The sequence below is a fragment of the Centrocercus urophasianus genome, unplaced genomic scaffold, assembly GCF_019232065.1.
Source record: "Centrocercus urophasianus isolate 14NV4802_14NV808 unplaced genomic scaffold, USGS_Curo_1.0 seq_41, whole genome shotgun sequence".
Lineage (NCBI taxonomy): Eukaryota > Metazoa > Chordata > Aves > Galliformes > Phasianidae > Centrocercus > Centrocercus urophasianus.
In genome coordinates, this window is record NW_024884989.1 from 437686 (window position 1) to 509774 (window position 72089).

General features: G+C 41.9%; 1 protein-coding gene across 2 annotated transcripts; it reads right to left on the bottom strand.

The window, feature by feature from the left end:
- Positions 1-26064: 26064 nt before the first annotated feature.
- Positions 26065-46909, bottom strand: LOC122168174 (myosin heavy chain, skeletal muscle, adult). 2 transcript variants are annotated; one of them, XM_042833285.1, is made up of 38 exons: positions 46703-46909; positions 46472-46615; positions 46220-46376; positions 42113-42140; positions 41909-42020; positions 41731-41823; positions 41183-41246; positions 40992-41090; positions 40783-40886; positions 40555-40693; positions 39552-39670; positions 39304-39453; positions 38335-38505; positions 37413-37715; positions 37236-37301; positions 35843-35930; positions 35633-35750; positions 35189-35312; positions 34440-34576; positions 34085-34340; positions 33197-33439; positions 32805-32981; positions 32572-32717; positions 32392-32482; positions 31916-32305; positions 31641-31767; positions 30511-30629; positions 29863-30059; positions 29271-29454; positions 29027-29192; positions 28730-28854; positions 28265-28573; positions 27906-28109; positions 27500-27625; positions 27240-27410; positions 27053-27157; positions 26824-26919; positions 26065-26220 (listed from the first exon to the last, which is right to left on the bottom strand). In XM_042833285.1, exons 1-38 carry the CDS (start codon positions 46907-46909, stop codon positions 26065-26067), a joined length of 5811 nt encoding a protein of 1936 aa, XP_042689219.1. The 2 variants fall into 2 exon arrangements, with proteins under 2 accessions (XP_042689219.1, XP_042689218.1); XM_042833284.1 differs by having other exon boundaries at positions 37236-37303; positions 37409-37715.
- Positions 46910-72089: the final 25180 nt, after the last annotated feature.

Sequence of the window (72089 nt, forward strand, 5' to 3'; positions counted from 1 at the left end):
AGTGTGCACTCTACATGATCTTCCAAATGGTTAATGAAGATTAGTTAAACAGGACTGGACCCAGCATTGACCCCTGGGGCATTCTGTTCATTACTGACCTCCAACTAAACTTTGCACCATTGATCACTACCCACTGGGTCCAGTGTGTATTCAGACAGTTTTTGATCCACCACACTGTCTGCTCATCCAGCCCATAATTCAACAGCTTCTCTGTTTAATGAGGGACAATGCCAAAGGTAATGTTGAAATCCAGAAAGACAGTAGAAAGATGTATCTACTACTTCTCCCTTATCCATTAGGCTGGTGGTTTTGTCATACAAGCTTACCAGGTTTATCAGGCATGTTATCCCCTTGATGAATTCTTGCTGATTACATCTGATGATTTACTTCTTTACGTGCCTGGAAATGACTTCCAGGATGAGCTATTCTATCCCCTTCACAAGGACTAAAGTGAGTGACTGGCCTGTAGTTTCCTGGGTCCTCTCTTTTGGAAGAGATAAGCTTTCCTCCATTCTTCAGGCACTTCTCCCAGCTGCCACAATCTAAAAAATATTGTAGGAGGTGGCCTTGCAAACATATCTGCCTGCTCTCTCAGCGCTCCTGGATGCATCCCATCAGGATCATGGAACTGCAAGTGTCCAGTTTGCTCAATTATTCCTAGACTTGATCATCTTTTGCCAAAGATTCATTTTCCTTGTTCCAGCCATTCAGCCTGGCCTCTTGGTCTTGGGATTCTGAAAGTCCTATCTTGGTGGTAAAGAATGAGACAAAGAAGATTTTCATTACCTTAGGCTTTCCACTGTAATTAATGATTTTCCTGTAGAAAGACTGATAGAAATATTTAAAATTGGACTTTGATCTGGAGGATTTAAGACTCAGATCAACCTAACCCTTCCTCCCACCGTGTCAACTGCACCACTCAGTTTGGTGTCATCAGCAAACTTTCTGAGGCTGCACTTGATTCCATTGTCAGTGCCATTGATGAAGATGTTAAAGAGCACTTATCCCAAGACAGACCCCTGGGGGACACTGCTTGTTACTGGCCTCTACCTGGACACAGAGCCATTGATCACCACCCTCTGTCTGCAGCCTTTGAAACAATTTCTTATGCATCAGGTGGTCCACGCATCAAATCCACAGCCCTCCAATTTGGAGATAAGAACATGGTGGGGGACCATATCAAAGGCTTTGCTCAAGTCCAGGTAAATGACATTGGTCACCTTCCCTATGTCCACTAATGCTGTCACTCCATCATAGAAGGCCACCAGATTGGTTAAGCATGACCTTCCCCTGGTGAGCTGTGCTGGCTGTCTTGGATCACATGTTCATTCCTCATGTGATCAAGCATGTTCAGGACTACCTGTTCCATGATCTTCCCAGGAACAGAGGTGCCATGTTTTATCTGTACACAGATTTTCCTCTGACTGTCACACATCTCAGTTATTTTTCTTCCACATTACTGTTAGGATATAAATTTGAATCATAGAATCATAGAATTGCTCAGGTTGGAGAAAACCTTCAAGATCATCATGTCCAACCACAACCTAACCAAACTACCCTAACTCTAGCAGCCCTCCACTAAATCATGTCCCTGAGCACCACATCCAAACAGTTTTTAAACACATTCAGGGATGGTGACTCGACCACCTCATTGGGCAGCCCATTGCAGTGCTTAACAACCCTTTTTGTAAAGAAATTCTTCCTGATATCTAACCTAAACATCTGGCACAACTTCAGGCCATTTCCCCTCATCCTGTCACCTGTCACCAGTGAGCAGAGACCAGCCCCACTCTGCTGTAAGCACCTTTCAGATACTGGAAGAGAGCAATAATGTCTCCCCTCAGCCTCCTTTTTCTCAGACTGAACAGCCCTGGTTCCTTCAGTCTCTCCTCATAGGCCACATTCTCCAAGCCCTTTACAGCCTTGTTGCCCTTCTTTGGACTTGATCCAGCACCTCCATGTCCTTTCTGTACTGAGATGCCCAAAACTGAACACAGCACTCGAGGTGAGGCCTCACCAGTGCTGAGCACAGGGGCAGGATGACTTCCCCAGTCCTGCTCACCACTCCATTCCTGATCCAAGCCAGGATGCCATTGGCCTTCTTGGCCACCTGGGCATACTGCTGGCTCATATTCAGCCTACTGTCATTCAGTACACCAAGCTCCATCGGGCAGCTTTCCAGCCTGTAGGGTTGCCTGGGGTTGTTGTGACCAAAACGCAGGACCTGACATTTGGCCCTACTCATACAGTTATCCTTGGCCCATCAATCCAGTCTATCCAGGTCCCTCTATAGTGCCCTTCTCCCTCAAGCAGATCAACACTCCCTCCCAGCTTGGTGTTGTCTGCAAACTTACTAAGGATGCACTCAATTCCCTCATCAAGATCATTATTAAAGATGTTAAATAAGAGTGGCCCTGGGGGATACCACTGGTGACTGGCTGCCAACTGGATTTAACTCCATTGACCGTAACTCATTGGGCCCAGCCATCCAACCAGTGTTTTACCCAGCAGAGCGTATGCCCATCAAACCATGGGCAGCCAGCTTCTCCATGAGGATGTTGTGGGGACCAGTGCCAAAGGCTTTACTAAAGTCCTGGTAGACCACAGATCAACAGCCTTACCTTCATCCACTAAGCGGGTCACCTTGTCATAGAATGAAATCAGGATCAACCATTCATGCACTCATGCTGACTGGGCCTGATCCCCTGGTGACCTTTAGTTGATCCATGATGGCTCCAAAGATTATCCATTCTATAACCTTGCTGGGCACTGAGGTGAGACTGTAGGTCTGTAGCTACCAGGATCATCTTTCTGGCCCTTTCTGAAGATGGGTGTCACATTTACCAGTCTCTAGTTGCCAGCCGGGACATGTCCAGTTAGCCAGGACTGCCAAAGAATGATGGAGAGTGGCTTGGAAACCACATCCATCAACTCCTAGGGTGCAATCCATCTGGCCCCTTGGACTTGTGAGTGCCCAGCTTTCAGAGGAGGTCCAAGACCATCTCATTGTGGATTATGCAGGGCCCATTCTGTTCCCCATCTCTGTCATCCCTGTGCATCCTATGTGCATCCTTCCAGTCCATTCTATGGTCCTAGACATTTTCACAATTCTTTGTATGATCATAACATATTTAAATGATGCATCTAGATCAAACAATTAAGAAATGCCAGGACAACATGACGCATTAAAAGCATGTGTAAAAGCATTTCTGAAAATGCTGATTCTTAATAGCACAGTTCATGCTTATGAGCCAGAGTTCCTTCTGGATTATCAGTAGTCACTGCATGCTACTAAATTACTGAAGAAATTCAACACTTTATGTAACTGTAAAAATGGAACAAATGCATCACACTGACGTCTCTGGACCGTGACACATCTCCAGAAGTGCATAATTTCATTTCACAACAAGCAAAACAAAATTGTACAATTCTTGAGATCAGCTAGTAGCTTAATTCTCCTTTAACAGGTGTGACCTGTTAAAGGTCCCTCTGTACCCTCTGCTCCTGATCTCCGGTTGGTTATGTTTAGCATAACCAACAGTAAGGTCAATACCTATAACATGTAAGTAGGCTGTTAATGTATATCCCTGGGTCCTTCTTTCTCCCTCTCTGGCCCCTGAGTGTGGGGACACCCATTCTCTGCGTGGTAACAAGCATTATTGTTATCAAGACCCAAGTACAGTGTCACCGAGAGCATATGGGTTTTGTTGGGACTGATAGGGTGATTAACACAACGATTGATACAGTGATTAAACGGATTACCAGTTCCCAGGTGCTTGGTTGTCAGGTGATGGTGACACCTGTCCTGGAACAGGGAAGCATAACACCACAGGGCACACTATAAAATCAGGTAGTTAGAAGCCCTAACTAGGATTTTAACTAAACTTTGCTGCTGGTCAGCAAAATTGCAGTGCCCCCAGCAACTAGGGATGCCTCCATGCTCATCATCTTTCTCTTAAGACTGATTGAGTGACTGATGTTCCAAGTCTGAATCTGGGAAACGATTACTGTGATTGATCTGAATTTGACCTGGGGGTCTGTCCAGGTAACTGAAAAGCTGGTCTGTTTATGCTGACTGCTAATACATGTATTTTTGTTTTAATCCAATAATGTCTCTAATTATAGCCACAACCTTGTGGCTAGTCCTCATTTTCCCAAAGATCCCTAATAAAACTGTCTGTCTTCTGTAGTGTTGGGTGACAACAGGTTTCTTGTAACAAATTTTACCTCTATAGTTAGACCATTAGTCATGCTTCTAGTTACAGAGTGGAGTCAGAAGAGTATCTTACTGTGACAATGAAGCTGGCAAAACACCAAAATCATCCTAATCTGAAATTTCTTTTTCATTTAGTCTTCAACACAAAGTGAGCCATATCTATGTAACGTGTTGTCATGAGATGGAGGAACATATCTACTCAGAACTCCAATGCATGCTACAAGTTTTAGGGCAACAGATGATAAAAATTCGCAAAGAAAGATGACTCTCTACTGATGCCAGGTTTAATCAGCACAGATACTGCTTTGTGAAGGGCATGTAAGCAGAAGCAGAGAGAGGACAAAAACAAAAAGGCTAGTGATGATCAAGAGTCTAAATGTCGAGCTGAGCATATAGAAACAAAATGTGAGGTCCTGTAACAGATTCCTGCGAAAGAGCGGGAGGCAACCAGACTGTGGAGAAAAGCAGGAGGAGCCAATACTGGATGGGAATGGGGGTCACAGCGCTCAGAGAAAGGACTTATCCTGCTGGAAGTTCACAGAAGCTGTTTTCTGGTAGCTAACCCAGAAACTAGTTCTCAATTTCATTTGCCACTTCTCCCAAGTTGGTTGTAACTGCTTTTAGCTCAGCTATAGTTTGGAGCAGTGGCTGAGCTGTACAGAAATTTACCTCTCCCACATGTTGAGACAGATTGGCTAGGATACCAGGGAGTAGCTAGATGTCACAGGAGTGCAGACAGGAGTCTCTGAACTTGCTTTAAGCCTTGTCTATTGGTGAGAGGGTTACTGGCCTTTGCATTTTCCCATTGACTTAGCTCCAGAATTTCCCATGCTTGAGATTCTCTCAGACAAGAAGCCAGATTAACAGGTATTCTTTGAGCATTCATCTTTTAATAAGAGAAGTTATATGAGACTGAATAGCACTTCTAGAATGAGGATAACTATTCCTGGCCCTTCCTTGTGCCTTCAAAGACCTCTGATAAACGTTTAACCATGTGTTCAGTAATTACATCATTGGCTATAGCTTCTTCAGATTTGAGATCCTTAAAACCATTCTTGAAACATTTTTGAAACACTGGTGTCACTTTTCCATTGTTTGTTCACTGAGACTCAATTAAAAGTTAGTTTATAAACCAGGCTGAGTTGTTCTGAAGCTGTTAGTTCTCCTGCAAAACAATCCTCCAAGATCAATGTGTTTTGATCTTAGAAAGTTATTGGATTTCAAAACCTCCTCATTGGATACAGCTGAAAGAAGTCTGTAAATTGGATTCTGTTTGCATTTCCAGTATCTAAACTTAAAACAGTCATTCAGAGAGTCATTATTGCACCAGCAAATCAGATATTAGAGGAAATGATTCTTTACATGTAAACTTTCTCCATGGACCCATCAAAATAGCTCACAGGGGAAATGAAGGAGAAAGCTCAGATTCTAAGACATCAGTTCACAGACGATGTTTACAGTATATTATCATTTGAGCTTGACATCTCATATTTATTTTCACCTCCCAGGGCTTATGGAAATCACTGGAGAAAGCAACGGATCTCAGTGAAATGGTAAAAGGATCATCACTGTACTGTACTCTGCTTTTTTGACTGCCATTTAATATTTGAAAATTAAAGTCCTACATCCCTGCCATTTTGTTCTCTGAGCATTTACTGTTTTCTGAGGAATTAACAACTCCTCTGCAGCGATACTAGGAAAGAACACTCCAGTGTTTCCATAGAAGTCAACTTCAGATCCAGACAGGAAGAACTGCTTTAGCCTGCTGCTTCAGTATAAAACTTCCCACTTCAGACTCTTGGAGAAGGCAGACTAAAGCCAGCCAAAAGATATTCTAATCAATGCCATTATCCTAAAACGAGCATGGTCTGGCTGGTGGAATGAAAATGTGTCTTCAGTGGCACTGATGGATTGTGCCCTGCTGCCAGCAGATGGATGAAGAGAAATCAGTTCTCACACTCCTACTCAGTACAAATACTGCCAGTCATGACACCAATCACGACATGCTGATCTGCCTGAGAGAGCTGGCACAGACATACACTATGTACAGAGTTCCAGAGCAGCACTGTAGGAAAGGCAAAGAACACATCTACCTCAGATCCTACTCACAGTCATTCCAGATCCAGTTCTCAGCTCAAGTTTGATCCACAACTGTAACTGTGGTAGCAACATTCATTGTCTCTCCCGACACAGAAGCATACCTTCTCATCTACTAAAGAGATGTGTGAGCAGGTTGTTTCAATGGAAATCTGAATCGTAACTATGTAAATTAGACCTAGTAAAAAAAACATACACCCTTTATTCACATATAAATGTTTTTATGTACGTATGTAACAGATCAGCTATGGGTTGGGTATGCCAAGATACTCCAAGTGGAGTTAGATAATAAATGTGATTTACAGTGTGCCATTGCCTAGACCAAAGTAAGTGGACACTTAAATTGTAATATGTTTGTGTCTTCTGCCTTTCTCTAGTTTTTCTGTTTAACAGCATTGGAATAATCAGGTGATATGCTGCTAAGGCTTTTTTATTTTATTATTTTATTTTGTTTGTTTTATTTTATTTACTTAAACATTTAGACTTTCTGTGTTTTGTGGTGGTTCATTAAGAAAAGAAGGCATTGGTAGACATGTCCCAGTCTGTGGCTGTCTTGCCCTAACAGGCATGCAGCAAAGGCCATTACTATCCCACAGTGTAGATCCACAGCCCATATACATCATGACTAGCAAAGGTAAATTTGGTGATTCCATCTCAGGCAGATGAGACAGAGTAGGAGGATCACTAAGAATGGCTGAAAAGGATCATCAGAAAGATCATAGTGTAATGTGCTAAATACCAGCATAGGGAACTTCTTTAATCTGTACTGCTTAGCTTGGTATAACCAAAAGTCAGACTAAAGCTCAGAGGGTAACAGTGAGTGGGCCTACATCTGGCTGGTGGCCAGTCACTAACTGTGTTCCCTGCGACTCATTTCTAGGGCATTCTGCTGAAAATTTTTATCAGTGATCTGGCTGGGGGAGTTGAATGCATCCTTAGCAAGTCCACTGAGTCTGTGGAAGGACAAGAGGCCTTGCAGTGATCTAGAGCACTGGAAATTAACAATGGCATAAAATCCAGCAAAGGTAAGTGCTGCACCCGAGCCAGAGTAGTGCCAGTCACAAGCACACCTGGAGAGCAGCTCAGCAGAAAGAGATATGGGCATGCTGATTGACAGCAAGCTCAACGTGAGCCAGTGATGTGCCCTGTCAGCCAAGAGGGAAAGGTGTATTTTGTGGTGCATTAAACACAACATAGCCATCTGGTCAAATGAGGTGGAGAATCACCTGCTATATTTAGGATTTGAAGATACTTGCATTTTGTTGTCCAGAGGAGGGCAAAGAAGCTAACAAAAGGGCTAGAAGACATGTTCTACAATTGGGTGGAGAGGTGATCTCATTGCTCTCTACAGCTCACTGAGGAGGGGAAGCAGTAGGAAATGCCAGTCTCTGCTCCATGGTCATTGATGGCAGGACTCTTGGGAGTGGCACGAAGCTGAACCAGGGGAGATTTGAACTGGACCTTAGGAAAAAAATATTTACTGTCAGGATTCTTAAGAGGTGGTTGATTTTCCATGCCTGTCAGTGCTCACTAACATGCTTTTGGTTAATTCTGAAGTGGTCAGAGAGTTGGATCTGATGATCACGATTATCATGATTATTGTATAGAGCTTAGTGATGGTGACGATATGTTTTATGAGCAAGAATCAGGGGATAGGCCAACAAGGCAGTTGTCAAGGTGTCAGTCTGTTGTAGACTGCCCAATCAGGATAAATAGACATATGAAACATGTCTGAGAGAAGTCTCACTATAATTAGCCCTTGTTCTCATGAAAGGCTTCAATACACCAACTGGAACTACAATACAGCAGAGAGAAACAGTCTAAGAGGTTTCTAGAGAGTGTGGAAGATAACTTCCTGACCCAGATAGTGTGTGAGACAACTAGGGAAGGCATCAGTGCTGGACTTTTGTTTGCAAACTGAGAAGGACTGGTGGAAGATGTGAAGTTTGGAGGCTGCCTTGAGCATAGCAATCATGAATTATTATAGTTTTCGGTTACTGGAAAAGTAAGGAGAGGAATTAGCAAACTAACACTTTGGACTTTGGGAGGGAAGACTTTAGCTTATTTTAGGGGACCTGATTACAGAGTACTTTGGGATGCAGTCCTGAAAGGCAAAAGAGTGCAGGCAGTCTGGGCACACTTCAAGAACGAAATATGAAAGACACAGGAGCAGGTCATTCACATGTGCTGAGGGCTGAGCTGGTGGGGAAGAAGACCTGCCTGACTGAATTTTCCTGAGGATAGGAAGGCTCTACAGAAGGATCTGGATAGGCTGGATTGGTGGGCCAAGGCCAATAGGATTAGATGCAATCAGGCTAAGTGTCAGGTCCTGCACTTCTGTCATAATAACGCCATACAATGCTACAGGTGAGAGGAACAGTGGCTGGAAAGCTGAACCGAAGAATAGTACCAGAGGCTACTGATCAGTAGCCAGCTGAACTGAAATAGGTTGCTCAGGAAGGTTGTGGAGTCTTCTTCATTGGAGGTAATCAAAAGATTTATAGTTGATGACAAAGAGTGTGGTTGGACCAGACGACCTCTAGAGGTCCTTTCCAACATGCAATTCTGTAGTAGCCCTGGTGTGGTATCCTAAGAGGAGGAAAAAAGATATGGAGTAATTCAATTTAATCTGCTCATTGGAATAGTCCTTGGAGCTAAATGCACCTTCTCTCAGTTTAACTTTAAAGAGGGGATCTTAAAAAAATAATAGCAACATTTTCTTGGTCAGATAGTTACAGGACAAAGTGTAACAGTTTTATACTAGAAGAGGTGAGATGTTAGGAAGAATTTTTTTTTATTTACCTACAGAAGTTGTGGATGCCCCATTCCTGAATGCCAAGTTGGATGGAGATCTGGGCATCTATGGCAGAGGTGCTAGAATGAGTTAATTTTTAGTATGCCTTCCAATGCAAGCCATTCTGTAGTATTATTTTATAATGGTTTTCCATTCCAAATGGCCTTTGAGATAATTTTCCTCTTATTCACACAATGCAAAATGGCACTGGAACTTTTCATGTGTGAAGAAGGCTATGTCAAAAACTTTATATTTCCCAACCATCTTTGCAATTTTAGTGTGTATCACTCTACCAATCTGAGACACATATACTGCATTTTCTACCCTTCTGACACTCAACAATAACACTTAAATTCCAGTTTGGAAGGGAAGAGAAATTTCCAGTTTTGTATGTGAAGTGCAGGACGTGTAGATAGAATGAAGTCCTTAGCTATGTCACAAATGTCCCCTTTGTGTTAGAATGTGTGAATGGGTTGGTTGCATTAGTACCCATCAGTATGAATGGAGAAACAGTTACCAAAAGATACCAGTCTGAACTCAGACCACCAAACTGCTGTATTTGTCCTACACCACTGTCTCACGAAGATATCAATAGTGGGCTGCATAACTGGCATGACATCCAAGAGGGTGGTCCAACAGCTTGAGTGTAATAATTGTGGGAATTTAATTAATACAATGTGTCCAAATAAATATTGGTTGTGATCTGTATCTTCATTTGACTCAGCCCTCTTATCAGCAACTAAGGAATTTGCAGCTGCAAAACTGTACTGCATCAAAGCTGATTAGCATGGCTTGTATAATTTTCAGTGCAAACAAATTTTAACAGCAATAAGATTAAATAACAGACTGACTTGCATTTTCTTTGCTGATTAATAGAATATACAAATACTCTTCTGGTATAATTTGATCAGAATGGATTCTGTCGTTTTGGAGATTTAGGGATAGAAAAAATTACACTCTACTCTGGTCCACAGTTAAAAATAAGACATCAGCTGCAAGTGGATTTAAGTCCAGATTAATGGAATGTAACTATAGTGAATGAGAGGTAAAGATACAGGTTTGATCTGTATTCATCTCAATTCATTACTTACTGCTTTTCTAATCAACTATAGTCATTTTCAAAAAAATATAATTTCTCAGCTGTTCATGTCATCATGGCTTACTGTAGGCAAAAGATTGGAAGGACCCTAGAAGTGTGTGAAATATATTTTGATTTGGGAGCACACAGGGACACAAGTTGAAGTTTCTCCTCTCCCTGCCACACATGTGAAGTGATGACTTCTTCAAATGGACCAAGTGGAATGGGAGCCCTACTTGTGAAAATTCCTGTTCTATACTGGGCACAGGAATCCAATAGCAAACATTTCTCTAAAGACTCCAGCCTGGATAGTTATTTTTATGGCTGTTAGTATCATTGCTCCTTGGTGTTGGGTTTCAGCAGGAAGAAGCTAGACTTTCGCTGACATGTTAAGATATGAGCACTCAGAGGAGGAGTGAAACATTTGGCTCTGCCAGCTGCTCAGGGAACGTGATCCGAGTCAAACATAAGAACCTGTGGATTTATACATTTGTTTTGAGCATCATAAGTGCATTTTAAGAAATGATTCTCCCTGGACCCACATACACACATGTACTCAGTTATACCTGCATGTGCCTCCACACCATTTTGCCTTTGGAATCAGTCTCGTGTTTGCTGTGTGCAGCCTAGAAGTGTTCCTGGAAAGAAATCATAGAATCACAGAATCATAGAATCCTTAGAGTTGGAAAGGACCTTTAAAGATCATTTAGTCCAGCTCCCCTGCAATGAATAGGGACATGCACAGCTAGATCAGGTTGTCCCGAACTTGATCAAGCCTCACCCTGAAAAAATCTCTACATGATGTACAGGCTAACTAACTCTTCCACAAACTTTTTGGAACATGACTGAGCTCATGTTGTCCCATTCCATCACATTCAAAGCTCTCTTTGGTAAGTAAAGAAGTTCTTGGGTGCAAGAGACTAGAAGCTTTCTTTAGCTGATCAGATAAAAGATTGTCTGGGACAGAGATTTATCCAGCACTTGTTTTACACTGAGACGTGGATTAACTTCCTTCGGCAGCAGTAGTAAGGTGGTAGACATGGTCCCTACATGCACACTTTGTCCTCTGTGGGATACTGCTGGAGAGAGATCTCATATGTGTCATCAGTGTAACTTAGGGAAGCATCAGCAGTATGTTAGACAGAACACACATACACACATAGGAAGAAACGGCTGCAGCAGTTTATTTGTCTCTTCTATATTTAACAACAAAGGCCTTACAAGGCTTAACTTAACAAAACTACCTGGGAACCTTTCCTGAACAATGCAAGCATGGTGAGTGCTTAAAAGTGCTTCACTTTGCTCCCAGTACAGGATCCTTAGGTGTTTTGGGAAAGGATTATGTGAGTGCACCTGTGGTTTGGATTACTCAATCCTACAGGAGTGTCAAGTAAGGAAGAAAAATTCCATCTCGTTGTGCAAGGCAGGAAGGTTATGCGTGGTCTAAACAACTATACTAGCTGAATTCCTAGTATTTGTCCAAAAAGATTCAGTCTTCTGCATGAGGGAAGCTGATAACTTCTTTCCCTTAAGAGACAGTAAACTCCGTAAAGATGTCCGGACAGTCAGCATTGTGGACAGCATGGCCTATTGCCCATTACTCTGAGTTATGTGATCATAATCAAATACCAGGAACTATAAACGTTGCTCCTACAATGTCAGACGAGCCTATCTATCCTTAAAAAAGTCATGGATAAACTCTCTGCAGGTCAAGAAAGATTGCTTAGTCTGCAGTGTAGCAGAAAGACACACAGACTGTTATTCACTCAGATGAGCTCAGTGTCAAAAAAAAAAAAAAAAACAACTGCAATTTTTCCTCCCACTCCAAATCTTTTCTTTACAAGCAAGCTATGGAAAATGGAACAGCAACACCCACACACTATTATTTACTGTTCCCTGAGACAGAACACATGCCGTGCCACCCCACTGTCTTCAGAGTAAACAGCACAGAGATAAAAATATACATATATACATATGTATGTATAACAGTCAGAGAAAACCAATGACATGCAGACCATCTGATTGGAAGTGGGGTACTGTGGACTATGGGATTGCATGGGCTGGTAGTCACCATCAGGCAGAATTGATAAAATATAGCCAGGGATTATACAGATGGGTGATTCCAGTATTCTTCTGTACCCAAAAAGATTCTGTTCCATTAGCTGTTGCTTCCCAAATATGTCCACCCTAGAGATGTCTGGCTTTTCAGCCCAAGTGATTTCTAAAGTACTTCTCTCCATCAGCATTCTCATTTGCCCCGAACTGTACAGCTGGTTCAAGCCAAAATAATCACCACAACATGTACTAGTAAGATAATGCTAATGATTGTGATTTCTCGCTTTAGAGTGCAGGAGCAGATGATCCCAAAATGCTGGAAGTCAAGGTGGGGCAAAAGACTGGATCAGCTGAGCAGGGATCTCCTTCAACTAAGATGGAAAAGTGGGACATGGCAATCAAAGTCAGGTGACACAGGAGAACTACAGACATGCCATTTATCATTGTATAGTGAAAAGCCATCTGGCCAAACCTCAGTGGATCTGAATGATGAACTCCTAGCTGACTCTGAACTTGGATGGTATTTGCTACTGCAACTGAATGTATCTAAGTGTCATCAAGGCACACTGTTGACTTATATCAACATACTGCTTGCAGATGATACTAAATTAAAATATTTTGTTGATTCTGTTGAAGGTAGAGTGACCTTGCAGAGAGATCCTGAGAGCCTAGAGGGCTCAACTACTGCATGAAATTTTAAAAGATTAAGTGCTAAATTTGGATTAGATGTCAAGGGGAAGGTTTTCACAAAGAGTGATGAAGTGCAAGAAATGGCTGCCCAGAGAGGTTGTGGATGCCTCATCCCTGGAGGTGCTTAAGGTCAAATTGGATGGAGTCCTGAGCAACCTGATCTACTTCTTGATCTAGCAGTTGGCAACTCTGCCCTCTGCAGGGGGTTGGAACGAGATGATTTTAAGGTCCCTTCCAACCCAAGACATTCTATGATTCTATGATTATGATTCTGCAACTGGAATCGAGCAATCCTGGTAAAAGGCCAGAGAACAGCTGCATAGAAAGGGATCTGGGACTTCTGGTTGACAGCAAGTTAAATCTGAGTAAACAATATACTCCGGCAGCCAAAAAGCCAGACGTATCCTGGGGTATGTCAGACACAGTAATGCTAGCTGGGCAAGGGCAGAGATTCTCCCACTCTGCACTGCTGCGACCTCATCTCAAACAATGTTTACAGTTCTGACAATGATAAGAACGTAAAACTATTAGAGAGTCCAAAGGAGGGCTGCTTAGATGATGAAAGGGTTTGAGAGGAAGATATATGAGAAAGTGCTGAGGTTTGTCACCTAGAGGAGACTGAGAGGAAGCCTCATGGCAGCCTACAGCTTCCTCACAAGGGGAGCATAGAAGCAGGTGAGCATCTCCTCTCTCTGGTAACAAAGATAGGATCCGAGTGAATGGCGTGGAGATATGTCAGTGGAGGACTGAATATTAGGAAAATGTTCTTCGCTGAGAGGATGGCTGGGCATTGGAACAGGCTTCCCAGGGATGTAATCATGGCACTAAGTCTGCTGGAATCCAAGAATCACTTAGATAATGCTCTCAGAGATACGGTTTAATTTTTAGGTAGCTGTGTGTGGAACCAGGATTTGGAGTTGATAATCTTTGTGGATCCCTTCCAACCTATGATATTCTATGACTCTATGATAACTGGAGAACTCAAAGAACAAAAAGAACAAAAAGAATATAAGGGACGCAGAGTACTACGAGCATGACAGATCACCTCCTTGTCCCACTTATTTTGAAGAGTTCCTTTCCCTTCTACTCAGATTGATTTACCTTCCCTTGGAAAGACAGTTTGCCTTCTTGAATCCTATCCATTCTGGTGGTTTCCTTTCCCTTCTATTTTGACTGATCTACTTTCCAGCAAGGTTCCTACCTGTCAACACTGGCTGGTTAGTTAATGTGCTTAAAATAGACGAGAAATGTTAAGGTTTGTATCTTACAAGCCAGTCAGATTGTGGAGCTTTCCAAACATGCTTGTTATCTAAGACTGCCAAAATGTCTCTAGCGGATTTTATTGCACTTCTTCCAGTCCAGTTAAGACAAGATAGAAAGTAGTATTTACTATAAGAAAATCACTGGAGAGTGGGGTGAACAAGAACAGTGAACTGCCAGTGAGAGTCACTCCCTGCTATTATAAACTTCAACATTACAAATAGGCGAAAGTAGATTTAATTCCCTTAAATACAACAGTCCTAATTGTTGAGTGTAAATAGAAGAAAAAAAGTCTTATATTTATTTCCAGTCCAATTAATGGTCATTACACCAACAGATTTCTGCAAATTACAGGAAGAATGACTTACACTACTATTTGAGGAAGACTCATAGGTCATAAATCTATGACTTTGATTGTCATAAATTAGCTAGCTGCTAGTGAAGAGAGATTCCATCTGTTTTAATAATCTCCAGCAGAATGACCTGAATGCCATCCTGAAAGCCAAGTAACTATCAGAAAGTTTTTAGCAAAAGGTTCAGGAGCCCAAGTCTTTGTACAGGGAAGGACTGATCTGAAAGCAGGATATACTCACAAAAAACCTTCTCTAATAGACATTAAAATAAGAAAGGTTAAAAATCCCATTAAACATGGACCTGGTAATACTAAATGTGGAACAGTCCTTTTGGAAAAAGAGACTACTCAGTTACTTATGGGAGCTATACTGTTGGCTCGTCCACATAGTTAATCCAATAATGCTAAGAAGGCAGCAAATGGGGTATGAGGTTGTTTTCTTTGTTCTTCATTTGTCAATTAGTTTCTGCTGTTTGACCATTATTTATTTATTTACCATTATGTTAAAAAAAATGAGAGACCCACAGAGCTCACTAGGTATTTATGGAATTTATTGGAAGGCAGTCTTAAGTCTTGTGCGGAACAAGTAATTGTTATGTTAAATGTTCTCTAATACACAAGTCTGGAAGAGCAGTATGTGCCCACGACCAAAAGTTTCAAAAAATATTGTAGGATAAAAATACACAATTATTATTGAAATGTGAAGGCATCCATTTCAAGGGAAAACTTGAAAGTTTGAGACATGAAGGGAAGGTTGAACTAATGAATAGTACTATTGATGGTATTAAAAATCCCAAGAGCTAGGTCGTACAGCTTTTATGGATGAATAGCAGTTAATTGTGGAAGGGGTAAGTAAAGTAAGGCAGTAAGAAAGCTGCATACTTCACTAGATCTGGTTGAGTCAGGTAAAAAGAAAACATCAAAAATTTATAATTTGAGGAAGAATGAAAGAAGAAAGTCCATAGGTTTTTTCAGATAATTAAAACGTGCTATTTTTTTATGACGGGTTTAAGTGACAAGAAAGTTTATTACATTCTCATCTGAGACATTTTAGTGTTCCCAGTTCAGTTGATTTTGAGAGTAGCTCTGTAGCGAACACAGAAACTAGAGTGATGTGTTGTGTCCACTTATTTCATGCTTCCTCACTAACTATTTTCCCTTAGAAATATGGAATGCTAAGGATTTGAGCAAGTTGTAGAAAATTTAACAAACTGACTCTGTCCAGTCAACATCCCATATAAAATATCCCATTATAAAATAGGTTTGTCAAACTAGGCCAAAGTGAATACTTCTCTATGCTGGCTTTAAGACCACTGACAAATTACATTGAAAAAAAGAGTTTTCAGAAAATTAGCCTATATTTGTCAGTGACACGGGACTGTGAGTTTAATACAACTTATGGGTAAAGAACAGAACTACATTTCAGAGATCAGTCAGCTGACTGTAGAGCACCAGCACTTCCTGGAAGTTTGCACCCCTACTATCATTCCTTTTAAAAACAACAAAAACAACAAACTGGGACAAAATATGCATTTTCTAGAGCTGACTGGTACACTCAGATAAAAAAAAAAAAAAAAAGTTTTTTCTGTGGTGTGTATCTTGTAAACACTGTTGTCAGCCATGCTATCAGAATTAGAAGGGCATGCTTGGGAACATCAATCTGGCCTGTAAACTGTCAGTGTATGTAGCATGATGTAGGAAACGTAGCCTCATTCTGCTGTTCCCTGGGTAAAAGGAGAGCTCCCAGGAATGTTGGCAGATGATAAGCAGAAATGCCAGAACACTAATCCCTCAGAGCAAATCTTCTCATTGCTACACTTTGACTAACATGTTGCTGTGAACAGGACCTGGAAATGGTAAGGACACACTTTCTTTATTAGATTTGATAAGTACTGGATCAGATTAAATTAATTACATGGAACATCTTCTGTATTTGCTACAGAACATGTCTGTTAGATGTGGAGCTTCACATGTTGCCATGCATTCTAAAGATGTCCACTAAGAATCTGGTTGAAAGTTCATGATAAAAAAATCATGTGTTGAGGCAGAAGAGATAAAAGATTTTGCATTGATTTCTTGAGAAAAAAACAATAATGGCCATTATTAATATGAGTTGTGGACTAATTCTCCAATTATAAGACAGTTGGCACTAACAATCTGCCTGTGCATGTCAATGAAAACTGCAGTTTCTTGGGCTCAACATAAATTTCATGAGGACATTATGACTGATAACCAGTTTATGTCACAGTTCAGACAAGGCAGCAGCAGAGATGACCATCCTCTTTCCTAATCCTGCTCAAGAACTAGTATATGCAATACCTTGTTCATTTTCAATTTAATATTACTGCATGAAAAGGAAAGCAAATATTCCATGTACTCACACAGGGGACTTGTATACACTCAGTCTTCTCTTTCCAGTAATAACTCTGTTTCTCACATAAACTAAAAGCAAATTAGTCCCTTGGAAAGGTCCTGAAGCAGCCACCTGAAACTATAAAGGTATATAAACGTGCAAACTGTGATTAAACATAGGCAGTACTGTACCATCAGGATTTACAGTTCAGACAGTATTAAGTGACTCTTAGATGAAGATGGTGACATTCAGAATACCCTTTCCTTCACACACTCAAGCAGCTGAGTGACTCCAGTTACAGAACAGGTGAGTATAGTGAAAAAGCCTGGAAGCCTCTGGGTAAGGTGCAGAAAGCAGAGGAACAACAGATGGCCAAAAGTCAGAGAAGGGCAAGCAGGCAGATGGAGGGGAAAATAGAGTTACTAATATGATACTAACATTTGGACTCAGATGACTCCAGAGAAGATGTTAGGTGCCATGTTCCTTAGCTGACCCTTCATCTGTCACAAAATTGGTGAGGTGTCATGAGATGAATGTAACCCTGATGTGTGACTCTCAGTAACAAGACATGGAAAGTACAACTAAACTATGATTTGCCTGAATATCGTGTGATTATTTCCTACTCATTTTAAGCTGTAAAGACCATTTCACTCGATCACTGCTTTACCGAGTGCACAGATGTCACCTTTGACTTATTCCTTCACGCGGTCAAGTCGCTAATGCTCTGCTGCTCCCTCGGAGACTTTTCCAGCTGAGCTGCATCTTCCTGGAGCAGGGTGACCCCTAGGGGCTTCTAAGCAAAGCTGGCAAAGAATTCGGGCATTGGTGCTCTGCGCCGTGCTCTACCTTGCACATTTGCTGTCCTTGGATTTTACCTACTGGTATCCCCAGCCTGAATTCTTTCTGTATGTCGAAGGATACGTTCCCAGCAATACTGTCTTGTCTTCCAAAGGGATATCCAATAAGTAGAATAAAATGTTTTAACTGACTTCTTTTTCTCTCCTTCACGACAAATGCATGATCTTTCACAAGTAGTAATTACATCCAGAGTTCAGAAAGACTTGTGAATGGAACTGATTAATTGGTTTGTCAGTCTTCACTCAGTAGAAGCTTCTTTCTTTAGAACGGGAATATTTTCAGTTAATCCTAGTTCCATTAATAAAAGTTATTTACATTGCTGAGCTCCAGATTGTCATACCCCCGAGAGCCTTTGCAATCCATGTAACTCTACTGGAGTCCATACACCAACCGAATCTGTGTCAAACTTTCTCTCAGAGTTGTTCATATATGGTATTTATGGGCCAATGTTTATTTTTTATAAGATCAGTGACCTCTACATTACTTACCAGCCAATTAGCAGCCTGACTCTACAGGATGTTTATGAAAGCTGATTCTAATATTGAAGGTATGGCATTGAAATACAAATACATGGGGTATAAAATATAGTTTCATTTACATAAATTAATGAGAGTATTTTCCTGAAATTAATGAGGAACAATTCCAGATTCTCAAGACCTAAACAAATATTTAAGACATAATATTTATGGACTTCTACTGGTCAAATGCAACCTGGTGGCACCTGCAGGTTGAGCAGTTAATAGAGGGAGGTCTCCCTGCTTATAGCAGAGGATTGGAACTAAATGATCTTAAAGGTCCCTTTCAACCCAAACGATTCTATGATCACCACTGTACATGTGCAGCTTGTTAATCACTGATACAGTTTAATATTTTACTTTTTAAAATAATCTATATGAAAACTTTTATTTTTAGTATTAGTACTCTATCTTCTATTCAAAGAAAGTATCAAATCAAAGATGCAAAGTCTCTGACAGCATGGTGTGTAAAATTTCTTTGGAAAATAACACCATGCCTTTCCATATGAATGCTATTAATTGTGCCCACTTGATTCCACCAAGATGGCAGAAGACAAATTGTTTTGCAGCAACACCAACTCACTATGTTTTTTAGTTTAGTAACTGTAAAAATAGTTTTGAATTAATATAAACATGTATCTTTTCCCAAAATTGTACGGACTGTGTACTGAATTTTCTTTCCCCAGAAGCACCAAATCCTCAACTTAGACTTTTTCATTCACCCAAGATGCTTACAATGACCTTAACCATTGCTTAGAAAGAAAAACAAAGATAGGATCTTTCTTACGTTCTGCCATGTGCATAATGATGTAATAATTATGGTTATAATTGTTCATATAATCATAATTGTACCAACTTTACACATTTAAAAGCAGCCTCAAGTCTATGAGTTCTTATAAAAAACACCCCAAATCTTCTTGTCCCTATTGGCCACCTTTGTCTCCTGTTCCTTACCTTCTCCTGTCACTCTTACCTACTAATTCTCCCAAACTCAGCATCTTTTTTCCTTATTCTTCTGCCCCTGAAGCTGGCTTCAATTTGTATTTCCAAATGTCCTCATCAATGTTAATATCCTTTTCTTTCACATGTAGCCACAGTTTTCCACCTCATATATCAGACATCTCAACCTCTGTTAATTCTCATCTTATCTCAGATCTCATTTGTGCATCCTCACTCCTCCTTGGAGAGGTGATCCACACAGACAAGGGCATGAAGTGCAGCCCACGCAAACACTGTAACTGTCTCTGCTTCTTGGCCTTCCAAAGTTATACCTTGCAGTTGTGGCTAGCTCGTCTCCATGGAATTAGAGAGAAGACCTTATGAAGGAGAGGATTTTAAGAACACTGCAGCAAGAGTGTACTTCTGTGCCTGCAGTCTTGTCTGCATAGAGATCTGCAGTCTGGAACTTCTCCTTTGGGCCAGGGACAACATCTCTGGGGGATGCTGTCACCCAGCCCTGTCACCTGTCTCACATGGGCTCTGCACACGCTATCACAGTACAGTCAGCATTAACTGTAGGCATAGTCTTTGGGCATGCCTTCATTATCAGTTACTGTCACACAGTTTGGCTGTACGATGGAGTGTTTCTGGAACACATTAACCGGTTGTCTCTGGTTAGAAACAAAATCAAACTCCTGTTACACTCCCAATGGGGTGCCAGCTTCCACCTTCAGCCCCTTTCCCAGAAAGCTGCGCAGGGCAGGAATCTGTGCAGAGAGGGCTGAGGCAGGAGCCAGTCCTGCACCTTGTCTTCAGCGGCTTTTTCACCACTAATTTACACTTTGGATGAGCAGTGCCCCAGTAGGTCAACCCTAGCAGGACCCAGGAATTGTCTCTGCCTCTGGAGAAGGGCAGGTATTGCTGCTCCCTCCCCCCTCCTGGTGGGCACTGCAGCAGCAACCGCAGCAGGGCCTTGCCACTGCTGGCTGTGCGTCCTCCTGAAGGGGCTGCAGGCGCTGTCTTTGCAATTGCAGGGCTTTACTCTGTCCTGCCAGCAACTGTCTGGTGGATTTGCTCGCTAGAAAGCCATCAATCTTCTTACCTGCCTACATGCTCCTGCACCTGTGTGGGCAGGGTCACAGAACACTGCAGGTGTTAGGCCTCCAGTTGCTGATAAATTTTGCTTCATTTGTAAATTTTCAGCCCAGGATGGTGCAGTAAATCCTCTGAATCTTACTGGGATGAGAATATTTCTTGTGTTGTCACGTCACAGTAGCTTTCTTTCACATTTTGAGACATGGAGGGAGACCTCCATGTGGCCTACAGCTTCCTCACAAGGGGAGTAAGTAGCGGGGGAGGCTCTGATCTTTTCTGTTAGGGAACAAGCAATATGGCTTGTGGGAATGGAATGTAATTAAAAAGTTCTCCACAGAGAGGGTGACTGAACAGGCAGTGCAGGGAGGTGGTCACAGCAGCAAGCCTGGTAGAGTTTGATAAGCATTTGGAAAACACTCTCAGATTATGGTTTGATTTTGGGGGAGTGCAGGAGATGGACTCAAGAGCTTTGTGGACCCCATCCAACTCAGGATATTCAGTGATTTTGTCCACCGCCAGCCAGTGTTTTAAGAGACATGGATACTTAGGGAAAGCATGACTTGTCTAAGCAGGCTGTTAACAATCCATCCTTCCAGAAGACCCTTCACCAAGGCAGAGAGCCACGCACACCTGGTAGTGCAGACTCTGTTGCCTCTCACCTCACAGTCGTGCAGGTTGATGTGCTTCATCCTTCAGGATAGATTAGATCTTTTCAACTGGGCACATGCAGAAATCGTACTGATTTTAGGCCCATCTACAAGGTTCATATCTCTATGGCTAGTTTCTCAGGTGGTAAAACATCCATTCAGACATTTTACACATTTCCACTGAATAGTGTGTCTTCTTGCAGAGGTGCAGCTTGCCTTTTTTCTTCCATTCAACTCTCTTAGAAATTCTCCCTAAAAGGGAAACTGCATTTTATGGCAGCCTGGACTGTTTTGTTCTACACTCTTCTGGAAGTGCAGAATCACCTCCCTCACTCTGCTGCCCACCCCCTGTGGGGCTCAGAGGGTTGAGATAACAACAGATCTGACCAGATCACGTTACAACAAAATTGTTGTCAGTGGTAGAGTAGCTTAACAACTGCTGGACACAATGCTGATCTTTTCATTCACTGTTGCTTTATTTGCTTTCAGGGTTGTTTTTCTTAACTCTGACCATGTTGGTTATTACCTCTGAGAGCTGACTTAGGCTTCTTTATGGTTTTGCCAGATTGAATGTAGCATGTTCTCATGTTATACAAGTCTTGGGTTGTATTCGGTATTGCCAACATTCTCTGACTACAGGAACCTTACTGCAGAAATTCTTATCAAGTAAAGAACTCCCTACTACAGGCAAGCTAAAGCAGTTGTTGAAAATTTTTAATATACCTGGAGAGTTCAAATAGGCACAATCTTACTGCTATGTCTTCTGTATGTGTATCCTGCTTAATTTATGGTTAAGAAATTATTCAAAAATACCACCCAGAGATCTGCCTTGGCGCAAGATGACTGTGGGTGGTAAGGTGTGTGGAAAGATATGGGCAGATGATCACTTCTGATGGATCTGCAACTCACCCCTGAACAAGTGCAGAATCCTAAACAGCTAACAGAATGTTTTTAAAAGTTATGCCCTGATCCTGGTAATGTCAGAGAGTAACAGCACTGTGTTGGTGCCTGGCCTGAACCAATTAAACACTATTCAGCATTACTCAGCACCCTCAAAAGGAAATGACTCTGGATCTGACTCAACTCCAGCGACAGCCCTGTGACTGAACCAACCTCTGCAATAGGCCCTGAGGCTGAGCCAGAGAGCTGGTCAATGCCAGTGTCAGTTGCCCCTATAAGCAACAGGGAAAAAATGTTAGCGAAAATCAGATTGTTTAGTAAGGAAAGAAACTCTTACTAAGAGGGAAAATGAAGATGAAGCAGATGAAGCAGGGCTATCACAAAAACAGGAGGAGGAGAGAGACAGAACTCTTAGAAGAGAACCATCTGACCCTAATGTTAGATGAACTGTGAGATATGGAACGGGATTTCAGCCATGGTTGTGGTGAACACATTGCCACCTGGCTGCTCCAGTGCTGAGATAATGGAGACCATAGTCTGGATTTAGTGGGCAAGTGAAATCAAATGGCTGGGATCTCTTTCTAAGACAGCTGGCACTGACAAAATAATAGGAAAAGGGACATAGACCTTCACCCTGTGGTGCAACTTTAATCAGCTGTGAAGGAAAGATATGCTTCAAGGAAGGGTTGATATTTAACCCAGAAAAATGGACCACAATGGAGAAAGGTGTCCAGTACCTAAGGGAGCTAGTGTGGTAGAGATAATAAATGATAGTAACTTGGGCAATAATATGTTATTCCAAGATCCAAATAACATCATGTACGCACAGTCTTTGTAGTGTAGATACATAGAGAGTGCATCACAACTTGTTCTGGATGCCATCTCCAAGCAATTGGAAGAGAAAATCGGGAGTATTCAACATGGATTCAGCAAGGGGAAATCACGATCAGCCAACCTGATAGCCTTCTATTATGTCATCACTTGCTGGGTAGAGGAGGGGCGAGCAATGGATTTTGCATACCTTGACATCAGCAAGGGATTTGACACTGTCTCTCACAACATCCTAGTTATTAAACTTAAAAAATGGTGGGATAGATGAGTGGGTGGTGAAATGGATTGTGAACCGGCTGACTGATAAAGTTCAGAGGGCCATTATTAGCAGCATAGAGTCTGGTTGGAGGCCTGTAACTAGCAGTGTTCCCTAAATGTCAGTGCTGTGTCCAGTCTTGTTCAACATAGTCGTCAGTGACCTGGATGAAGGGATAGAGTCCACCCTCAGAAAGTTTGATGATGATACAAAGCTGGTAGGAGTGGCTGACACACCAGAAGTCTGTGCTGCCATGCAACAAGACCTGGACAGACTGGAGAGCTTGTCAGGGAAGAACCTGATGAGATTTTAAAAGAGCAAATAAGTCTTGCATTTGGGGAGGAAAATCTCTATTCATCAGTACAGGTTAGGGGATGACCTGCTGGAAAGTAGCTCTGTAGGAGGATGGGAAAGTAGGAAAGTAGGAGGAGGATGTGGCCATGAGTTAACAGTGTGCCCTTGAGGTCAAGAAAGCCAATGATATCCTGGGGTGCATTACAAAGAGAGTGGCTAGCAGGTCGAGGGAGGTGATCCTCTTCCTCTGGTCTGCCCTGGTGAGGTCATATTTAGTATACTATGTTCAGGTCCAGGCTCCCCAATTCAAAAAAGACAAGGATCTCCTAGAAGGTGATAGGGATAGGACAAGGGGAATGGTTTTAAACTGAGACAGGGAGGTTTATGTTGGATATTAGAAGGAAGTTCTTCACACAGAGGATGGTGAGGCACTTGAACAGGTTGCCCAAGGAGGCTGTGGATGCCCCATCCCTGCAGGCATTCAAGGCCAGGCTGGATGTGGCTCTGGGCAGCCTGGGCTGGTGGTTGGCAACCATGTGCATAGCAGGGGGTTGGAACCAGATAATGCTTCTTGTCCTTTTCAACCCAGGGCATTCTATGATTCTATGATTCTATGAAGGTTTCCAGTAGAGGGCTACAAAGATTAGTAAAGGTCTAGAACATTTCCTGTATGAGGGAGGGTTGAGTAACCTGGGTCTGTTCAGCCTGGGGAAAAGAAGACTGAGGGGGGTCTGATTAATGTTTATAAATATCCAAAAAGTGACGTGGGACACAAATGGATAATGCCAGGCTCTTCTCTGTGTAGTGATAGGACAAAGAGCAGTGGCCTAAAACTTGAACATGGGAAGTTCCATGCAAACATGAGGAAGGACTTCTTTATAGTAAGAGTGACAGAGCACTGGAACAGGCTGCCTAGAGAGGTTGTGAATATCCTTATATGGAGATATTCAAGACCCGTCTGGATGTCTACCTGTGCTGTCTACTGTAGAGTACTTGCTCTAGCAGAGAGGTTGGACTTGATCTCTTGAGATCCATTCCAACCCCTGTAATTCTGTGATTCTGTGATCAGTCTGTGTCTCAGCTGTAGACAAACTGGTTAAATGGCCCAAAGAAAAGAGAGTAAGTTTTCTCCTGCACATGTACAAACCACTTGAGGGACAGGAGTAAGTGGGTACACACTATGTGCCATCCTATGGCTTTACCCACATAACCATGGAGAGGATATGAGGAAGCGGAATGGAAAACCCACCTCGAATCTACAGGCACATGTATGTGAATTGCAAGGGAAAAACCATCACAAGAGAGTGTTCTTCCAGGAAAATGGCTGCTCTAGTTTCCAGTGGGCTGATCCAGACTGCTCTGACACAGGGGAAGCTCCTGAACCTGCATTAAGTTGATGACATCATTAAATGAGGCAACACAGCAAAGAAAGTTTTTCAGAAAGGAAAAAAAAAATTCAAATCCTTCCAAAAGCTGGGATTTTTTGTTGTTTTGTTTGTTTGTTTGTTTGTTTGTTTTTATAAAATAAAGTAAGGTCAAAGGACCTGAACAGGAAATCCAGACCTTAAGAATAAAATGACAAGATGGACATGATTAGATCCCCATGGATGTGATCAGTAAATAAACTATTAGGTCTCCATCAACTAACAAAAAGACAAGATTTCTTAGTTCTTGTGAGTTTTTGGAGAATGCGTATTCTGGATTACAGCCTGATTGTAAACCCTCTCCATGAAGTGATCCAGAAGAAGCAGCTGAGCAACTACAGGCTTTGAACAAATTAAATAGGAGATAGTTCATGTAGTAGCCATTGGGCCAATCTGGACTGGAAAAGATATAAAAAACATGCCCTATACCACAGCTGGACAGAATGGCCAGACCTGGAGCCTTGGGTAGAAATTCTCAAGGAAAACAAATTGTGGAAGATACTGAAGGAGAAGGTGAAGTAAGCCAATTTGCAGAGAGCCACCCAGCTGGCTTTAGGCATTGCTGAATGAGAGAAGTGGCAGTGCTCTATGTCTATACTGACTCCTGGGGGGTGGCAGATGCTCTTTGGGTGTAATTACAGCTATGAAAGCAGAATAAATGGCAGCGCACAGGCAAACCCATCTGGGCCACTGCACTGTGGAAAGATCTTGCTGCCCTGATAGAGGACATGGTTGTAAAGGTACATCACACAGATGCTCATGTACCCAAGAGTCATGCCACTGAAGAACATCACAACAACCAGCAAGTGGATCAGGCTGCTAGGATTGAAATGGCTGAGGCAGATCTGGACTGGCAGCATTAGGATGAATTATTTCTAATTTGACATGCCCATAATACCTCAGGTCATCAAGGAAGAGACGCATCCTGTAGATGGGCTTGGGATCAAGGGTTGGACTTGACTATGGATGGTACTGCAGAAGTTACCCTTTAATATGAAATGTGTACTGTAATTAAATAAGTGAAGTGGATAAAGCCTCTTTATTTTGAAGAGTAACGGCTGTGATTTCCCTGCCTTTGAAATGTCATTTCTAATTTTGTTCCAATCATTCATTCACAGCTAATGAATTGAGATAGAAGTGGTAAGCAACTGGCTGCTAGTAGACAGAAAGCTCTACTGTGGTAAGAACATGCAAAGGTTATAAGCCAAAATTGGGCCCAAAAGCACATGATAACAGACACAGTAACCAGTTACAAGAGGAAGAGATGAAATCTAATGCTCATGATGTGTCTGTGAAGTAATCCTTTTATTTGCCATGTATGGAGGGGGTTAAAAATACAAATTATGGAAGAAAGTGACAGAGTTTTCACATTTTGTGAATTCCTTATGCCACTTTACTGTCATGACATTCTCACTCTTCCTCTTCTATCTTCTTGCCATGAATCTCCCGGCTCTTCACTCGGAGCTTGTTGACCTGTGACTCTGCAATGTCAGCCCGCTCCTCGGCTTCCTCCAGCTCGTGCTGGATCTTGCGGAACTTGGACAGGTTGACATTGGACAGCTCCTCCTGTACAAGGACAAGGAGTTGGTGATGAGGAACCAAGGCAGGGGTTTCAGTCCTTTTGTGCCCAGGCCTTAAGGGGCTGTAGCTCCCCAGAGGAAAGCACAGACCTTGTCTCCTGCCTACCATGGCTTAAACATAAGACTCACAAAGACTTCCTCATCCGCCCTTATTTGAGAACCCACATTAACAAAAAGCACCAGAAATTTGTCACTCTTGAGGAGCTGTTTTGTCACATGGTCTTATTATTTCTTGTACTTATTCTCCTCTTCCCTAGTGCCTGATTTACATTTCATTTGTTAGATTCAGAAACACATGAAAACCCCATGATGTTGATTACTGCCACAGATTCATGAGCCTCTTAGTTAATGGATGTTGGCAATTTTAGTTTCATTTCCTGGATAAACTACGCTGCAAAACATCCCTCAGTCAATCTCTGACTGCAGCATGCCCCAAAGAAAGCAAGGCTGCCTGACATGATAATGAACAATGAGCCAAGACGTGTCTCGGGAGATTCTTTCAGGCCCTTTTCTGGTTTTCATTCTGATCTCTACAATCATACTTCCTTGAAGTAAAATTACTCTCACTCATTCTTCAAGTTATACTTACAGCCTCCTCAGCTTGTCTCTTGTAGGATTTCACCTTCATCTGCAGTTTATCCACCAGATCCTGGAGCCTGAGAATATTCTTCCGGTCTTCCTCAGTCTAAAGAAGTTGATGAGCAGGAAAGATAGAATTGCTTCCCAAATGAAGACAACAATACCGCATGGGGACAATGCGCAGCCATTTTGACGTGCTGTTGTAAGGGGTGTCAACTCAAGGAGGCTTCCTGCCTTACCTGGTAGGTCAGCTCCTTCACCCTCCTCTCATACTTGCGCACACCCTTCACGGCTTCAGCACTGCGCTTCTGTTCAGAATCAACCTCCCCTTCCAGCTCCCGTACCTGCAAGGAGAAACCCATATTTGGAGCTTCCCTGCTATGACCTGGTATTGCACACACTTGCACAAATACCAGCCCTACGCACCCTGGCCTCCAGCTTCTGGAGTTGCTTCTTGCCTCCTTTTAGGGCCAGCTGCTCTGCCTCATCCAGACGGAGCTGCAGGTCCTTCACTGTCTGGTCCATGTTCTTCTTCATCCTCTCCAGGTGGGCACTGGTGTCCTGCTCCTTCTTCAGCTCTTCTGCCATCATGGCCGCCTGGAGAGGCAAAGCAGCAAAGCCAGGTTTGCCAGAGACTTTTTGGGGGAGATGCATCAGCCATCAGCAGTGAAAGAGCCACGACTTACATCGGTGATGGCCTTCTTGGCCTTCTCTTCAGCATTGCGGGCTTCCTGGATGGTGTCTTCCATTTCACTCTGAATTTGCACAATGTCAGTTTCCAACTTCTTCTTGGTGTTGATCAAGCTGGTATTCTGCATAACAGGAATGTTAGAATTTTTACTCTTAGACCTGATACCTCCACATCAAGAACTGAGAGGGAGAATAATGTTTGTTAAAGTTTGTAATGCAGGAATCCTCTTTAGAGCCATGGTAGCAAACCAGATAGGGATGGCTAGCTGAATTAGATATGTCGCGGTATTGTTCTTCAAGTGTTTACACAGTGAGATGCACAGCAATAAGTAAAATACATAACAATATCTCATTCTACACTACCTCATGCTGATGGGATTAATTCCCTGGAAATAATCTGACCTGGGTGTGGAGGAGCTGCACACGTTCAGTTGCGTCCAGAAGCTCCTGCTCAGCCACTTTTCTCGAGCGCTCTGTCTGCTCCAGGGCTCCTCGTAGCTCCTCAACTTCAGCCTGCAGCAGGTTTGCTCTGCGCTCCACCATGGCCACCTGCTCCTTCAGGTCCTCCTGTGACCTGAGAGCATCGTCCAAGTGTATCTGGGTATCCTGTAAAGCAGAAAAAGTAGATTACAAGGTTGCAGAGCAATGGAACCCTGTGGATAGTGACATTTCTTGCTCTTTTAATGAATTACAACTGTAATAACAACTCTATATAACAGGAGGGAAGCAATATGCCTATGTGCACTTATTTAGCTTCATACCTTGAGTGTTCCTTGTGTGTTTCTCAGGTTCTTCTGTGCCTCAGCAGCCATGCGGTTGGCATGGCTCAGCTGGATCTCCATTTCATTCAGGTCTCCCTCCATCTTCTTCTTCAGCCGCAGGGCTTCATTCCTGCTTCTGATCTCAGAATCCAAGGTGCTCTGCATGGACTCCACAATTCTGAGGTGGTTTCTCTTCAGCTGGTCAATTTCCTCATCTTTCTCTGCTATCTTCCTGTCAATCTCAGACTTGATCTGGTTAAGCTCCAGTTGGAGGCGCAGGATCTTCCCCTCTTCATGTTCCAGGGAGGCCTGGACAAGTAAAAAAGAAATAGTGAATAGAAATATAATTTCCTCTCTAAGCAATCTCATATGCAATCCTTCAGGACATAATCTATATTTTACAAAATATCTACAGATTACTGCTTCCATTCCATAAGATTGGAAACAAGTCTTAGCACTATGTACCTCAGCTTCCTCCAGAGAGGCTTGGAGTTCAGATTTCTCCTGCTCAATCTGCTTCTTGACTTTCTCCAGCTCATGAATTGCCTTTCCTCCCTCTGCAATCTGCTCCGTGAGGTCTGCAATCTCCTCTGTAGAGAAGAATGAACATTCACATGGTCAGATATAGAGCATAGAGGGAAAGGCCCTGTGACCCCAGCATAACAGGTCTGCTTCCTTCACTGCAGGCACAGACCCAGGTGGAGAGGTGGGCAGGAGAGCTTCTGAGAAAGCCCTGCCAGCAGGAAAGGCTGAGCGACTTACGCTGCAAGTTCTTGTTCTCACGCTTCAGCGTTTCCAGGTGGTCCAGGGACTCCTCATAGGCATTCTTCATCTTGAACAGCTCTGTGCTGAGGGAGCGAGACTCCTTCTGGGAGGCCTCCAGCTCAGTCTGTGCTTCCTCGTACTTCTGCTTCCACTCCGCCAGGATCTGAGGAAAAACAGATCGTGAGTTCGGATGCGACAATCATTGTGTGCCCAGGAAACACAGGCCTAGAGCCCAGAATACCTTGTCAAAGTTCTTCTGCTTCTTGTCCAGAGCTGCGCAGGCAGCATTTGATCGCTCCACATCAATCATCAGGTCCTCCACCTCATTCTGCAGCCTCTGCTTTGTCTTTTCCAGAGAAGCACATTTGGCATTCACGGCTTCAACGTGTTCCTCTGCATCCTGCAGGCGCTGTGCCAGCTTCTTCCTGGAAGGAGGCAAACACAGCTGCAGGTTAGAGATGAAGAGGGAGCCTGCGTTTTACATTCATAAGAGGGCATTTGATCACATGGGGATTTTGACCCTCCATCTGTTCAGTGGTTTTTCTGCATAGTGGTTGCATGCAGTCTAAAGGGTTTGTCTAAGCTTTGTCCTAACACCTACTGAGTATTCAGCCTTTGTTAGCTTAACAAAATCCTGAATGTATGTGTGTCTTTCAGTCTGCACTTTTTCGCAGACTGAAAGACTGAAATGCTTTTCCTCTCTCTCTTCTAGCGCAAGCAAGGATGTCACTGCCTTCATCCCAACCCTATCTTAATCCATTATCAGTGACTTCTAGTTTCCCTTGATTATCTCAGACTTCTCCAGCCATTTCACATCCTAATTCCCCGCATACTTGGCCTCCTCCAGCTCCTCTGTGCGCTGAATAGCGTCCGTCTCATATTTGGTTCTCCACTGGGCCACTTCGCTGTTGGCCTTGGACAGGACACGCTGCAGCTCACCCTTGGCTTCCTGCTCCTCCTCGTATTGTTCCCGGAGCAACTCACAGTCATGACGTGCAGATTGTAAGGCATGTGCCAAGGCGTTCTTGGCCTGTGAGAACATTGAGATTTCTAAGCTGAATATCTCAAGATGCATATTGAAAGCGGGATTGTCATAATCAGGAGTACTGCTCCAGGGGTAAGGATGGGTAAACCCTGATGAAACAAATGTAAGGCCAGGAGACAGTGAATCCCTCAAAAATGTGTGCTAGAGGATCAAGATATGTTAATGAAAATTGGCCTGGGGACAATAGTGTGATGGTTCTGTAAATATTTCTAGAAATGAGCATGGATCTTGTCTTACAGGGTATCAGAATCTCCTCAAAGGATAACTTTCTCTAGCATCAAATTCACTATGGTTCCTTCCCCCTCAATTACAAACGCTGCTCCCTCCTGTACTGCACGTGTTTGGGGAAAGAATACTGAGCCGCTCTTGTTTTAGATAGGATTCTACACATGCATGTCATGGTAACATGGCTTGAAGGAAGAAGGTATTTCCAGACCTTTATTTCTTCCTCTAGATGTCTCTTCAGTTCCTCAATCTGTTGGGTAAATCCTTGCTTGCCCCTAGAGAGCTGAGAAATCAAAGCATCTTTTTCCTCTGCCTGGCGAGAATATTCACCTGGAAAATGTAAAGTGAGAAGAAAAAAGAAGTGTTATACTAACAGTAGAATCATAGATCATAAAGTGATTTGGTTTAAATATGACCCATAGGTCTTATAAATCCCATCATTGTCACTTAGCCATGTCCTTAAGCATCTCATTCACACATTTTCAAATGTTTCCAGTGATTCTAATACTTCTCTCAGCAGCCATTTCCAATGCCTAACCACCCTTTCCATGAAAAAATTCTCCCTGATATCTAATCTGAACCTCCCCTGGTGCAAACAGAGACCATTCCCTATCCCTAGACCACTGAGAAAAAAATCAAAACCAGCTTTTAAGAAAATGTAGAGCATGATGAGGTTTCCTCTAAGCCTCATTTTCTCAAAACTAAGCAACCTCAGTTCCCTCATGTCTTGTTTTCTAGCTGCATCATCAGCACTACTGTTCCAGCAGCTCTAGAATTTTAGTGTAGTGAGGGATCCAAATGTGTAGCGAGTTGCACCAGTGATGAGTAGAGAGGGACTATCATAAAATCATGCAATCAGAGAGTCAAAGAATAGTTTGAATTGGAAGGCACTTTCAAATCCATCTACTTCCAATCCTCCAGCCATGGGCTGAATGCGTTCCATTACATGAGGTTGCTCAAAACTCCATCCAATCTAACCTTAAGCTCTTCCTCAGAAGGGACATACACTGCTTCTCTGAACACTCTGTTCCAGTGCCTCACCACTGTCTGCCTAAAGAATTTCTTCCTGATGATTAATCCCTTCCCTAGTCCTTCTGGCCACACTATTACTGATGTGGTCCACATGGACATTGCCATTGTTAGCGACCTGAGGTCATGTTTGACTGAAGATAAATGATATAAATGTTTAAAATATCTACAATAACAAGCACTTGGATACACTGTAAAGCCATGGAATCTGGAATAGTTATGAGATGTGAGCTAAATTCTCCCTTTGCACTGTAACGTATCATTCTAATTTAGAGGTTCTCTCATTGGACATCAAGAATTAGGATATGTCACCTGTTTCTGTTTGCAGACGGGCTCTTTGGGTATTGAGGTCATTGATCATGCGCTGATTCTGCTCCTCCTTGGTTTTAAGCTCACTCAGCTGGTCCTCCAGAGTGCGGCACATCTTCTCTAGATTTGCCTAGGTATTGAAAGTAAGGAAGGAAAGGAGATGAAAGTCTGGACTCTGCCTGATTTTCACAGCAGAATTCTGGTACAAGTGTGATTTGTAGATACCGCCTAAGCACCATGCCTTTGCCCTGTGAATAAATACTATTGCCTTTCTTTACCTTGGCTTTGGAGACAGACTCCATGTTGCTGGCCAAGTCATCAATCTCCATCTTCAGCTCACTCTTCTCCTTCTCCAGCTTCTGCTTGACTCGTTGCAGGTTGTCGATCTGCTCCCCAAGCTCCGCTGTGCTGTCCGCATGCTTCTTCCGCAGGGCGGCAGCCGTGGCTTCGTGCTGCAGCGTGGCCTCTTCCAGGTCACGGCGCATCTTCTGAAATTCTGCCTCACGCTTCTTGTTCATCTCAATCTGAGCTGCCGTAGCCCCTCCTGCTTCCTCCAGGCGCTCACTGATCTCCTCCAGCTCCCTGGAGAGGTCAGCTCGGTGCTTCTCTGCTTTGGCTCGAGAGGTTCGCTCTGCCTCGATTTCCTCCTCCAGTTCCTCAATACGGGCCTGGGGAGCATCAGGGACCCTTCACACCCATGTCCTTCTCCTTCAGATGTTTTCTGAAGGCCAGAAGGGAAGGACCAGAGACTTGCCTGCAGCTCCTTGATCTTCTTCTGTAACTGCATGCCCAGGGCTTGCTCATCCTCAATTTTGCTCTGGATTTGGCTGATTTCAAAGTCTTTCCTTTTGCACAAAACAAACTGTGTTAACACCTGAACAAAACCTCCTACGTGCACCTGCCCAGCACTCAGGTGTCCCACAACCTCACTTACTTCTTCAGTTTCTCATCCAGCTGCTGCTTATCATTTTCCAAATCCATTATGCTATCATGGGATAACTTCAGGTCTCCTTCAAGTTTCCTCTTTGCTCTCTCAAGGTCCATGCGCAGCTTCTTCTCTTGCTCCAGGGACCCTTCCAGCTAAACAGAATGGGATCATCAGTGCTCTGCCAGCCATGTTCATATATATAATAGCCATATATAATAGCCATATGCTTTTGTTCTTACATCATCCACTTGCTGCTCCAGCTTGGTTTTAGCTTTGGTCAGTGTATTGACTTTGTCTTCCTCTACTTGCAGGTCATCCAGTGTCTGCTGATGGGCCTCTTGGAGGGCTTTCTTCTCCTTTGTCAGCTTGGCAATTGTCTCGTCCAGGACTGCCATCTCCTCTGTGAGATTTTTCACCTACGAATTGGTGGAAACATTAAAACATGGTATAAAACTTGCCTGTTGTTATAGTGGCAGTTGCATTTTGCAGTGTTTTGCAATGAGTTTTTTTTTATCTTTTGCAGTTTAGATGAGATCCTGCACGATTTTTCCAGAGCCAACATGTTCTGGTGTAGTAGACACTTCTACTCTGAGAGTAGCTTCACACATTATGTGACTTCTCATGTGTGTACCTTGTTTTCAGTGGCATGCTTTTCCTTCTCAACCTTGGCCAACGTTAACTCCAGGTCATCTATATCTTTCTTCAGCTCTGAGCATTCATCCTCCAGTTTCCTCTTCTTGGCTGTCAGCTCAGCATTAATTTCCTCCTCATCCTCAGCCCTTTCTGTCACCTCCTTAATTTTGGCTTCCAGCTGGATTTTGGTTTTGATGAGCTGGTCACATCTTTCCTCAGCATCAGCCAAGCTATCTGCTTCCTATGAGGAGACACAGATTTTTGTGAGTTATAATGTTTTGAAGTTCTGTTTTGTTGTTGTTTTTTTTTTTCTCCCACAGACACAATATTTAAATGCTTCTGTTTTGTTTTGTTTTGTTTAATATAATATTGGGGAATTAGGTGTTTTTATTTGTGAGAATAATGAACTAGAGAAGTTGGTGTTTTTTTTGGAATGAAGAAACTGACTCCTGATTGATAGCTGAATTTCAAATATCTAGCAATCTAGTCATTATGGTACATTTGTGATTAGGAAAAATGGGTCCTTCTCATGGTTGCTTTTACTCTATTGCATAAGAGCACTGCTTTGAAGGCTGAACTGATGGAGATTCTTCCTATCCAGTTCAGACAGATTTGTTTGCTACTTTTTACAATTGATTAGTGCTACAAGTCTCTCTCCTTAGGACAGAAGAGCCATCAAGTTTATTTGGCATTGCCAGGTTACTTCACTGGCTGATAGGGGGCACTCCTGCCACTGTCCATTTATTCAACCTTCCAGTAACTCTAAGTGTGCGACTTCTTTTCCTATTGTAAATTAGTTATCCTCCTACAAGTCTCTGCCTGGAGGAAAAAAGCAGTCTGCCTGTGTAACACTTTATCCAAGGGACAAATAAGCAATGATATTCACCGCCTGCACTTGGAGCTGCAGGTCATTTTTCTCCTGCAGTAGGACAACCATTTTCTCCTCCAGCTCCTTCCTCTTGGCCTCAGACTTTGCAAGCTCTTCCTTGGTCTTCTCAAACTCTTGTTTCATGTTTGCCATCTCCTTCTCAGACTCTGCACTCTTCAGCAGGGGTTTGATTTTGAAGAACAGCTTCATCCAGGGCCAGTGCTTGACATTCATGAATGCACGAACGTTGTACTGGATGCAGAAGATGGACTCCCTAAAATACAGTTCATGTAGTGATTACATACCTTGAGTGTGAAAATTTTAAACTCAATTAACCAAGCACCATGAGAATAAACTAAATATGCATATTTACCTCCTCTCCACCATCCTCTGGTACTCCACTCTCATCAGGAAGCCCCTGCATCTGGCTTGTGTGCGAGTGATGATTTCAGCCAGCTTATCGTCTCTCATCTCCTCCAGGAGTCCCAGCAGCCCAGCTTTGAAGAACACCTTGAAAATAAAATGTTGCAGCACATAACTGTCGGGTAAGCCATAATACAGAGACAACAGGCTTTCAGCTTTCAGAAGGAGACATTAATGATCATGACCAGCCTAACCTTGGCTTCCTTCCCACATCATTTTTCCATTGTGTCTAGGAGCTTCTTGATAGCTCAGCCCTAGACCTTCAGTCCCTGCCTGAATCATCTTATTACAATTTTGGTTTCCCACTCAGCCTGGCTGTGGACCACAGTGAACTCTTCTTCCTGACTTAATGTTAGACCTGTTTCATTGATCAGGAAATTACTGAGTAGTGCCTGATCCTTGGTATCCTACCTAGACCTGGCCACAGTCAACCTTTAAAACAAGAGTTTCTTGTTGAGTCTTCACCTCACATCTTTCTTGTTGTCACAAACCTACTGGATGATTTGGACTCTTAGTTGAATCTGTCCTTGGTTGGTCTTCTTCACTTGCCTTGCCAAAGTACTGTGTGCTTGGATCTTTTTTGGCTGAGGCACCTGAGCTGCCAGCTGTGTTACTGCACTGCACTGCACTGCACTCCCTGACCTTCAGGAAGCAACCAGCTCTTATTGCTCTCTCTTTGAACACAAGATTTGTTCATACCTTGGTGTGACCAAATCTGTACTGGGTGTGGTCCACATCAATGGATCCAAGGAGCTTCTCAGAAGCCTTCTTGCTATCCATAAATTGTCCTTCTGGGATAGCACTCGCATTAAGCACTCTGTATCTGTAGGAGGAAACAAGATATGAAGGAATACCTGTTATTGAAACCCCCAGTACAATTGAACCCCAGTCTTCTCAGACTGTCTCTTTGAATTAGTCTAATGCTGGAAGCCAATTCAACCTTTGAGAGTGGGATATGGAGAATATTTTTACTGTTAGTGCAGAGTCCAAAGTAATCCTAATCTTTGGCCATGTCATCATGATCTGACAGAGAAGCATTTACATATTACTTCAATACCAGTGTAACGTGTATATTTCAAGTGCATTTCAACATCCAGGCTATTCACTTCGGTCTGAATGGACAGCAAGTGGTACCACTCTTACCGCTGTTTGAAGTCAGCATATAGGACTCTGCTGGGGAATCCTTTCCTGCAAATCCTGATGCCCTCGAGCACACCATTGCATCTCAGCTGGTGCAGCACCAGCTCATGTTCCATGGCACCTAACAAACACCACAATTAGTGACTACCCCACTGTTTGACACTCAACCTAAGAGCTTCTGTAGTTCTAATTTTACCCACTGTATCTCCTTACCAGGTGTTTTTGTTTCATTTGGGATGATGCAGCGTACAAAATGGGGGTGAGTGCTTCTCAGGTTTGTCATCAACTTGTTTAAATTCTCCTGTGAATGTATGAGATTAATTATTATTAATTGTTGTCCACTTAATAGTGGATTTATCAAACTGAATGTTTCAGGATACAGACTTATCTTTCCTACAACATATTGCAGAGCTCCTAGAGGGAAACTGGGAAACTGCAGACACCTGGTTTTGTCAGGCTAAGCCTGACTACATTTTGATGTGGTAGTAGATTTCACAGAATAGAAACAGAACAGTTTTGCATTGGAAGAGACAGGTTTGGGACAGAGTGACTGGGAGACTGTGCAGAGGAAGAAGACCTGGGGGTGTTTGTCGATGTTCAGCTGAACATGAGCCAGCAGCATGCCCAGGTGGCCAAAAAGGCCAATGGCATCCAGACTTGTATCAGAAACGGTGTAGCCAGCAGGAGCAGGAGGTGATCTTCCCCTGTACTCATCATTGGTGAGGCTGCACCTTGAATACTGTTTTCAGTTTTGGACCCCTCACTACAAGGAAGAAATTGTGGCCCTGGAGTACATCCAGAGAAGGGCAATGAAGCTGTGAGGGGTCTGGAGCACAAGTCTAATGGGGAGCAGCTGAGGAACTGGGATTATTTAGTCTGGAGAAGAGGAGGCTCGGGGGAGATATTATTGCTCTCTGCAGCTACCAGAAGGGGAGGCTGTAGTGAGGTGAGGGTCAACCTCTTCTCCTGAGTAACTAGTGAGAGGACAAGATGGAATGGCCTCAAGTTGTACCCAGGGGAGGTTCAGGTCGGACATCAAGTAAAATTTCTTCTCTGAAACAGTGGTCAGGCACTGGAATGGGCTGCCCAGGGAGGTGGTGGAGTCAGTGTTGTGTCCAAGAAACTTTTAGATGGTGTTCTAAATGACATGGTTTAGTGGGGAAATACTGATCATAGACGGATGATTGGGATGGATGATCTTGGAGGTCTTTTCCAACTTTGGTGATTCTATGATTCTACGATTATTTATTCTAAATCTAAGTTGGTGAACTTTACCCTTTTGCAATTTCTATTGAATCCAGAAAAGATAAGAGCAAAACTGAAGAAGACAGTTGCAATAAATCAGCCAAGGATGCAGTATCTGTAGCTAATTAGAGAAAAAGGAACAAGTCAATTGCCTAGATTGTTTCAGGAGGCTGAACGATATCAATCTATCTCCTTCAATAAGAAGACCAGACACACATTGAGGTACAGCTTTCCTGGTATTTCTAGTGCCTCTTTCTGATTCTGCAAGGATGATAAGATTAATGTCCAAAACTGAAACACACATTTCAGATCCAGAATGAGTCTGCTGTCCTTCCGTGAAAAAGGTAAGTTTGGTACTTACACGGAAAAGAGCGGAGACTGTCTGGAAAGAAGAACCCTTCTTCTTGCCACCCTTTTTGGGACCACCCTCTGAAAATCGAAAGAAATAAAAAGATCAGAAATCTTTAGCATTGCCTTTAAGATTCTGCTTCAAACTCTATGCGCATATGAAAAAATTGATTGTGGAAAATTTACCAGCTTCTCCACCGTAGGTGGCAAACAGTAAGGCCAGTGTCTTCACAGATGACTTCTGGTACAACCCAATGACAGTTTCGTTCAGGGGATCCTTGTTCTTCTCAAGCCAACCAGTGATGTTGTAGTCCACTGTGCCAGCATAGTGCACCAAGGAGAAGTGGGCTTCAGCCTTGCCTTTGGCAGGCTTGGGCTTCTGGAAGTTGCTGGACTTGCCCAGATGCTGGTCATAGAGCTTGTTCTTGAAAGAGGTGTCAGTTGCCTTGGGGAACATGCACTCCTCTTCCAGGATGGAGAAGATGCCCATGGGCTGGAAGATAGCACAAGAAGTAACAGAGAAAGATCACCTTAGTGTGAAGCGTGTGCTATGAGATTCAGAGGTACCTGTGTATTGCTGGTAGCATCTCTGCCTGAATAAGAGGCTAAGTTTGTCAAGAATTCTCTTGTCTTTCCTTACCTTTCAGCAGTCTGTCTTCTCTGAACTGGTAAGAATGTCTCACCACTTCAGGTTAAAATTGGCTGTAGAACCAGGAGAAGTGGCAGACAAATACAATTGGGAAAATAGCTACAAGATGCAGATTGTCTTGGAAAATTGAGGCATGCCATATTTATTTCCTAAACAACGTGTGTGGAGTTTTGATTTCGAATCTTCAGAGAAAATGTAAAGTGACTTTAGTTGTTTTTAAAGAATTCTGTTGGTGGGAGTCTAGACTACCTTTTCCATGCTTGAAGATACAGTGATGCAAGATTGGTGATACAGATTTCCATTTCGCTGTACTAATTCCTCAGCTGGACTAAAGTACTAATTCCACAAAATGCCTTGTTTCACTGAAACTGGCTGTCCGGCTGCAATTTCTCTCCTAGCTGAATCTAACTGAGAAACATCACAAAATTCCAGAATATATCATATGCTTAAATGGAAAAAGTACCTTTTCAATGAGCTCAATGCAGGCAGCCAGGTCCATCCCAAAGTCAATGAATTCCCATTCAATGCCTTCCTTCTTGTACTCCTCCTGTTCCAGCACGAACATGTGGTGGTTGAAGAACTGTTGCAGTTTCTCATTGGTGAAGTTGATGCACAGCTGCTCAAAGCTGTTGAACTGTTTAAAGCAAAGAGAAGTGCACAGGTTCTCAAAGAGGCAGCAGTGATCACAGAGTTGTGTTAGTATACTTCTGATTCTGTTTGAAATTCCCCAACTGAACCACCAAACCTAGCAATACAGTAATTACATCTAGTTTCTTAGAAGGATTCCTACTATAGAAAAAATGTACCGTCCTTGCAGGGCTTTATTAGCCCTATTTTTGAAATCAATCTGCAAGTAAAATTTATTTTTTACTGTGCTATTCAAAGATTGATGTTTCAGGAACCTCAGTTGCTGCACCATGGAGGTGTGTCAGATCTCTAACTTCTGGGAAAATGGAGGCTTCCTCAGTATCCACCAGAATTTCTCTGCCCTCTAGTTTTCTTTGTTTTGACACAGAAGTCCTATTAGCACCACTGCATTCACAACACAGGAAATATGCTCTATTTCATATATCACAGCATTTCCCTTTCCTTGGCTCTTCCAAGACTGTTCAAATCCCTGGTTCACATCTGTGTGAGCTCTAATCATAGATCCGTCTCTGACTGTGAAAACTAAGATCTTTTCCCAGTCAACGGTATCTAAATTTGTCTGTCAAAACAGTGTTTTTTTCTACCTGTTGACAATATTAAGAGTCAAAGTGTATGCTCATAAAGCAATTTAAGCATTCTACTGTGATAAAGAGAGATGATTATCTCAAAACCAGCAGATTAGGAGCATACACTTCAGAATCTTCTTAAAAAGAAATATGTTTCTGAGTTCTCAAGATCTCTTTCTGCCCCTCTCATAACTATGATGCCAAGTTTTGTTCCTTACATCAAAGATCTCAAAGCCAGCGATGTCCAGGACACCAATGAAGTACTGCCTGGGCTGCTTGGTATCCAGCTGCTGGTTGATGCGAATAACCATCCACAAGAACATCTTCTCATAGACAGCCTTTGCCAGAGCACCAACTGAGTTGTGCACCTGGAACATAGATTAAAGAACTGGGGTTACCTTCTGTTGCAGAAGAAGAACACTCACATTATTCTTCAGATCATATAGTTTTATACTTAAGATTATACCTGTGACACAGTTTGACCTTTGGTCACGAATTCATTCCCAACCTTAACTCGAGGATAACACAGGGCTTTGAGCAATTCAGCTGAGTTCAGGCCCATGAGGTAGGCAGCCTTATCAGCCACTAGAAAGGGAGAAAGTAAGAAAGAGGGGAACATTCATCATTGGTCAGTGGCTAGAATTTGGTCTGTGTGAGCAAATCTGCTCTTCATTTTTCAGAAATGGGAAGTTATTGGTATGCTCTGACTGGCTCAACCTGGAGCAGAGAAGACTGAGAGGGGATTTTATCAGTGCCTATAAATATCTACTGAGTGGGAGTCAAGCAGTGGTGTCCAGCAACACAACAAGAAGCCACAGACAAAACTGGAACATAGGAAGTTCCATAGTTACATGACAAAAAAAAAAATTACTTTGAGTGTTACAGAGCACTGGAACAGGCTGCCCAGAGAGGTGGTGGAGTCTCCTCTGGAGATATTCAAAACCTGCCTGGAAGCTTTCCTGTGTAAGTAACATAGGGAACATGCTTTAGCATAGGGTTAGACTAGATGATCTCCAGAGGTCCCATCCAACCTTTATAATTTTGTGATAAGTTATGGGAAGGAATGAAGATTATGGAAGCTAATGCTCGCCTGTTTTAAAAGCAAGAACAGGCATTGTATGAATAGGGAAAGCTTGAATCTGGAAGCTCCCAGAACCACTCCTAAACCCTCTGATATCATATTAGGCATGATTGCTGCCCACTTTTGTTCTGAGGAAACAGACTTTCTGCAAAGCAAGAAATGCAGGACAGATTTTGGAGAAACAACAACAGCAACAACAACAACAGTTATAGTGCTTGAAGGTTTTTCTAACAGAGTCCCTTAGTTAAAGTTCCCATTTTCAGGCTGTGTGTTTTTGAGAAGCATCCACTGGATAAAAGAATAGCATTTCTTGTGATCAAGGATACAGTTAAACAGACAATGAACAAAGAAGCTTTTCATCATTTTTACTAGCTGAACTAGGTGATACCTTCTGTGCCATCTGGCTCTGCCTGCTCCTCTCGCTGTTTCTGCTTGAACTTCAAGTTCCCATAGTGCATGACAGCCCCTGTCAGCTTGTAGATGGCAGTCTTTTCATCAGCAGTGAAGCCCAGGATGTCAATGGCACTCTGCAGTGGAAATAGTCAAGTAAAATATGTCTTTAGTAAGCCACCCTGCAAGGCATAGAATGCAGGCATCTTTGTGCTGTGTTACTCACATCTGTAGCCATAAGCTCTTCTTGGTCATCAATGCTGGGAACAGTAATCTCACCTTGACTCACATAATGGAAATCATATGGGTTGGTGGTAATAAGGAGCATGTCTGAAAGCGAGAATAGCAAAGATACAGGCTTACGTTTTCAAAAGGGCAGAAAAGAAAACAGTTACTTGGTGATCATCTCCAAAAAGATGTAATGATCCTTCCTACCTATTAGCTCTGGTTTCTTGTTGGACGTTATCTGGTAAAAGATGTGGTAGCTTCTTTCTGCTGGGAGTTGGAAAGTGACTCTGGACTTCTCCAGCAGATCTGAGAAGGAAAGAAGGAAGAGTCAGGTACAAGACAGGACATGGAGGTGGGAATTTGGGAAGGAATGTGAGTAGGCCAGGAGCATCTCTTACAAGTTTCAATGTCAGCAGAAGCCAGTTTGCCTGTGGCCCCAAAGTGGATTCTGATGAATTTACCCTGTTGAGGGGAAAAAGAACAATTTCAGCCTGGATGCATTTCACTGCTCCTGTATAAAGCAAGGAGAATAAAGGACTGAAACACCATTTCTGTGAGGGAAGGCACAGAAATGACAGAGAAATGTCAGGGGCATCTTTTCAGTGTCTAGAAATGCCTCAAGGGAAGGTGCAAACAGGTCGGAGTCAGGCTCTTTCCAGTCTTGCCTACTGATAGGGCAAAACACAGTAGGAGAAAAAAAACAAACACACTTGGAACACAAGAGTTCCATCTTTACTGTGCTGATGGCTGACACAGATTGCACAGAGAGTCTGTGGAATCTCCTTCCTTAGAGATCTTCCAAAGCTGCCAGGACGTGCTGCAGGACAGCTTGCTCTGGGTATGTTCTCTCGAGTAGGGAGGTTGGAGCAGATCACCTGCAAACACACCTTCCCACCTCAACCATGCTGTGATTCTGTGAAAGTTTTTGTCTGAAGCAGCAACTTACAAAGCGTGAGGAGTTGTCATTCCTCACAGTCTTGGCATTTCCAAAGGCCTCCAGCAGTGGGTTGGCGCTGATGATTTGATCCTCAAGTGTTCCCTACAGGATGATAATTATTCATTAATATTGTTTAGTTGCAAGGGCAATTACAGATCAAGTGTTCTATCTACTTTCCCTAACTTACCTGCATTTTTCCAGACTGCTCCTCTTTCTTCTTCTCCCCACTAGCTGCAATTGTTGCAAAGTACTGGATGACACGTTTCGTGTTCACAGTCTTCCCTGCACCGGATTCTCCACTGTCAAAGCAGAGTAACAGAAAGCTGAGGTCAGGCAGCTGTCCAGGGACACAGGGCAGCCCTGCACAGACTCCAGCAGGGAGCGTACTTACGTGATCAGAATTGACTGATTCTCACGGTCTGTGAAAGAGGCAGAAATAAAAATGCTGTTAGTGGTGGTCTTGAATAAGATGGAACTCATAGTGTGAGGTAAATACAAGCAGTATTTTTGGAGAGAATTACATACAGGCAGCTTCAGTGAGGAAAATATTTCCTGTTGACAAATGTTAGGTTTCTATACTGTTTTTTCCCCCTGCGCTATTCATTTAAAATCTCTCTTAGGGCAGTGAAACTTGATATCTCTTCTTGACATATTTCCTCAATCAATCTAAATATGGCATGAAGACTTCTGGAAGAATTTGTGTGATTTTACATTTTGGAACGTCTGGAGAATTAAGTTCCTCAGAGATGTCATTATTATTGACGCTGGAATGAAATGCTCATATGAAGCAACTCCCTGTAGAATCCACAGAGATTAATCATATATTTCTGGTGCGTTTTTTGAATGTTCCAGGAAGTACAACTAAAGACTAATAAAATATCAGAGAGTCTTCAAATAGTGGAAGAATCTGTGATTAGTTTCTTTCAACTTCCCTTTAGCAAAATATCATTATAGAAGTCTGACTAATTGGCTTCCCTCTCTATATAGCAAGTGGTTATAGACAATAAATGTATGCATCAAAAGAATTCTGACTGCCCCCTTACTAAACTCCTTTTATTTCACCTTTTATTTCACTATTCTGTCCTCAGTAACTCTGGTTTCTAAAATTGTAGAGACTTAATCAAAGTTGGAAATGTTTAAACAGTCTTTTTTTTTTTTTTTTTTTTTTTTTTGGTTCTTAATGATGAATTCAAAGGGATTCATTATTTTCATTATTTCCAAAGTGGAGAAGAAAGTTCCTATATTGTTTTGGTTGTCTTTTGTTTCAGATTTTTTTCTGTTCATTGTTTATTTCTGCCTTTGCAAGTCTATTTTTAAAGGCACTGACTAAGACAAAGAAGCATGAATAAGGCATATATGAAAGAAAATGCTGAGTTACTTGTCCTTCATGAACTTGCTCTAATGCTAAAAAGTGAAAGTAGAAAAGGAGAAGAAACATATAAATTATCTTCGTATTTTTCTTCAGTATTCAAGTATTTTATTTATCAGACAACATTATTATGTTTAGTTATGTTTCTGTGTACTTATGAAACTATTGCGGATGCAGGAACATCAACGATTTTATTTTCTTCAGAAAAACTGCAGTTTCAGTGCAAGGATACTCGTACATTTTGGTCAAGAAACTTTCTTGCCTGAGAAGAAACAACTCCAACAAAGGTATTAGACAATAACTAATTTGAAATTAATACTTCTGTTGTTGTTTCTGGATGGTGCAGTTTTGCTGAGATCCTGACTCCCGTTCTTTCTCAGCAAGTTGTAAATATCAGACTAACACCTGAAATCAGACCATTTTCTTTTTTCAATCTGTCTGATCTGTGTCTTGACTATGAAGATAAAATACCAAGGACTTAAGCTACAATATATTTCAAGTGATAAATTTAAATCATCTGAACTCTATTAATATTTTATGTCATGTTTCAAGCAAATGAGATCCAAATAATGAATAGGGCTGTGGTGCTCACCAATGCAGAGGAGACTGGTAAAGATACCAAGACTGCAGGCAGCCTGGGCTGAAGTGTTCATGCCCTGGTTGACTTTGTGATCTTGAGGAACATGGGCCTGGCAAAGAGTGGAGTCAGGATCCTAAACTTCAGGAGAGCAGGCTGTTTAAGTAATTGTTGCATGAGATCTCCTGAGAAGAAGTCCTTAAAGACAAAGGAGTGGAACAAAGCTGGCTACTCTTTAAGGATGCCTTTCTGAGAGCACAAGAGTTCTCCATCCCTCAGAATAAGAAAGCAGGCAGGAGAGGCAGGGAACCAGCATGACTGAGCAAGTATCTGGTAGTCAAACTGAGGGAAAAGAAGGGCAAGTATCGACAGTATCAAGGGCAAGTATCAAGGGCATGTCACCTGGGAAGAATACAGAGATGTTGTCTGGACTTGCAGAGATGGGACCAGGAAAGCCAAGGCACAGATGGAATTGAACTTGGTAAGGGATGTTAACAACAACAAGCAGGGATTCCACAGGTACATCTACAGAAGAGACAGGCCAAAAAGATCCCCTGCTAAATGAACAAGGAAAACTGACAGCAACAGATATGAAAAAGACTGAGGTACTCAATGAGTTCTTAGCCTCAGCCTTCACTGGCAGCCAGGATTCTCACATCCCTGAACCTGAACCTCAAGGTAGGGAACTGCTCCCCACTGTGAGGGCGGAGCAAGTCCGAGATCAACTCATGAGGCTGAATTTAGACAAGTCCATGGAGCTGGATGACATGCAACCCACGGTCCTAAAGGAGCTGGCTGATTTGGTTGCTGAGCCGCTCTCCATCATATTTGAAAAGTCATGGCTGACAGGCAAAGTTCCCAGGGACTGGAAAAAAGGAAACATCACTGCCATTTCCAAGAAAAGGAGGAAGGATGACCTGGGGATCTACAGGCTGGTGAGCCTCACCTCTGTGCCCAGGAAGATCATGGAACAGCTCTCCTCCTGGAAGATGTGTGAAGGCGCAAGTGGGACGATCAGGTAATCTGATATAACCAGCACAGCTTCACCAAGGGAAGGTCATGTCTCACCAGTCTGGTGCCATTCTATGATAGAGTGACAGCACTGGAGGATGAAGGGAAGGCAACTGATGTAATCCACTTGAACTTCTGCAAGGCCTTTAACATGGCCCCCTATATTTTTATCTCTAAACTGGAGAGAGAGGGATTTGAAGGATGGACTATTCAGTGGATGAGGAATCAGTTGGAAGGTCACAGCCAGAAGCTTGTGGTCAATGGCTATTTATGTCCAGATGGAGGCCAATAACGAGTGGCCTCATCCAGGGGTCCATCTTCAGTCTGGTACTCTTGAACATCATGAGTGCACCTCAAGATGTGAACCTTCAGGAAATTTTTTGATGACACTAAGTTAAGTCAAGTGATTGATTGATTCAGCAGAAGGAAGTGATGCCATCTAAAGGGACCCTGATAAACTCTAAATCTGGGCCCTTGTGAAGCTAAGAGGTTCAACAAAGCGAAGTGCAAGTGCAAAGTGCACTCTGGTGAGATAATCCCAAATATGTATACAAACTTGGAGAAGAATTCCTTGGAAGTAGCCTTGCTAAGAAGGACTTAGCGTTCTGGTTGATGAAAAACTTAGCATGAGGCAGCAGTGTGCACCTGCAGACTGGAAGGTCAGTGATATCCTGGGTGCCATCAGAAGAGGGGCAGCCAGTAGGACAAGGGAGTGGACTCTATTTGACCCCCTCTATTCTGCCCTTGTGAGGACTCATCTGAAGTACTGTGGCTAAGTCTGGAGCCCCCAACACAGGAAAGACATGGAGCTTTCAGAGAGGGTCCAAAGGAGGGCCACGAAGATGATCCAAGGGCTGAAGCACCTCTCCTATGAAGGCAGGCTGAAGGAACTGGGCTTGTTCAGTCTGAAAAAGAGAAGGCTAAAGGGAGACCTCATTGTGACATTCCAGTACTTTGAGGGAGTTTAGAAACATGAGGGAAATCAACTTTTTACACAGGTAGATAGTGATAGGATGAGAAGGAATGCTTTTAAAATAAAGGAAGTAAGATTTAGATTAGATATCCGGGAGAAGTCTTTTACTGAGAGTGGTGAGGTGCTGGAACAGGTAGCCCAGATAGGCTGTGGATGCCTTGTCCCTGAAGATGTTCAAGGCCAGGTTGGATGGGGTCCTTGGCAATCTAATCTAGTACATGATCTAGCATCTGGCAACCCTGCCTGTGACAGGGGGGTTGGAACTTGATGATCCTTGAGGTCCATGCCAACCCATGCCATTCTATGATTCAATTATTTGTTTCATTTGACCCAATATGTCTTATTAATTACCGTTACTGTAACTTTTTTCAGTGCCCATTTTTGCATGCTATTAAATAAGACTTCTATAAATATTTACAACAGAACTATGTTTCATGCACAATATTAGCAAATATTAAAATAACAGTTCATTAAAAGCTCATGCTGAGGTTTACATCTCTATGTAGACTGATTTTTTTTTTTTTAAAGCAAATATTAACTTTCAATTAAAAAAATGCAATTTCCTCACCAGTCAGCATGAACTGATAGGCGTTGTCAGAGATGGAGAAGATGTGTGGAGGGGCCTCCTGGCGCTTTTTGCCTCGGTAGGCCAACACCACCTCCGGGTTGTACACCGGCAGCCACTTGTAGGGGTTGACAGTGACACAGAAGAGGCCCGAGTAGGTCTGCGAGGAAGGGACACGGCACGATGGCTTCCACTCAGCCTGGCACAGCAGTCCTCCCCAGCTACCAGCCAAGGAAGAGAGCTGCTGGTACTTACGTAGATCATCCAGGCTGCATAACGCTCTTTGAGGTTGTACAGCACAGCGGGTTCGTGGAGGTGGGTCATCATGGCCATGTCCTCAATTTTATCGTACTTGGGAGGGTTCATGGAGAAGACCTGATCTTCCTTCACAGTCAGAGTCTAACAGAGGAACACAGATTTGTTAATGTCAGCTAACAGTTGAAAGTAGTTATTACTTTCAGTTCGTAACCCTTGTTTTCTTCTCACCTCTCCAGCTTCAGACTTGACAGTGACCTTCCCGGATTCTTTGCTTTGGATTGTCCCTTTCACAAAGGATTCCTTTGGATGGGCCACAAAGACAGATGTCTTGGCATCAAAAGGCTTGTTCTGGGCCTCGATTCTTTCCTTCTCTGACTTTCGGAGATACGGAGCGGCCTCTCCGAAGGCGGCCATCTCAGCATCTGGAGAAGCCATGGCTGCGCTTACACAGGAAGCACAGTCAGAAGAGCGCTCTGTAGGAAAGAAAATATGCTCAGTCAGTGAGTATACTGTTCTGTGAAAAAGAGAAAATCTAGAGTATACAAGCATATAAGATCTAAAATATAAAAGTAGGTATAAACAACTCAAAAGTTTTATTTCAGCCTACCTATCTTGGTTGGAAATACCTGTATTCTTTCCTGAAATTAAGATCAATTCCTAATTACATCTGGCTATGAAAGGAAGAAATTGTTTTTGAGTGCTGCATTGTTGCAATACAATCTTTCAGTTTTATCTTGGTAGATTATAATGAATTTTGATGATGCCACTGCAGAGATTTCAAATGAAATAAGTCTATGATGTTGGCTTAAAAACTATCTGAAAGTCTCTGAGAGACTTTCTTGTCTAATAGAATTTACTTGCTATGGAAAATTCATCTTGCACTTTTACATACATTAATATCATGATTGCCTACTCTGCTTTCTCAAAAACTTAAGCTGCAGCATTTGTTCGTGGTCTTTAAAAGTTGATACATTTTGTTGTCAATTCTGATGGCAGAGGGTGGAAGTCAGTCACTGCTATTTGAAAATATTGCAACTCGTTTTATCTGTTGCACAGATAAAATATATATAAAATATATCCAGAGTTAATGTTTGAGTGGATAGCAAAAAAAAAAAAAAAAATAGCCTTCAAACCTATACTGGTAATAGATATAGTTCCTCATAGAAGTAGGTGTCCAAGGCTTGTAAGAAGTAAAACAGAATAAAAGTTTTTGCCCAGAAATTCACAGGAGCCATGTGCTTACCTTGAAACTTTCTGTCAAGACTGGGCACAGCACTCCATAGAGACTTTTATAGAGTCTGGTATGCAGATGCTTTGGATGTTTCCCTTTCCTTCAGTCAAAATATATTTTGGCAAACTTTCTCTGGCAAAACTGTCTGGCAAACATAACTAATGGCATAATTTTCATTTGATTTCACAAGATATATTTAGAAATGTTTTATATCTTACCACTCTTGTGGATATATTTACTCTAAATAGTCTGAAAGGGCTGTTAATAAGGGGATCTTCATGAGTCAAAACACATAAAGAAGTTGGATGCAAAATTTATAGGTTGTTTCACCACTCTGGTAACAGCTTAGTCTTTGAATCAGGTCAGATTGTTTGACACTTCTGTACCTCAATTATATTAGTAATAAAAAGGGAACAATGCAAAATATCTTTCATATACAGTCCTGTGAATTTAAGGAATATCTTTAAAGTATGAGAAACGACAATTTTATGAAAGAAAAATTCTGAATGTTCTTTACTAATTCACTCCATTTTATATGGAAAATAAAAAAAAAAAACAAACACATATCTTGAGCCAGGATATTGACTTTAACAGTGCTAGAAGAAGGAAATGATACAGCATATCAGAATAAGAACTCAATTTGGGGCACGTTGTCTGTACTTAGAGCATGAAAATTGACTCCTCAGTAAAAACTAGATAATAAAAAATGCAAGGTAGGGAAATTTTTGCTGTTTTCATAGTCAGACATAACTGATACTAAAGGAAAGTCTCATTTAGTCTGAAACAAAAAATTACTTGCAGTACCTCATACTCAAAGGAAAGAAATTATATAGCATTTTTTGAAACAGTTCTAGTTGTAAAATATTCAGTGATTTTTTAAGAGCTGATTTGGAAGAAATGCGTAACATTTAATGACTAGCACTTGTGCTTCCTCACAGAGAAGTCACTAACAGTCAGTTATTTATGTTTCTTCACTATTACTGAAAATACTCCAAGACATCTTAGAGGCAAAAGTAACCTAGACCAATAAAAATCTTCAACAACAAATATATGTATAAATCATAAATAAGTAGTGATACTTTCCGTTTCCCCTCACTAGAACAAGCCCTGTTACCCCAGCTTAAATAGATTGTGTGTCTCATGATAGTTTGTACAAGAATAACCTCAACAATGCCAGAAAGCAAGATGGGTTCTTGTAGACCTTCACTACCTACAACTTCAAAAACAGGAGCCACTCCACACAACCACAACTACACACACAATCATTCACATACAATTCACAGCCCAATGCACTCTGACATATTCCTAGTCCAGCATTCCCATACCATCCCAAATATCTTGCACATTCTTACACTTTCTTACACTTACTTACACATTCATACACTTTCAGCAAAACAAAAGCTATCGACATGATGATGCTTATAACAGAGTGTGAGAGGTGATAGGCAGTCCTGCACAATGCTAATGCTCTGAGAAAGAAGGAATTTGCTGGTAGTCCTGGAAAGTGACTAACCTAGGTATAGGAAAAGGGCACTCTCACTTGATCTGCTTTGAATGCTCTCAGATCTAAACATGCTCTTCTGCTGGTAGTTGACATTTTGGTTATTAAATGCTCCAAGAAAAGATTAATTTGATCTAATATCCAGGTATAGACCTGTGCATGAAGAGGACTCTGGCACTATGGCACCCATGTTTTGGGTTTCTGAGGCCCAAAATGGGAGACCAAATCCAGAGCTCCATCCTGGGCCCACTGAAGAGGGAGTGAGGAGGATGATGGAAACCAGGAGCCAGAAGCTGAGAGGCAGTCAGTGCCATAGGGGTATGTATTAAGCCCATCCTCTCTGGGCAATCTCTGACCACTACTCACATTCAGAAGTTACAACATGAGAATAGTTCAAGGACAATTCTTGTATAAATAATATGAGTCCAAATGAACATAGAGTTGAGGAGAAAGGTAAGGAGACAACTCCCATTTAGATTTAGAAAGAAAAACACTCCAAGCAAAATTCTCAATGCTCTTGCAAATGGTGGCTCAGTCTTCACACTGAAAATACTTCTGCTTAGTCATCTCAACTAAATACCACACAGGCTCTCCATCAAATGGTGCTACCCCCAGCACTGCGTGACTTCTGCAAGTGCCACCAGGTGTGTCTCCATATCTCTCTGTCAGTTGACTTGTAATGCAGATACAGTAGCTAGGTGGCTCAGACCCAGTGGTGATGACAGTCTGAAAGTGTTAAGCATTACAGAATTCAAGGCTCAGGTTGAGAAATTTCACTGTAATACGAAGCATGCAAAACCAGAAATGAACTCCAGAGAGGCACTGATAAGAGTCATGTTACTTATTCAACAAGATGACTATTCATAACTCCTCCTTTGGGAACTAAATACCAACAAAAGCTTGGTGGCAGCAAATCCTTGAACTGATCTGAATGTGTGTGTTTGGTGGCCCTGCTAGGCAGGGGGGTTGGAACTACATGATCCTTGAGGTCCCTTCCAACCCGGGTGATTCTGTGAAATTCTGTGAACTGCCCTCTTCAGGGCAGAAGGCTCCTGGAGGGAAAGAGAAAGGACTCACAAGGGCAATCCCAGAAGGCCACAGGGAAACATAACATTGGTTTGAGTTCAATTCCTTTTTCTTTCAAGGAGTGCTTCATTTTTGCATGCAGGCATCTAAAGGCTTCCCAGACACTGGGAGTCTGCCAAGGGAAGTTGTTGGTCCAGAATCCACACAGGTTGAGCTTCACAGTTCTCAGTGAGTTAAGGCTCAGAAAACTCTGACCCACTTCCTCTGTCCAAGTGTGGGGCAGCCAAGTCAGCACCTGTTCTTGACAAGGGAGAAGTTTGCAAGAGGAGGCAGCCATGTCCTGATGGGAGGAGGGAAGAGGGATCCTGACAGCCACAGATGTTCTGCCATCCCTGTTTTCATTGCTGTAGAGGGCGGGATGGAGTCCAGTGGTACGAGAAGGAAACCACAGCACATATTCCTAGTTCTTGCCTGATCATTCTCATTAGCTGCTCCTTTCCCAGGAGCTCTTCCAGCTGTGTACCCCTTCCTCCTCCAACGTCTCCAGACCTTCCTTCCTTACCTCTGCAGCCCCCACCTGCTCATGCCCTGCTGGCAGCCCTATCTGGCTGCTCCAGCTAATCCCTTCAGCCGATGATTGAGTGACTTCCTCAAGATCTCCTGGCTATAGCAGGACCCATGGAGCAACCAGAGAGCAAGAAGTCTGTGCTGCTGAATGGGTGTAGATGAAAGAAATCAATTACCTGCATGCAACATTAACATTTCCTACCCACTCTGGCATGATTGCCTTTGGTGAAAGTGTCCCCAATAACAACAACTGCAGAGCACAAGTCAAACACATTTCAGGCCTGCACACCAGCTCCTCATGCAGCACGGCCCTTTCTCATGCCAGTGAGCATGAAGGTACCTCTTGGTCCTGCACACAGCAGGAGGGATGCCAATTCGTACCAGCCAGCAAACATTCTTCCAGACCTCAACCCTGTTTGTATGTTTGTATGAGGTCTCAGCTTAGCCTTTGGAGTCTTCGCAGAAGTCTCTACATTCCCTGGGCCCCATGGTGCCTGTTCCCATCCAGAGTGGGCTTCTCCCCCAGTTCCTGTTGGAGCCATTATTTCACTCAAATGTTACACAGATAGTTCAGTCTTGAACACATTCCTAAGTAAAGGAATAGACCACCTGTAGAAAGAGCAGAGGGCGGGATGGAGTCAGACACTTTCTCAGTGTTTTTTTAAGTGCTTCTGTGGAGCAGAGCTGGACCTTTTCCTCTTCTGCTAAGTCTAGAAAAGTGGAATAGAATTTGTGATTCTGATAGACTGGGAAGAGCATTCCCTGAGGGATTTGCAGCATGCCAGTGTTGTTATCAGCCATGCTGCCAGGCTTAGCAGAATATGCTTGTAGAGATCATTGTGTCCTGAGAATGACAAGTGGATAGTGTGACATGGAAAATGTGGCCTCAAGCTGGTGTGTACCAGAGCAGACATAACAGAGAATGCTGGTTTCTGAAGTGGCAGCTACAGCAGAGATGAGTTGTTAGTCTGTCATTAAAACATCCGTATCCTTCCAGAGTCTGTGATTTGTTTCACACACTGGATTTCTTGTCACAGTATTAATGGGTGTTGCCGCCCATGGGTGGGGCTTCGTGGCACTTCATAGGTGAAAAAATAAAGTCCTCATAAACTTCCATTCAAGTAACGAGTTGGGTTGCATTTGCTCAGCACTGAACCAAGGAAGGAAATTACAGATAAAGCAAAAGAATTTTCAGTATGAGCAGAGGCAGGAAATATTTGAAAACACTTATGGCAAGAAGTCCAGCTTCCAAATGGTGCTGTCAGTTATGCTACAGTTATTTGTTATGCGTGCTGAGAGAGATGTCATCATATCTGATGGGCAGTGTGACAGAGAATGCCTACAAGTTCAACAGTGTTTCTGCTGCCCTCTGTGTAAAAGCAGACCTCCCAGGAATGCTGGCCCCACCCAAACAAAAGTGCTGGCACTCTAATCCTTTGGAGAACAACTCCTCTTCCCTGCCTTTGTGCTGAACCCACAGCTGCTTGCTTGAACCTGGGTATGATACAGGCACATGATCCTTATCAAGAATCTGTCTGTTCTGCTTATGGGCATTGTCATGTGGAATTAAAAATGTGCGCTTTCTCCACTTGTAGCAAAACATACCTATTCCCTGTAGGAGTCTGAGGGTTATTTGATTAAGACATACCCTATGTCAGGATAGCCATGGAGAGACTGGGATGCCATCTCCTAACCTTACTTCTCCACCCAGAGAACAACTTCTGCAGGTCTTCCCTGCAGGAAAGCAAAAGGGAAGTGAATGCAACTTTTTTATGGGAGTTTGAATCACAGCTTTTTGCATTATTTGTATCTTCTCTTTCCAGTGATTGACCTTCTTACATGGCTTCCTGAAGCCCAAGCTCCACTGAGCATCTCACTGGAAAAGAATCAGATCAGCTAACCAGACAGGTAAGCAGAGAGGCTGGTAGGACAGACCTGTCATTTGAAGATAGGCATCAGATGAACAACTGTCCAATCTGCACACTTGCTCAGACATGTCTCATGTTCTCAGCTAACCAGTCATTGCTGGGCAGTGGATCCTGGCTGAGAAGGTGACCTTGTGAATATCCTTTCATTCCATCAGCTATGAAAGTAAGTGGATGACTACTGATATAGAGCAGGTGAGGAGAGGAGCAGGTCTCTTGAGTAAGAGCAGGTTAGGGTAGGTTAGAAATTAATTAATAAACAATAAAAACATAGGTAATTTATTTCTGAAAGAAGGAAGACATGTCCCTTTGTTCCTTTGCTGATCAGAAATGTCCCACTGTGGCTGTATACAGGCTTGGCTTATCTGTCTGACTCTTGGACAGCTAAGGAAGGGTATAATATTGACACTTTTAACTTTAATGATTAAAGCATCTGTGGGATTTTAGAGAGCAACTGATAAATGCCAGAAAGGGCTGCAGTAACATACCCTTACTTATGTGGGGGCTGGATATTTCCCAGTGATGTTTTACACAGCTCTTTTTAGAAGTCAGAGAGCTCACCTCAGCTCTTGTCTCTGGAAAGGCTCATCTGCGTGCTTAGAGTTGACTAGGCAATCAGATTTTCTCTTTTAGCTCTTTGCATGGCAACCATCTCAGATAATAGGGACAGGTACAAGGCCCTGCTCACTTGAAGAGCAAGTTAGCTGTGTAAAGCAGACCAGTGCCAGTGGGAAAAATGATGATGACTCCAGGTAGCCAGCCACAAGGGTCATAGGATGCTGATGCCCACTGTAGGAGGCTAATAGTCAGGGGATCTATCATCCCCTGTCCTGCTGAGATTTCCAGCTCACTCTAATAAAGTCTACCAAGGACTTAGCTCCTTACCTCCATGAGGGTATGCCTACTGCAAGAGAGACCAGGCAACCCAGAAGAACAATGGAGTTGCTACTTGCCACTCTAAGGAGAAAATCTGTGCAAAACTCAGAGCTGAAACTGGCCAGGGACAACAAAAAGGTCTTTTCAAAATATGTTAACAGCAAACCAAGGACCAGAGAAACCACCCATCCATTAGTTGATGAGGATGGTCAGCTTACAAGCAGGGTCACATATAAAACAGAAACATTTAATGCCTTCTTTGTCATTGTCTTCAACACCAGTGGTAAGGCCTTAGATGGGGACTGTAACTGCAGAAACAATGAACTCCCAGACAACCTCAGACTTCTTTGGTATTTGCTGCTTCAGCTGGATGCATATAAATCTATGTTAAATCCCATCCCAAGGATGGGAAACCCTGAGATGTTGAGCACTGACAGAGATTCATGAGCTTCTAGTTAATGGATGTGGCCCTTTGCAATTTTAGTTTGATTTACCTGAGTAAAATAGGCCACAGAACCCTCAGTCCATCCCTCAGTCCATCCCTAACTGCAACATGCCCCAAAGAAAGTAGAGCCACCAAACATGATAAAGAACCACATGGCCAAAACTGTTGCATCTTCGGAGATTCTTTAATGTCCTTTTCCTGATTAGATATTGTGGCACCCAGAATTACACATAGTGTTCAAGATAAGACCACACCAGCACAGAACAGGACAATTCCTCCCTTTCCTGACTAGCAATGCTGTTCTAAATGCACCCAAGGTTACATTTGGTCACTTTGGCTGCTGGGGTATTATACTGACTCAAATTCATCTTGCCATCTGCCAAAACCTTCCAATTACTTTCCATGGGACTGCTCTGTGGCATTTTGTCCTGCACCTGTACATATATATTCAGGATTACATTGTCCCACATGCAGAATTTGGTACTTGCCCTTGTTATATTTTATACAGTTGGTGATTATCCGGTGCTGTATGAAAATCTGTCTGCAAGGCCTCTCTACTCTTGTGGAAGTCCATACTTCACTTAATTTAATACTGAACACTCTTACCTCTGTTTGAAGTCAGCATACAGGACTCTAGTGGGGAATACTTACCTGTAAATCCTCATCTATTCTAGCACACCATTATCCATTATACCACAGTTGATGTAGCAGCAGTTCATGTTCCATAGTACCTGCCAAACACCACTGTTTGTTGTTACTCTATTGTTTGACACTCAGAAGATCTTCTTTCCACCTGTTGAACCCATTATCAGTTGCTTTGCTTTCATGATGCAGCGAACACAGTGAGGGTGAATGCTGCATGAGTTTGTCATCAGCTTATTTAAGTTTTCCTGTGAGACTGCAAGATGAAGTTTAGAACAAATGTGAAAGATCTCTTCCCTGTAGCTGTCTGAATTTCAACCATGGGAAGGAGTTAATCTTTGGATTGTAATGTTTTCATATTAATGCAGATAGCTTTATCCTTCATTTGTCTTTGTCCATCTATTAACAGAAAATAGGATTTGACTATTCTGTCATCATAATTTCTATATTACAGAGGCTGGGATATAACTCACTTCGTACCCCAAAACTGTGGCTGTGGAAACAATGAACAATTCTCTGTGCCTGCTCTCATGAATCAGTAGAACACCTGGGCTTTTCTATGCAAAAATCTTATAGATAGTCTCTCTGTTTCTCAGAATTATTCCATCATTTATGAGTGGTGCGTGGCAGCAGTGCTGAAATATTCACAAGTCCCAAACCTCATTTTGGAAAAATGTTTGGAATTTTGTCAATAAGCAGGAAGAAGCTGATGTTTTGCAAGCTCGTATTTAGCTTAAAAAAAGAGGTGCATGAAAAAAAATCTGCACTACAGCATGCTCAACCATTTGAAATACTTCTCTTTTTCATATCTTAGCATGAGTATGCCATGCCATGTGAAAAAAAGAACACTCATTTCCATTTCTCTTTGTAGTATATGGTCTTCCTCAGCTTTAGGACTTTAAGAGTTTATAACTTCACTTTTAACATTAAATTCTCTTTCTTCAAGTGAGAAGAGTCAAAGTCAGGAAACGTGTATGGAAAAGATCTGAGAAAGTCTGTCAAGAGAAACTCCTTTTCTTGCAATAACAAATCACAAAAATACAGAGCAGTTTATTAACTAAATTCAACATTTTAATTCAATATACCCCAGTTCATTATTTATCCTTCACTAACTAGAGAATTCAGACATTGTTGCATATGAATAGGAAGGATACCTTCTCAATCAGCTCAGTACAGGCAGCCAGATCCATCCCAAAGTCAATAAATGCCCATTCAATTGTTTCCATCTTGTAATCCTCCTATTCCAGCACAAACATGTGGTGGTTGAAGAACTATTGCAGTTCCTTGTTGGTGAAGCTGATGCACAGCTGCTCAAGGCTATTGGACTGCTGAGTTCTAAAAAAAAGGAATATTCTTAAGGTGTAGCAGTCACAATGCCCTGTGTAGTTCTCACTCTTCATTAGGTCTCTTCAGACAAATACGAGGCCTCTTTCCAGTTTGTTCTCCCAATAGTCCTTCAGAAGTATGTACTTGCATTCTGAAGACAAAAAAAAAGACTTTTAATTAATCACACTGAAGATATTTTTTCTCCGTTGTCTTTTTTCTATGCCTACTACATATGTTCTTTAATAATCCCTCTTACAAGCTTGAACATCAGCAGAAGTCAGTTTCCCTGTGGCCCCAAAGTAGATTCTGATGAATTTGACCTCTTATGGGGAAAAAAAGCACATATTTTACCCTGGATTGATTCTTTGGACATCTCCTTATGTGTAATAACACTATCCATTATTAATGTAATAGTGAGAAGGAGAGATTCTGGCCAAAGCAACCACTTACAAAGCATGAAAAGTTGTCATCTGTCAAAGTCTTGGCATTTGCAAAGGCCTCCAGCAGTGGTTTGGTGCTGATGATTTGATCCTCAAGCAGTCCATACAGGATGTCAATTATTACAGGTTATACTTTCCAAAATTCATGCTAGGAACAGAACAAAGTATTGATTCAAGCTTGTATCTATTGATGTACCTGCATTTTTCCAGACTGCTCCTCTTTCTTCTTCTCCCCACCAGCTGCAATTGTTGCAAAGTACTGGATGACACGTTTCGTGTTCACAGTCTTCCCTGCACCGGATTCTCCGCTGTCGAGCCAAACAGAGAAGCAGAGAGCGTGAGGTCAGGGAGAAGGTCCCCTGGCACAGGGCAGCCCCATGAGTGAACTGAGCAAGAAATAGACATACATGATCAGGATTGACTGATTCTTGTGATCTGTGACAAAACAGAGTTTTCTTAGTGCTCAAGAATGGAGAGAAGTCAAATTCCGAAGGAAATGAACAGTGAACTGAAGCATCCTTAGGGTGTAGGAAGATTAGAGAATCAATTTCCAGATAAAAACCCTGAAAATTTAAACCCTTTCAGGGCTTGTTGAAGTTATCCACAGGAAAATCTGATATCTAATTTGGACTAATACATATATGGATTTCAGACAATATATCATGCCTTATTCTATTTAAGAGTATCATGTTTAAATCAAGTTAATCATTTCTGATATGGGAAACAGCCAAAATCTATTTTATTTTCTGGTATTAATGTGATTGAAGTCACTCAACAATCTGAAAATGATCTGAAACTTTCTAGGGACGGAAGAGTCCCAGATCAGACTAAAGGCCCTTCAAGGCTTTCTTGAGCTGGACATGGTATAATTTTCCTTAGACACAAGAGATGGATTTTGCATGAGCTCGTCTCCTTATGTTCTTCATTGACATTGATATTTTGGACATGTGTTTTTCTCTGATAATGAACTTTCAGGACTTAAGTGTTACGTAGTTTATTATTCCCTTTGCCTTTTTTTAAATGTCTCAACTGAAAGTTCATTTTGATGCTTCCTAGTTGCTTTCCTGCTAGACAGAAGGGAAGAGTGAACTGTCTTCCTTTATGTAACTCTTGATGCCTTGGGCCTTTCTGTCATATTCTCTATCCTCAAAGGGTACTTATCCACTTAATTCTTATTCTTACAAAATGTATGACATGCTTATGAAGACTGGTTCTTCAGTTAAGAAGTTAACCTCCTTGAATTCCATTATATCCATTTCTAACATGGGAAAACAAGAACTGCTTACTTATTTAAAATTTGAATGTTCCACTTTTTAATGGAATATAATGGTTGTGTTGTTCTTTTAGCTTTTTTCTTTTTCTTTTTTCCCAAATAATCCTTAATATCCATTTTGTTTCCCTCTGTTCTGAGAACTGAGCCAAGGAATTACCCATTGTTAGCCTGAGATCTTATTCTTAAGACATAACAGCCATTTCTTATCTACTCATTCTGCCTGTCTTCCACTTTCCATTCTGTCTCCTGCCTTTTAAGCTCTGTTACTTCCTTCATCTCTGAAGATCACTATTGTCCAGAAATATTTCATTACCTGGTGGCATAGATGTTATATTATTAATGTTTGTTTCTAAAATTTTTCTTGAGATGCAGCACCAACAGTCCTGTAGTATTTCTTATTCTGCTTTCCATCAAACTCTCATTCTATGATTCTAAGTTGTGTAATCATTTTAAGAAATGTCTGATTCTATGATTCTATTTGCTCTGCAGTTATGAAAGTAAATTTCTAGAGTTCCTTTCACAATATTTCAGTATACTCTCTACTACCTCCCCAAACTGTCATCTCAGCATCTGAAGAAGTCATGACTGTACTTTGCTGAAGGCAAGTCAGAAGAGGACACTAAATGGGAAAGAAAACACTTTCCATCAGTTAGAAAATAGTTTTCTGTGCCAGTGATGAAATCCCATAGTTTTCACCTTCCTGGTATTTAAAGTAGTATTATATTTTCAATAACAGTTTTTACAAGATAGTTTTGTTATGAATACTTAAGTACCAGCACCCTATTTGAGAATGAGACAGTATTCTAAATCTCTCGAGTCTTCTACTCATGAACAGAATTTTTAATGCTGCTTGCAATTTTGCAATTAATCCAGGTGTGTTTTTTCCATTTTACAGTACATGAAAAACTTATTCTAAACCAAATTTGTCTCTTTTCTTCTTCATGATTATCATCAATGAATCTCTAATTGGCCCATGATCTGTGGAAAATGAATTTACTTACTTTCACATTAAATGCGTGTTATCAGGCTCAGTCTTATCTTTCTGCAATGGGTATGAAAACAGAAAAAGGGGAGAGAATATAGGAAAATTACCTGCAGTTAACTTGCCTAACACTTAGGCACTGTTAGAGTGTTGCTTTTTATAACATCACACATTCTTACTTACTAGTCTATTATCAAGTTTTTAACTTTCCTCTCATGTTTCATAGCACTCCAGAGAGAAATTTTAAGTTTGAAACATACTGTGAAAAGTGGATTGAAAATTCCAGCTGACAGAAGCAACCCCTTCTAGATAAACAGATATTGGTTAGTTTACACAGTCCTACAGAACCAATACACTTACCTTGAGACTTTCAGTGAGGACAGGACAGGGGATTTCCTGGGAGATTTTATAGTATCTGGTATGTAGATGCTTTGGATTCTTCTCTTGGTCAAAGCATTTTTGGACAACATTATTTGGCAAATAACTGCATAGCAAACTTACCTAAAGACATAATTGTAAACAGATTTGAATATATATATATCTTACAAATTCTGTGGTTGTTCTATGGTTTAGAGGGATATATTGGAAGTAGGTGGACAGTTGAACTGTTTGATTTTGGAGTTCTTTTCCAACCTTGGTGATGCTATGATTCTATGGTTCCATGATTTTCTGATGACTTTCTGATCCATCTAAGACAGATTATTTTGCACACAGTGCTGCAAAAATTTTGCCTGCAGTGCAGGTAGATCAGTGCATTGATCTTCACCACGATGATGCTGTGAAGTTTGTAAAGAAATACTTGGAAAATAACAAATACCGGTGCCAAAAACTAAAACTCATAAAACCCATTGCTTCTTAAACCGGGAAATTTTTCTTCAGTAGCAGAAACAAGACACTTCCTGTAGTTCAGGTTACTGTATAGGCATTGTATCAGCTCTTGTAATACAGCTTTTTATAGAGCTTTTGAGGTGATTTCTATGGTTAAAAGATAAATGCAGATGGATATATAAATATACCTTATTTCTTAAAAATGGTGAGATACCTAAAGACATTGTGTATGCCACTAATAATGAACAAGGAATTGCAAATCTTAACATTTGTTACGCAGTGTGAGAATAGAGGTTCAAAAAGTGTCTTCTGATTTTAACAGCTAAAAACACAGTATCCTTGTGTATGTAAAAAAATGAAGTATAATCTGCTGAGCAAAGACAAAATTCCTTATTTACAGGGCTCAGCCACAGTAAATATGCAACAGCTATTATTGAGCAAATTCGAACTGTCTCAGAACTAAACGAGTTCTTCTCTTGGTCACTGGCATTTTGATTATTAATAGAGTTCAGTGAAAACAGGGACAATGTTAGAAAACCGATGCGTGGAATGTGACACAAAATCCAGCATCAGCATTGCCATGTGCATGAACACTTGTTCCAAAGGTGACTTCTGCACTGCCATGCATGTTTTTCTGATGTCCAGGTTCCTTCTTGGAGCCCAAACCTAGAACTCCCACCTAGATGGGTAAGCTGATGGAAATGTCCTGTCCAGGATGAGCTCACAGCAAACCGGTGTGAAATGATGTCCACAAGATACCTTGCCCGTCTGGGACTGGACACTGGGGGGCTCTGATGTGGGCTCCTGCCTCAAGACAGAGTGCAAATGGGCTCCCAGGGTGAGGCCTGTAAGCATTGCTCTGACAGACTTCTTCACCACTCTGGTGCCCTGAGGTGCCACATGGAACCCTGCATCCCAGTGGCTATAGGTCTGGCCGAGAGGTGACAAGAGGGCCTTGGCAGCTCCAGGCACAGAGCAGAAGAGCATGAACAAAGAGCAAAGCTTGGGGCAAGCAGAGATGGATGAGGCCTCTCCCAGAGTGGGAGAGCTGGGGGTTTCCTTCTCTCAGGCTCAGGAGAGAGCATCCGTCTCCCACTTCTGGCATGCTGTAGCACAGGTACATCCAACCCGCAGCCCCCTTACGAGCGGCACACACGCAGCCCTGCGATTTCAAGGCAGCAGCTCTTCCTCACAGAGCCGCCCTGGGCTGCTGCCGTACTCAGCAACAGTCAGACCGCCAGTGTGTGTCAGTGTGTGAAAGCAGGGCACAGGGAGGGCAGTGCTGTGCAGTGCCAATTCAAGTGATGGCAAACAACTGTATGCATTTTCAATAGGTCTTTGAAGTGTAAAAGACACTGTAGCTAGAAGTCGAATTTCTGTAGGGCTGAAAAGAAGAACCATGCAAGTAACATGGTCTGCTTGGATAAGCAGGGTAGCCAAAGCAGAGAATGTACAGACGTTTCAAAATCCAGGTTTTCAGACTGGGAGTGCTGAGCATGGACAGCGTGCTTTTGAGGAGCTCTGCACAAGCAAACCCAAAACCTTCAGTATGTCCCTTTTGAAGTAGTTTGTTCCTGAAAGTACCACAACCTATACATTTTGATGTCAGTGCCTTCACATCCTGCTTCAGTTCACTGAAGACTTTCAGAAAGTCTTAAGGTATTATATCAGAGTTCCCAAACAAACAGTGAGGAATCTGCAGACACACAGCCTTGTTAATTCTTCTTCGGAGAGCTTAATCTTCCTCTGTGTGAAATATGGCAATGAGGATTTCACTAAGCATTTCTGACAAAAAATGGAATGAAGAGATTGAGACCATCCATGTTGTATCTAAATGTGAGACAGCGGCAAAAGAAGTGTTTGCTGGAGGAGGAAATCTCAAGTGAAATGTATTTTCTTAAGATATGTGAAATTTTGCTCTAAGTTATCTAGGAAGTATTACTGGGGAAGAAAGGAGGCAGGTAAAAGGACCCCTCTCAGATCCTCTACAAGCAAGAAAGTTGTCTCAACCCCTGCAGGAAGGTCCTGAGCAGTGCTGGAACGACCAGTGTGTAAATGTGAATTTCAGGGGATAGTAGTAGTTTGTGAGCAGAGATCTCATGGACCACATTTGCTGTTTTGCATAGTGCAGGAACTGCACATTGTATGTATCTAAATTGGCAACTGGTGGTTGCAGAGATCAAATCCATTTAATTTGTGGTTTAAGCTTATGGTGACCTCCAGAATCTATATATACACTGAGCTAAATGACTATAACTTCAGCAGTAATCTAAGGAATTATGCAGCTGGTGGTATAAGGGCATTTGACAGCTGCTGGAATTATTTGAAAAAAAGGCATATCAGCAAATTGTTCAGAACTTTCATCCATGTTTTGACACAAATTTTCATGGAAATATTGTTTTGCTGACCCCTCCTTCCCCCTTTCACCCCTCCCCTTAGAAAAAAAAAAGAAAAAAAAAAAAAGTAGCAAAGTAGCTATTTCATTTTCATTCTTCTTGCTCTGAGATTAATTGCTGTGAACTTCACCTTCACAAATAGGCAAGTGAAGTATATAATCATCTCATTGAAAGATGACAGAACCTTGCTTACATGAGAGCACTGAGAGATTTGTACAAGAGCAGGGCTGGTTTAGAAATGTCCTTCCAGTTAAAGGACTTACCTTCATCAATGGATCCATAAAACTATTAAAACAAAGTATTTATGATCCTTCATAGGCTTTACATAAGCAAAATTCTCTGGAACCAATTTCTAGTAGTGTGCAGAATGCATAAACCTGTAGATTACTGCTTAGCAAGGATTAAGGTATTGTTAAGTAAGAGATCTAGTATCAAATGGGCTTTTGTTACTGTTCTTTAGTACTACTGGAAAGTCCAAAGTGAGCTAATTAAGACAGTGCAGCTATAGTAATACAGTGAAATGGAAGCTTTGTTTTATAATTGAGTATTTAAAATGTCATAGCAAAAAATATTAAGTCACATTTAGAGAGATTCCTTAAAGTTAGCAAATATTACTGATATGCTTGTATATTTACGGGTTTTGCTTTTTCCTAAAAGTTCTAATAACACAAATTTTTCAAAAGTATACCCTCCTTTAAGTTATCCATATGGACTACTCTTAGTGTACTTGCCCATTTTTCAGTTTGCTGTGTTGCACTATTAAGGTGACAGTTAATTTATTGGGCCTGTAAAGAATATAGGTGTTCAGTCAGGTTAAACAACAAACTTTTCAGTGCTTGGCATTAATCCACTTACTGCAAAAAAAACAAACGCCAGTGTAAATTAAGTAAGCTTTCCTGGTGCAAATGGCAATTAAAAACTTGCTGTGTGGAAAAAAAAAAGATACAAAACATCTAACATTTCTTTTAAAATCTGTAGTAACATGCAATTTTCTTTTTCCAGTTCTCATCATCAACAAGAAATTCCATGCTTTTCTGTGAATAATAATAAAATCCATTTATTTTAAGCAAGGAAAAATAATTGATAGCGATGGCAGCTGTGACAGACCGTATGATGTTGATCACAAGACTGACAGGAATTCCCAGTACAGGTTTAGAAGAGAAAGATGGATTAGATTTGAAGATGTTGGAAAAGGAAAAATGAACTAGATCCTATCAGCCACTAATTTTCTCTCAATTCTGTTCCTGTCTCTGCAGACATAACTCCACTGCAGCTATAAAACACAGCACAGTCAAAAAGAGAAGAGGCAGAATGAGAGCAATCCCTGGGTACAGAATGTCCTGCAAAGTAATGTGTGGGCAAGGTACTGCAGCGCTGACATTTCCCATGGAGAAGAAGAGTTTCAGGCATGCTGAAAATAGAATCATCTTGAGAAAGGGATCGTGCAGCTGCCTTGTTCTCTGCCAGCCCTTAAGATATGACTTCTCCGCAATCAGGCTCTAAGGTTAGTAGGCACAGAGAGACAGAATACTTAGCAACAGATCACAACTAAACTGAAAATACACATGTAGACACAGATTTCCCTTTAGAGCCTACATACAGAAACAATGAATTTTGGTTTTAGATTTTCATTGTGAACTGAGATCTTGATCTTGCTATGTTTCAGTGGAAAGAACTTTCACAATCTAGTAGTGTGATGCTTTCTTTCATTGCTGTTATCCACTAGTTTCAATGCTGTCATCAGTGGAAGAAACCCCATGGTACTGTTCTTAAGTCTTCTGCCCAGAATGAACCAAGGAAAAGAATGATAACAGGCCCCAGATCTAGCACTCATCTGTTTGATAGGAGTCATTGAAGAGAACCGCTGCTGATCTCTTACATTCAGTTTGCATCTTCTTTACGGTAAAACTTACTATAAAAAGGATGTAATTTGCAGTGTCAGCCAGCAAATTACAGTACAGCAGAGAACAAATTGCGAGGTTGCATTTTATATTACATAACCACACAGAATGAAATTCTGTGCCATTCATAACTTCTATGCCCTCATCAGATGTGTTTGGCAGTCTTATTAGCTTTCCTCTTTTTCACTAGGTTTTCTGGTACAATCCCAAGAACTTCTGAGATATGTTGTGGACATCTGGCTTATCCACTAGGTCATCTGCTCAACAGGCAATAAATTAGGAAGTCCTAGTTTACAGATTCATCTCATAAAGAAATGTTCAACATTAGGAACTTCTAATTTGAAGTCGTATCATTCCTTGAATTAAAAAAACTGTGATTCTTGTTTTCTGTCATGCAGCTTTTCCTGAAAACTGGATGCTATAGCTTTTATGTTTAATGACTGCACTTTTGACAGGAATTCATTCAAGTCAATAAGCTTTAGAAATTTCCAGTGTAAAATAGTTGCAATCTATGCCTTACAAGATTTGACTGTTTATGTATCAGCATGGCATTGGAAAGGTGCAGATGGAAAGTGACTCAAAGTGGATAACAAGATGCATTGCTGGCAGATGAAGATTAAAAGCATGTTCGCTTTCGTGACTTCAAGTGAACTACTGACACCCCTCTCAGCATGAAGCCTATGAAACTCACAGGATACAGCAAACAGCCCCTTCTGCTGAGCCCTGAGATGCTGGAGAATGTTCAGAGCTACTCAGCTTCTGCAAGATAGGAAACCTTCTCTTGTAGGTCAAAAGTCCTGGGCCTGAAAAAAAGGCTTAGGAGTTATTCAGAAGATAGTGTCTCTTGAGCCTGAGGACAGTTCACCTCAGTTACTCCTCCCCCAGAAATCAGGGGCCCTGATGTCCTAACAGTGAATTGAAGAGGCTTAAAGCCACAGGAAGAACCTAGAATATCTGTGTGGATGTGCTGCTCCTCTGATAGACCGTGGCCCTGCATGAACTGATTGCGAATACAGATGGGAGAGACATAAGCCCTGAGCATGGACAGGGGAAGGGCTGGCATACAGCTCTGGGACAGACTGCAATCAGGGAATTGAGTGTGGGAGGAATGAAGGAGATTCGTCAGTGAGAAAGATGAGATGGGAGAATGCAGGATAGTGAATGTGGTGAAAGGAAGAAGAATTGAGTGAAGAGCCCAAAGGAAAGGATAGGAATTGGATGCAATAATGTGTGTTGTGTGTTGGTGTTGTACCCAAAATTTTGGGAACTGAAAGGGCTTGAGGTAATCTCAGATACGGCACTTGTAGAAATCAAGAGGGAAACTTGCTAAAGCACTGAAAATTTCAGAATGAAGTGTTCTTTGATTGCTCATTGATTTTTTTCAACATTTCTATATCAGAAAAACAAACAAAAGTGCCAAGAGGAGCTGAGTTCTCTGGAGATTTAAGTTTGCATTTGTGATGAAATTCTGTGCCCTTTCATGCCAATTTGCAAGTCTGCCATGATCACACTTTTTGCACATGCATCATGTCAAAGTGCAGTGCATTCTGTAAGAGCAACGTGAGAATGCAGATCTGTGCAGCTGCAGATGGTGCCTAAGTTGATGACACTGAAGTTGAAAAGCAGATGAGAGATTTGAGAATCTCATTCCCTCAAAACTTAGTCTGTCTCTCTGTGAAAATATCATTTCCCACTGGCTTTCTGCATAACATTTTTTTATTTGAATGTTCTTCTGTGACTCTCAGAGGGTGGACCCCAAAAGCATTTAGTGGAACTCACACAGCCTGCAGTGCTTTCCTACAAGGCTGTAGCTATCTTCACTGTCCTGTATTTAAACCAGCTACTTTATAACTGTACAGGACACATATGGTACTCAGTCATCCTCGCTGCATAGCTGGAAATGTCAAATTCAAGTTCATGAGAAACCACCTCTTTTTTATCCCAGGAGTTTCAAAATAAGGAGTTCTCATGTCAGAACAATGACCACTGCCCCAAGAAGCCATGCACAACCATGCTCAGTGGTTTTCTTAACCTTTTCCTAATATCCAAATTAAACCTCTCTGCTCCCTTGGGTTTCCACAAAGAGGAGATGATACCAAGTGTAATTATAAAGCTCTTGTGATAAAATTCAGTCAATGAAGCTTGACCTTTGCATTTCTTAAGCTCATTCAACATTAACTAGTAGGAAGTGAGGTAATGGACATTGGGAGTGAGATGTGTACATCTCACATGTAGAAATGTACAGGGAAACTTGGACTTCATTGTATTGGTATTGGAGAAAGCTGGATACGATTACGCTGCTTTTCATAGAAATATAGAATATCCTGTGTTGGAAGGGACCCATAAGGATCACTGAGTCCAACTTGCATCTCCATGCAGGACTACCCAATAATCAGACCCTATATCTGAGATCTTTGTCCTGAGGTTTCTTGAACTCCAGTGAACCTGGTATCAGCACCACTTCCTGGGTGTTGTGGTTTAACTCAGCAGGTGGCTAAGCACCACACAGTCATTCTTATTCCCTGCTCTTCCCAGCAGGGTAGGAGAGCGAGTCAGAGAAAAAAAAAAAAAATAACACTTGTGGGTTGAGATAAAACTATTTACTAAGATAGAGAATAGGAAAATTATAATAATGATGACATACATATATGTGTGTGTGTATGTTACAAGTGATGTACAAGCAATTGCTCAACACCCCCTAACCGATCCTGAGCTAACCCTCTGAGCAATGGAAAAGAGGAAACGAACTTCCCTTCAAAACTCTTTCTGCATGATGTCTCATGGAATGGAATATCCCTGTGGGCAGTGTAAGTCACCTGTCCTAATTCTGTTCCTTCCCAGCTCCTTGGGCCCTTCACTGAGAATGGCATTGGCTCTGCATTGCTGCTCTTAGAAGCAATCATAAACATCAGTGCGTTACTGACATTGTTTTACTCTTAGAACCAAAATATAGCATCACTCCAGACACTCTGAAGAGAAGAACTCCATCTCAGCTGAAACCTGAGGAAACCACTGAGAAGGTTGTTCCATTGCTCAGCTGCCCTATGGTGAAGAACCATTTCCCGATATCCAACCTGAACTTCCCTGATGAAGCTCCATGCTGTTCTCTCAGGTTTTATCACTGGTCACCAGGCCATAAAGAGCTGCAGGCCACAAGGAGGCTGTACTCCTTGAGGGGGCTGCAGGCCACCATGAGGCCTCCCCTCAGTCTTCTCTGGGCTGAACAAACCCAAAAGTGGAATTCAGCTGCTCCTCACACACTCCTAGAACATTGCCATCTTTCTAGCCCTCCTTTAGATACTCTCCAATAGTATTACGCCCTTTTTGGACTGTGGTGCCCAAAACTGCACCCTGTGCTCAAGGTGAAGCCACACCAGTGCTGTGTAGAGGGGGTCAATCACTTTACTCAACCAGCTGGCAATGCAATGCTGTACTTGATGCATTCTAGGATGTGGTTTCATCGCACCCTATAAAGACAATTAAAACCGTTCAGTTAGGACATGCTCTAGGAGTGCCTGTTCTCTCCACTGACTGCAGAGACAGTGCCTGGTGTACACTGGACAGCTTGTACTCACTGTTTTCACCTGTGACTTTCACAGGAAACAGCTGGGTTTCCATTGCAGAAGTACACAACCAGTGTAAGGGCTGCATCTAATATCATTAAATGTAATTAATTAGAGTGCTCTAATATATGTTTACGGAAAATAGCACTGGAAGGTTTATTACCAACAGTTATAATAGCTGATCTTCATGAATGTCTTTCATGTTAGGATGTTCCCTCTTTCCACAAAGTAAATGCAGTTTTTAATAGATGTGACAGCATAAGTTTGTGCTATTGCATTTCTGTGTTTTCGTCAAAAAGGTATAATCCAAACAACAACTTTTAAATTTTGCTGAGGTTTCAGAGTACCCCTGACAGAGCCTGAGATCATCACAGAAGAGAAAGGACAGTTAGCAACCCTGCCTGCAGCATGGAGTTGGAACTTGATGATCCTTGAGGTCCCCTTCAACCCAAACCATTTTGTGATTCTGTGAAAGTGCCTGGAAGATGAACATGGTTAGGTCAGCTTTTATACAGGGTCTAGGACAGCCTAGGTCATTCACCAGCTGTAAGATTTTTAGTTCAACAAGCTCTACAAAAGTCTCCTATGAGCAGAGCTTTCCAGTCTGTTGGAAGTCTTACTGTCTTACACTTTTGATACCTGAGTGTGTGCCTCCTTCCTGCTATGCTGTTCCCTAGTCATGCTGCAGGCCCTGTGTTCAGATCTCTCTCTTACATCTCTCACACTCACTCTGGAAGTTACTTCATCATTTTCCTATCCTGTTTAAGATAAGGATAGATAAGGTCCAGTCTTCTCTTCAGAAGACTTCACCCTATCCATATTGAAGCAGGCGGGACAAAGCTTTCGCATGTCCTCCCCTGTTTTACTGTTTGATTTTAGTTTTTATACTAATCTTAAAGAACATTCCTGATGGGATTTGCAGCTTTCAAATGCTGTTCTCAGCTTTGCTGTTAATATTTATAGGACATTCCAAGAGGAATCTTTGCGCCCTTGGATCCTTAATGAACAGACTGACAATGAATGTGTAGCCTCATACCCCTGAGTAAAATAAGACCTCTCAGGAATGCTGGCATGAGACAAGGAGAAATGCTGGAATACTAATTCTCTGGTGCAAAGCTCTTCATCCCTTCTGCTAAGTTGTGGCTAAGCAGTGAACATTGGAGATGGGAAGGACATTTTCCATTTAAAAAGTTCCCTTTATACTATTGAAAGTTGGATGATGTGTCAATTTAAATATAATATGATGAGAGTTTTCTTTGTTCCTGATGTAGTTTATCTAGTCTGGGTAAGGGATTTTAGCTATTATTCCAGATGAGCAGTGCTAGAAAGGACGGATCAGAAAAGAAGTTGGAAAAGATTTATTGGGAAAACCCAGTGATAAGCCCAATAAATGAAACGGCTAATTAATCTGGTCATATGAAGGGCATCCTGGCCCAGTTGTTGGTTTGATAATGATAACGGTAAAGACAAGATACATCCTCAGGTTAAGTGAGTTAACCTTTGTGTCTGTTTCTCTTGAGAAAATTCTTGTTTATTGGGCTAGCTGTTCCTTTGTTTGATGACTGATTTATGCAAAGCCTGATACCATTGCTATTTAACTTTAGAGCAGGGAAAAGATAAATGACTTCTATTTGGGAAGTTTCAACAGTAGATTTGAAAACCAGGAATGTCTGTACTTCCCTCTAATACCACTGAAGGAGCTACCCATACAGTACAAGTCAATCTTACAAAGAAAAGGGAAGATGGAGGGCAAAATCATCAAGAAATTAGATAGAAAGAAAATACAGAACTTAGTTTTGAAGAGGAAGAAATACAGAACTTAGTTTTGAAGAGTATTCAAGACAGCTCTTGAATACACATCAAATTTCTACGGTTTCTGAAATTCCTCTTATCTCTCCAGCAAATGTCACAGTGAATTGTATCTGGGCAGTGGGTGCTGGTTGAGGAGGAGACATTCAGAATGCAATTTTCATCAGATGACAAAGCAGACAAACAGCTCCAGTTACAGAGCAGGTGTGTGGACATGCTCTGATGACAGCAGAAGAGGAAGGAAAGGAAAAGGCAAAAAGAATTGGAGAATGGAATGAAAGAAGGAATGGTGATAGTATGTTTTTCAACTGGAAGTTCATATGTGGGATCTGGGTTACTCTATGGAGATAGATTTGTACAGATTTTTCATAGCTAATATTTTTTACTAGAAGTGGTTATATGTCTAACAACCTATCCTGCTTTATTTATAAAAAAAAAAAAAAAGACAGGCTTTTGAACATAAAAATGTCATAGTAATAAATTATAAAAAGCATTCACATCTGCAGAAACAACATACAGTACTGACATCATGTGAGATATTTTCTACTGGTTATTCCCATATTCATTATTTACATTGAAAGAGCAACATTCTTAAAACTTATTTTCAGTTTGGAGACTAGTCCATGGCAGAATACCTCGCACAGAGAACAGACTTCACTGGCATTCAAGTAAAATTAGCCTCACTTAAATTAGCCTAATCAGCTAAATTTCAGACCATTTCACTTGGTCACTGCTTTGCCAGGCAGCACAGGTACATATCATCTCCAGGGCAAGTCAATATCTTCAGCTCCCTGGCAAGCTTTCCAGTTGACCAGTATCATTTGTGAGCGGGATGCCTCGCTGGGCCTCAGAGCAGAGCCATCTCACGACTGTACTACTGTCTGCCTCTCATATTTGCTAAGCCTGCATTTTACCCCTAGTGCCTCATTTCCAAACCTTCTGTGTACATTTTATTTCTTCAGGCAGCACTGTGCTGACCTCAAGGAGCTGCTGGTATGAGAAGGTGGTGGTGTCTGTTCTGCTGGAGCTGTAAGAGTGCTGTCATGAAACCCTAACAGGAAGGCTCAGGTACTGTGTGCTTTCCTCTTGAAGCTCCTATCAGGATATCACAGTGTGAATTGTTCAGTGTGGCTTTAGTGACATTGAAGGGAAATATTTACAGCCATCTTCTCTGCTGTAACTAGAACACAGATAATGCATTCAAACCATACAGAACAGCAGCTCTATATGAGCACATCATCTACATCTATTTTAAACTTTCCTCTGGGAGATCTTTCTTTAGACCACCAGGGGCCAATGTTTTTCTCAGGACCTTTGCACTAATACTGATCAGATGACAGACAATTTTACTCTAAAAATAGTGCGTCAGTGCAAATCAACCCCTGACCTTCACACATAGCAGATAATCAGAAAACAGTATCTTAAGTATCTTAGGGGAGGTACAGGAACAGACTTTTTAGCAGGGTCAGGCCTTCAGAGATCCCTTCCTGCTCTAAGGATTCTATAATTCTATGATTCAAATAGGATAATTTTCAATCCTACTTGAAGGTAAATTACATATTTAAGGTATTTCTAAATTAAAGTAAATCCTAATATGATTTTGTTTTGTTAAAACTATAACATAAAGCTAGCGATTTTCACATTCATATAATTACCAGTCCAACTAAGTGAAATGTAAATCGTTTCCTTCTATAGAAACACTGTAGGTTTACAACAATAACATCCAAACACCAGTACAAACCAAATAAATTGTTAGGAGCATATTCAAAAATATCAAAATATCCCTTTTTCATAGCTGTGACACAGTGCCAGTGATTTGTTCCAGACCTCACTTCCTTTCTGGTTAACAGCTAAAAGCTGTGCATTTCTCTGTCATATCTCCCCAAAAGTGTTTTGTTCCTCTTCATTAAATTTCTTTCTTGATTTGGAGACAGTTTCTCCATTTTAGAACAGCTTCTCATTATCCTGATCCCCTTTTGTCCTGCCATAGTGCTTTGATGTCCCTCTCCCAGAAGCTCTCAAACCCTTCACAAAGTGTATAGGCCATCTTGTGTAAACACAATAGGTAATCATGATAATTGTGTTATGGCAAAAATGGAAGCACATGTTCACGATACTGTGTGGTTCCATAGTGTGGCACAGAACTCCTCTGCTTTAAAACCCAACAGAAATGACAGGGCGGGATGCCAAAATGCTCTTGTAGATTTTATTCTAGACACGTCAGTCTCTGGAGGCAAAGGTCCCTGCCACTCTCATGCTAGTACAGACTACTTACATCTCAGTAGAGGTGACATAAAGGAAATATCACATTCTGGGCCAAAGGCACACAGACTCCTCCTTAGAGAGGGGTTCCACACAAACAAAGGCATGAAGCAGAGCTCACCTAAAGAAGGCAAGTATCCATGTTTTTTCGCATTTCAAAGTTCTCTCCACTTGTAGTTGTGGCTAGCTCATCCACATGGGGACAAAATTAGAAAAAAAAGACTTCACGCTTTTCAACAAGAAAAAGGAGGTAACTTTAAGAACGGTGCAGCAAGAAGGGGGGCTCTTCTATACCTGCAGTCATGGCAGCACAGAAACTCGCATGCTGGACCTTCTACCCTACAGCAGGGACAGCATCTCTAGGGAATGTTGTTACCCAGCTGCTGAATCACTTCAGGTCTGCGTAAACCATCATGGTGTAATCAGCACAAACTGCGCGCATGATCTTTGGGCATGTCTTCATTAATACTTAGTGCTAAAGAGGAATTTGATCTTGTAGCAGATCTCTCAGTTCCAGATATTTGCTTCCATGACAGCTGTGTAGCATGGACACCTTTGTTGTACTCCCACCTTAAACTACGACTAACATTCTGTACCCCCCACGTGTCCCTGAAAACCACCC

Excerpts from the sequence above, each read along its gene's own strand:
- LOC122168174 (XM_042833284.1), bottom strand. The coding sequence starts at position 46,909 with ATGGCTTCTCCAGATGCTGAGATGGCCGCCTTCGGAGAGGCCGCTCCG. Across the intron at positions 35,751-35,842 it reads AAATGAAACAAAAACACCTG|GTGCCATGGAACATGAGCTG; the intron begins GTAAGGAGATAC and ends GGTGTTTGTTAG. Across the intron at positions 32,483-32,571 it reads CTGGATGAGAAACTGAAGAA|GAAAGACTTTGAAATCAGCC; the intron begins GTAAGTGAGGTT and ends TTTGTGCAAAAG.